Here is a 72,089-nt window from a genome sequence, read left to right on the forward strand (position 1 = left end):
TCCCTATGGATGACTATGCTGGGGCAGGCAAGGGGCCGAACCACTAAGGAATCAACAAAAGCAAGGTGCATTCCCTGGTGACGGAGTTCGTAGGCCCACTGCTAGTCCGTTGGAGCAAGAGAAGGGAGGCAACAACGCATGAGGATTCCATGGAGCAGGCACAAAGGAGAGTTGCATGGCTTAACTTGGAGGAACCAGCGGGTAATAAATTTGAAAATTCCATTATCTCTTATTCTAATGTCCACATATCTTCTAATATTCAAAACATAGGAATTTCTATGGGTAAGAATATAGAATGCTTTGTTGATTTACTTAACAAAATAGAGATGGATAGATTCATAATTGCTCTGTCAGCCTCAAGTAAAGTTTCGAAGTTAGAGATTAATGAATTTATAGATGAGCAAAATGATGAAATAGACAACCTAACTCTTGGTCACTTATGTGGTGACTCTTAATGGAGGAGGTCATGGATGAGGGCACTGATTACTCTATTGTTGAGTTACAACAAGCCTCTCTGAAAAAATCTAGTTCCTCAAAATCTAAAAAAGCTCATAAGAACATAGTGGCAAATAAACAATCTTTTGTTTCAGCATGAAAGGAATCTTTTGGAATAGCAATGGTCTTCATGACTTGGCTAAATATAGGTTCCTTTTGGATACGGCTAGAGAGCAACAACTAGACTTTATTGCCATCCTCAAGAAAGGTAAAAGGAAATTCTCATATGCTAATTTAAACAATTTTTGTGGTGGCAGAAGTTTTCTTTGGCATTGGTCAGAGCCTCGAGGTAGATCAGGAGGTATTCTGTTAGGTGTGAATATGGAGGTTTTTGATCGGGTAGTATTTCTATGGGCGACTTTTATGTAAAATTCCACCTTAGAAACAAGGACGATGGATTCCAATGGATTTAGGTAGCGGTATATGGGGCAGCACAACCAGAATACAAGGAAGCTTTCTTAATTGAATTTGTTCATCCTTGCAGTTTAGAAACGTTGTCCATTTTTGTTAGGGGGGATTTCAATATTATTGGTAGCCCTGATGATAAAAATAATGACAGATATGATGGAAGAATGCCTTTCTTGTTTGATGCCATTATAAATGGTTTGAATTTGAGAGAGTTAGAATTATCAGGTCGTAAATACACATGGGCGACTTCTATACAAGTCCCTATGTATGAAAAATTAGATCGCATTCTTGTGAGCACAAAATGGGAACAAAAAATCCTACTTTCTACGGTGCAAGCTTTACCAAGGGAAATCTCTGACCATCCTGCTGTTGCTTAACACAAGAAAGTCTTCTCATCATGTTAACCAACCATTGCTCAGATTTGAATTAAGGTTAACACGCGGAGGCTTTGAAGACATAGTGACAGAGGTATGGAAAAAGGAGAACATAGGCAAAACACCATTAGAAAAGTGGCAATTTAAGATTAGAAGATTGAGGAAATTTTTGAAAGGATGGGCAAAAAATTCCATTAGAAAATACATCAAGGAAAAACAAGAAACTATTGCACAGCTAGCCAACTGGATAAAAAAGACTGAGTGTCTTACATTAACACCCTCAGAAGTAGAGCTTAAGCATCGTCTAAAAGAAAAGCTAGCCGATTTGTTAAGGGAGGAGGAGATTCATTTCCTCCAAAGATTCAAAACAAAAGGGCTGTTGGAAGGCGATAATAATATGAAATACTTTCAGTTGGTTACTAATGGAAGACATTGGAAAACAAGGATTTTTCTATTAGAACAAGAGGAGGGGATTATTGTAGGTGAAGAAAATCTTAAGAGATACATTAAAAAATTCTATAAAGGTCTATGTGGACCTTCAGAATGTAATGAATTCTCTATGGAGGAATCATGTACCGATGACATTCCAAAAGTTTCAAATGTAGAGAATGAATTGTCAACAGCGCCTTTTTCAAAAAAAAATAATAGATGCAATATTCTAGATGGAACATAACAAATCTCCTGGTCCTGATGGCTTCCCAGCTAAATTCTATCAAAGATTCTAGGAGGTCATTAAAAATGATTTGATTGAGATATTTCATGTGTTGCATAAAGGGCAATTGCCTCTCTTTAGTATTAATATCGGTATAATCACGTTGCTACCAAAGTGAAAAAAATCAAAACAAATTCAGCAATATAGGCCCATATGCCTCTTAAATGTTAGTTTTAAGTTTTTACAAAAGTCATAACAAACAGGATCAATTTGGTAGCACATAAGATCATTATGGATATATTACGGAAGGTGTAGTTATTTTACATGAAACAATCTACGAAATGCATAGGAAGAAATAGAATGGGGTGATCCTTCAATTAGATTTTGAGAAGGCTTACGATAAAGTGAAATGGCCATTTCTCCAGCAAGCCTTACATATGAAAGGTTTCTCTCCTACTTGGTGTAAATGGATAGAAAACATCATAACAAAAGGCAATGTAGGAGTGAAGGTCAATGACGATTTGGGTCATTTTTTTCAAACCAAAAAAAGGCTTATACAGGGGATCCTCTCTCACCAATCTTGTTTAATATTGTAGCGGACATGTTAGCTATTTTAGTTGAAAGGGCCAAGGAGGTATATCAAATATCAGGTGTAGTACCCTATTTGGTGGATAACGGGCTCTCAGTTTTGCAATACACTGACGATACAATTATTTTTATGGATCATAATTTCAAAAAGGCCAAAAATATGAAACTTGTGTATGTGCATTTGAACAATTATCTAGCCTTAAAATCAATTTCCATAAGAGTGAAATGTTTTGTTATGGGGATGCAAAACAATATGAGCATGTTTATTCACAAATGTTTGGTTGTGATATGGGATCATATCCCTTTAGATAGCTTGGAATTCCTATACATAATAAGCGAATTACTAATAAAGATTGGAGAGAGGTAGAAGAAGGATTTCAAAAGAAACTGAACTATTGGAAAGGAAAACACCTCTCTGTAGGTGGTCGTTTGATGCTAATAAATTCTGTCTTCAGTAGCTTATCTACGTTTATGTTGCCTTTTTTTGAGGTTCCAAGAGAGATCCTCAAAAATTGGACTACTATAGATCAATATTCTTTTGGCAAAGTAAAGAGCATAAAAAGAAATATAGGCTTTGCAATTGGAACATTCTATGTACACCTAAGGATCAAGGAGGGTTAGGTATCCTCAATCTGGATGTACAGAATAGTTATCTTTTAAGCAAATGGCTATTTAAGCTAATTAATGAAGATGGGATTTGACAAAGACTTCTAGAAATAAATACCTATAGACCAAAACAATAGCTCAAGTCGACAAAAACCTTAGGGACTCGCATTTCTGGTCGGGCCTAATGAAGGTTGAACAAGAATTCTTGTCACTAGGCTCATTTAAGCTTCAAAATGGTACACAGATTGGGTTCTGGGAAGATGTTTGGCTTCATTGCACTATGTTAAAAGCACAATATCCTATGCTTTATAATGTAGTGTACAATAAAAAGTCTACTGTTGCACAGGTTCTCAACTCAAACCCGCTTAACGTCTCCTTTCTTAGAGCTCTAGTGGGTAATAAGTTCTTAGCCTCGTACGAGTTGGTTATAAGAATTGCAAATGTTCATCTTAGTGACTAGCATGACACATTTCATTGGTCGTTACATCAGAATGGCATTTTTTCTGTGCAATCCATGTACAGGGCTTTGATTAATAATGGGATTAGACCTACTAATAGCAGCATATAGAAGCTCAAAATCCCCTTGAAGATTAAAATTTTCTTGTGGTATCTAAAACAAGGTGGTTTTAGCTAAAGATAATCTTATGAGAAAATAGTGGAAAGATTATCTTAAATATTGTTTTTGTAATTCTACTAAAATAATACAACATCTCTTTTGCAAGATTTATTTGGTGAGTGGTTCAAGTTTCTATTGGTCTTCATCCTCCATCTATTATCGCTAACATGTTGGGTTTATGGCTAAATGGGATAGATGTAAAACTTAAGAAACATATCTTCATTGGAGCAAGTGCTATGTACTGGGCGGTCTGGTTAAGTCGCAATGATGTGGTTTTTGATAAATCTATAGTTCACTCTCCTATGTAGGTAATTTTCAGTTGCACCCATTGGATACGCTTCTAGATAGGATTGCAAAAGGAGAACAAACATCCCCATACAATAGTTGTTTGCCATCTTTTGGAATCAACAAGATCAATCGGACTGGCTCTTGGCCGTTTATGGAGATATTTGCCAAGTATGGGTGAATATTTAGCAACAGAATTTGTCCTACATAAGTTTTGTCGATGGCTTACTTTTTATTAGACTGGTTGCAACTTGTTGGTGTTTTTGCTAATCGCTCAAATATTGTCATAATGGATGGCAACATGTATCTATTGGTGCAGAGGCTGGGACAATAACTATTCCGTTATTTAAAAGAACACCTTGCTGTCTTCACCGGCTGAAGAGCCACTGCCATTCTGCCATATCAACGGGATGGGCGATGGCCTTTGGAGAGTTCAGGCCCAGGTTTTTGCAGTACCCTCCCTTGTTGAAGTACCACCAGCATATCCACTCCGCCTGGCAGCAATGATTCAATGATTCCTGTAGAATTTCATCGCCTTCACAACGAAGGAGGCTGCAGGAAGGAGACTTCACAACTAACTTTCGACTTAGAATGATGCCACTCTGGGACAACTGCACACCCACCTCCTGCAGAGCCGTCTGAGGAGCAACATGGCATTCCAAGCCTTCTCTCTCCTTTGCCTGCTCCCGAACCAGTGTGGCCATTATCCATCTCCTGGGGATGGCTGTAACACCTTGCCTCTAATATTCACTTATAGTTCAGTACACCTATGGGGTGGATTCACACTACTACAAAAACTATTTTTAGAGGCGGATCATAACTTATCTGCACAGGCGTTTAGCAAACCCGCCTGCGATCGAATGCCTGTGGAAATAGACGATTTCCACAGGTGCAAAAAAGACCGCCTGTGAAAACCTATTATCACAAGGGGTTCACATAAGAAACCGCCTGTGATAATCGATTTACCCTCAGGTGTGCTGATGTCTAGCTTGTACTTCATAAAAAGTGGTTGTACCGAGTCCACTTGTACCTTGGCGTAACCGGCCGGAATGTCTTGAGTATGAAACACACGGCCTGGAATGGACTGGCCCGTGGCAGCCTCGACAGTGAAGTCTCCCTTGCTGACTAGAACATGTAGTATGCAAGGGGTAGCTACTGTGATATCATCCACAGGATATCTTTGGTTATCGACCTACGTGGATCCGATGTTGCTCCGAAAGCCTGGGCTGGTTGGTTGCTCTATCATCACTAATGCCGCCATTTCCTTCTTCTTTTCATTCCACATTTTCATGAACTGGACCTTAATCTATTCTTGTATCTCTCTCGCCAGGGTCTTCTTATATCTATTACGAGTCTTATACTGGCCCGCAACATCTGTGAACCCATACTTCCAGCCCACTTTTGATCCGATGTCTCGAGTACGATTCGGGTGTTTCTTGTTCCTCAAGGCCTTGGTAAGCAGATCATTCTCCCTGTCAGGCTCTAGAGACCCTTCGTTAGCAATCTCTGGAATGGTCTGGGCCACTTCCATGGTCTCGGGGCTTTTGAAGGCTAAGTCCCCAGACTCAGTTCGTTCTGACCGAGCATAGACCCAGTTCCTGCTTCTCTCGTCACAATTTTCCAAAGGGTTGGGTTTCCCAGCCCGGGCAGCCTCTTCTTCTTGTCTCCTCCATTTAGAAATTTTGGGGGCATACCCAGACGAGCCTAGGTGATGGTGGTACTTGTTTTTCTTCGCAAGGTGCTTGAACGATTCACCCAGTTTGATGGCCTCAAGTGCGGTCTTCTGCCTAAAAAACTCTACCCATTGATCTGGCGTAATCTTTCCGTATTTATTAAAGGGTACCAAGTTCTTCTTCACGAAGTTCTTATTCAGCTCACTCTTCCAGCCCCGGAAGCTCTTTCCCATAGTTTTCAATGCATTCTGCTTGAGGGCTTCCTCTGTTCCTAAGGGGAATCGGATGGTTATCTGCAATGTTGCCCACAGGAACTCCTTCGTCTCATCCGGCAACAACCACCAATCAGTTATTGTGATTGGGGCATACTCCTTCACAAGAAAGTAGCAAATGTTGCAGAATTTGGCGCATGCCTCACGAGGTGCAACAGGCTCCCCTTCAACACCAACTTGCATTATTGTATAAGTGCCGGACAGCAACTTGTTTTTGCTTCGCTCGCCCCATCTTCATTTCAGCGTACCCCCAGAGGGACCCGAAGTTTCGAGCACAGAGGGTGCGGAAGGTTGTGGCGCAGATGATCAACGCGATGATCTTTGCACCCTCACCATCTAGAGAGAAAAAAAAGGAGAGTTGACATAAACAAAAAATATTCCTCCATTTAATTTAGAAGTATAAAATGCATTGACTCAGCTAAATACCTCTTCGACGGGATCATAGTCGTTGTCACTTTCCCGAGGTCGGCCCTCCTGCTCGCACAGAACAGGGCTCGGGCTGTGATACGAGCCCGAGCTTTCGCTGCTATCGGAGGAGGACGACTGGTGCGGTCTTGGGCTCCTATCCGACCTCCTGCTTGTATCTGCCCCATCTTGTGCTAGGGCACCCTCTATTGGGAGCGACCTCTGTGCCAAAGAGGCCTCTATTGCAAGTGTCCTCTGTACCGGGGCGCCCTCTATTGTGAGCGGCCTCTGTGCCATGGAGGCCTCTATTGCGAGCGTCCTCTGTACCGGGGCGCCCTCTATTGCGAGCGGGCTTGGGCTCCTATCCGACCTCCTGCTTCCTTCTAGTTTCTTAGCGGTAACTATTCTCTTCTGCCCCATGGTACTTAATCGACCGCTAGATTATATTTGCCTAGAAAAAACTAACAAGTATGTAATGGTTCATCAATGACAAGTATGCAATTGGTATGTTACAATATTAGTAGATAATAAGGGGCGATCGGAAGGCCTGTAAGTTTCTGTTATCAAAGCAGCTACGGAATGGTGGATGGGGTGAGAGTCATCTTTCATCTAGAACCAAGGTAATCATTTCTGGAATTCAATGTTACGTAGATGGACTGTACCTTCCCACATTTTAGAGCAAGCAACACATCCAGGAAAACATGCTTTGACCCTATTTCAGTTTAACTTCAAGAAGTTAACAGACAAACAAATACTGGCTATGAATTTGTAACCAGATAGTAAAATTATTCTAGATGCATATATTTAATATATATCCTGAATACAATCCCGTACATTAATTAAACAATTTTAGTACTCCATACATGCCCTCAGTATTAAGTTACATAACATGTATGTCACATTGGAAAAGAAATTGTATGACATGAAAACCACACTGGAAAATAATTTGCATAACATAGCACTATTTGCCTTGAACTATTTTCCCTACACCATCAAGGCGCATGTAGGGCATCACAGATCTATCGAGGGTTGCTTCTACAAGTTTGATCTTTTCTGGATCTCCGAAAGGCGGCACGTCATTGAACTGATTGTATTCTTCCTCATCCTCCACATTCTCAACTCCAACAATTCCTTGTTTTCCAGCAACAACTACATGCTTCTTTTCATTTGTGGGGCCGATTATATAGCAAACAAGTGCGACGTGATCAGCGAGTACCCACGGGTCATCTTTGTGACCTACAATGCTAAGGTCGATAGTTGTGAACCCGTAGTTGTCCACCGCCACGCCATTTGGGTGTTTGACCCATTTGCACCGAAAGACAGGGATCTGCAGATTCACTCCATAGTCGAGTTCCCATATTTCATCTATGAACCCATAGTAGGTGATCTTTTCCTCCCCTGCTGTGTCATAGGCTTCTATCCGCACGTCATTGTTTTGGCCATGCTATTCTTGTCCTTTGCTTTAGTATAAAACGTGTACCCATTATTGTCATACGCCTGCCATGACATAACTAAACTTGATGGGCCACAAGCCAACATTTTCACATTTTTTTTAATCTACGGATTCACCATCTGGAAGGTTTTGGTTCTTGAACCATGTCGTGAAGTGATGCTTGTGCTCTTTCAAAATCCAATCATGTGAGCAGCCTTGATTTTCTGTGTGAAGCTCATCCAGGTGTTGCTCGATGTACATCCCCACTATCTGGAGTTGCTGCAAGATGGTGAAATGTGCTTCTTCCACTGCTTTGTAATCATGATTGATGATTTTTTTCTTTCCTTTGGTCCCTCTTCTAGACAACCTCCCCTCATGTCGAGATACAGGTACACCAATCGGTTTAGCATCTTTTATGTAATCGATGCAATACTCAATGACTTCCTCGGTACTGTAGCCCTTTATCATGAAACCCTCTGGGTGAGCACAATTCCGTACATAGCCCTTGAGAATGCCCATGTACCGCTCAAACACATACATCTGATGTAAGAATACGGGGCCTAGTGCAATTATCTCATTCGCGATGTGAACCAAAAGGTGTACCATGACATCGAAAAAGGATGGAGGGAAGCACATCTCAAGTTAGCATAGAGTCTCTACCACGTAACTATGTAGAGCACCCAGTTTTTCAGCATCGATCACCTTCTGAGCAATTGCGTTAAAGAAGTGACACAACCATGTGATGGCCACCTTTATGTATCCTGGCTTGATACCCCTGATTGCAATAGGGAGCATCTGCGTCATGATCACATGACAATCGTGAGACTTCATGCCGATTAGCTTCAAATCTTTCATCGAGACTAGTTTCTTACTGTTGGATGAGTAATCAGTCGGTACTCTCACCACACGTAAGCACTTGCACAGTGCCTTTTTCTCCTCAGGTGTCAAAGTGTAGCTAGCCGGGGGAAGATAATGTTTCCCATTTGGTCTATCTTCAGGGTGTAGGTCTGGCCTGATTCCAAAATGCACCAAGTCCTTACGTGACTTGATTCCATCCTTTGTCTTGCCCGATATGTCCAGTAAGAGGCCAAGGATGCTATCACACACATTCCTCTCAACGTGCATGACATCGATGCTGTGGCGAACGTCCAAATCCTTCCAGTAGGGCCAATACTTAAAGAAAATCGGCATCTTCTTCCACAGCATGCCGGTCGTCGTCTCACTTTTCTTCCTCTTTTTACCCTTTGGCTATTTCTCACAAAACAACCTTGATGCTCCTGACCATTTCAAACACTATACCCCGATGCGAGGTTTTGAGCCAATACCTTGCTCAACTGTGTTGTCAAAATATTTCTTCATCTTACAGTATCTGTGAGTTCTAAGTAAGAAACATCGGTGTCACGTGTACACTACCTTCTGTGAGTACGGAAGGTACACAGACGTAGTTTCATCTAAGCAGACAACACATCCTTGCTTCCCTTTAACCTGTCCTGATAGGGAAAAAAGGGCAAGATAATCACTGATGGTAACGAAAATCATGGCTTTTAGCGTGAAGTACTGTCGTCGGAACTCATCCCACACCCGGACTCCATCGTTCCACAGTTTCACCATATCTTTCATCAGTGGTTCCAGAAACACATCTACAAATAGGGGGTCGTGGTCACCTAAAAAAGGAGGTCAGAAGGAGCACCCTCAACACAGCATGGAGGAGCACAATCACAAAGTCTTCCTGTGATACTCCCCCTAGCCCAGTCCATATTTTTACTATCAATACATTTGTGGTGTTCCTTCCTCTAAAACTTCATCTCCAAGCTTGAGTCTCCTCCTTAGAAGAAACTCTCACCGTACTTGCTGGGACGAGATGATCTCTTGCTCCAACAACACGCCGTCCGTGGGGGCGTCGAGCACATAAGTGCCAAAGAGAGGTAGGAATCCACCAGAAAAACAACCAACGCGCTAGCCACCATATCCACCAATGCAACCATGCAACCATATGCGTGGTTGTCTCAGCCGTGCACATCACGTATACCCTCCAGCCCTGCTCCCGTATGGGATAGCATTCCTCCGGCCTTGACCGACCCAGAACCTTGGGTCAGTACGGAAACTCTAGATGGCACGAAGCCCTCCCAGCCTCTGCATGGCGAAGACCTCGCTGCGCCAGAAGAGGTCATGGCCGAGGTCGCAGCCAAGCAGGCCGCTTTCCAATGGTTCTGGGCGGTCAAACCCCGAAATGTTCCTGCCTGGACTTGGTCCCAAGGTATCTCCTTCGATAGCACCTGGGATGCCCCGGGTGAGCCAACACCTCTGGAGAATCTATCCACCCAGCGTCCTCCTCGGGCCCCTCCGGCGAAAGAAGGTTCCGAGGAGGCGCAAAGCTCCGAAGTGCGCAGACCCGGCCAGCACCCCCAACGTAGCCCTCGTGACACCAACCGCACACAGGGAACCCCAAGTCCACCTTGTCCAGATTGCAAAATTTATCCTTTTGCTTGAGGTTTATCGGCTTTTGGTTAGAAACATCTCAACGTTTGCTTTTTAAGTCGGGTTGTGTTGAACTCTTTCATGTTAGTCCGTTTTGAATGGCCTTACTGAACATATAAGCTTATAAGATGTTCAAACTTTGTGATAAATAAAATACTTGTTGTTGGGGATCATCTCCCGCCATCCCCGCACCCGAAGACAACTACGAAGTTAGTTGGAGGTGCTGCGGGACAACTACCGCGCTGGTTGCATCTTCTTCTCACCGGATTGGCGTATGCGAAGGCTGACCGACCTCGATTGTCGGGCGAAGCCCCGATTCGCATCCCGTGTCCTTCGAACCATGCGAAGACAAGACCAGGCCTTCGCCAGGAGGCGGCGAAGGCAGCTCGTCAAGAGGTCGGACAAAGAGGGCTTCGATATCCTTCGGTTGGGAGACCAGTTTGACAGTGGGCCCAGTTGTCCTGGGCACGGTTGTAATTATGGGATCATGCTCATTTCTACCATATTACCCCCGGATATACCGGGAATGTAGCAGGTTAGGGGGTAATATATGTAAACCGGGCCCGTGATCGCCGGGTACGGGCTATAAATAGAGCCACAGTGTAACCGTGAAAGGTAATCGAAAACTATTCTACTTCCAGTACACGTCACTATAAGGGATCTTCGCCACCTCCCCCCCGAAGGCCCTCCTTGTCTGGGACTCCGATCCCAAAAATTGGCGCCGTCCGTGGGATCGAACCCACGAAGGCATGCCACCCAAGAAGAAAGCGAAGCCACCTAGAGGAGCGGAGGCGCTACAAGAACTCCCAGCCGTGGTCGGACCTTTGGCCGACAGGGCCGTGGTCGGACGTTCGGCCGACAGAACCACTCCGGCGGTACCAGAATCAGGAAATGCCTCGGCTGGGGGGCCTTCGGCCGCACAAGAGCAGCATTGCGAAGTTGACACAGCGCCACAACAAACTGCTGATGGCCGACATGACGACACACTACGGGTGGACATGGAGCAAATGCCGATCATGGAGCCAATAGATCGCATTCGCTTCGATCTTCCAGAAAAAGAAGGCGAAAGAGGGCGAAGCGAAGAATGGGAGGAACTAGGCGACTTCGCCGAGTTGGAACATGATGAAGAAACAAACGAAGAACGAAATGCTAGGCTAGAAGCTGAGGAGTTGGAAAGGCAGATTGCGCACAAAAAGAGCATGTTGGATGGCCTAGCAGCGACCCGGAAAGCTGCGGAGTACCGTCGGCGGGCAGACGAAGCAAGAAAAACGTTGGAAAGGATCCAGGAGGAAATCGATATACTCCAAGCAAAAGGCATGTCTCGCCGGCCGACACCACCGGGAGATTTCATACGAGCCTCGCAAGAAGTTCGGCAAATATCTTCCACAGGAGATCCTGAGTCACCCCTAGCAATGGACCTGCAAAATCAGCCATGGCCGCTAGGATTCAAAATGCCCAGAGTGGTTATGTTCGATGGAGAATTGGATCCGAGAGAATTTGTCATGAGCTTCGAGGCAGCCGTAGAGTCAGCTGGCGGAGACGGTGTAACCTTGGAGAAGGCTTTCGTATTGGCGATCAAGGGAATAGCAAGGTCGTGGTACTCCGCTCTGCCCCCGGGATCCATATATTCATGGGAACAGCTGCGCACTGCCCTATACAGCAACATCCAAGGGAACCGGGCAGATAACATCACCGCAACCGACCTCTTCGCGTTGAAGCAACAACCGACAGAAACTTTACAAAGCTATATGCACCGATTCGTACACATACTTTGTCAGGCGAAGGGACTGAGCGAAGATACCATCATCGATGCCGCAATACAGGGCATCAGAGGGGGCCTTTTGGCAGGGAAGCTCACTAGAAAAAGACCCACAAGCGTCCAAGAGCTACTAAACAAGATGGAAGAATACTCAAGATCTGAACTTGATCATCTACGAAGGAAAAACGAGTTTACGGCCTCAAGGGCAAAGCATGCACCACATAAGGAGGCAGTTGATGGCAATCCGATAGACAGACCTCAGCGTCCAAGAAAACCCGAAGGTCCTGATTATCCAAGCCAAAAAGAAATCAACCAGATCAACCCCGGCCCGCCCGAAGCAGTCCAAAGCTTGGGCGAAGCCTACAACTCGTCCAATAGAGGAGACCGGGCGGGCAGGGGAAGAGGCCGCAGAGGTAGAGGAGGACGACCTTCGCATGACCCAGCAACCTTTTACTGTGAGCTGCACGGCGAAGGAGCAGGCCACCGGACTAAACATTGCCCACAAGTCGTGGCCATGAAAGAAAGTATAGCGAAGCAGTCAATGGATAACGGAAGGGCAGTTCATCACGCAACAAGCTTCACAAGAGGCGAAGGGTGGCAAAACCACAATCAGAACATGATGTTTCCAAACCAATGGCATCAAATTCCAGCACCACAATTTGCACCCGCACCTTCAGCCCAATTTGATCAAACTAGGCAACTGAACATTCGGGGTGATCTACCCCCGCCTCCGCCAAGACCTGCAATCGAGGCACCACCAGAAAGTAGCAAATCAGTTAATACCATAAACAATGGGTACAATGTGGTGCTGGCTATTTCAGGGGGGTCCAGCCAGCAAACAGAATCCAAGAGACAGCGAAAAGAATACGTACGAAGGGTTAACCATGTCGGAGTGGGACCAACGTACATCAATTCAAGATGGTCTAACATTCCCATTACATTCTCGCAAGAGGATATGAGGGTATTAGATTATCCGCACACAGATGCCCTAGTCATTACCGCGAACATCTCGGGAAACGAAGTACACAGGATATTGATCGATGGAGGAAGTTCTGCAGACATTATCTTCTCTGATGCCTTTGATAAGATGGGGCTGCGAAGAAATGACTTGAAACAAGCTGGGTCGCCGTTGCTGGGCTTCGGCGGAAACACAATCAATGCTCTGGGAAAATTAACAATCCCAGTGTCGCTTGGCGAACAGATGAATTTCCGCAGAGAGGAAATTACCTTCGACGTGGTGGACATTAGTTACCCATACAATGCGATATTTGGGAGGGGGTTCCTCAATAAATTCAGAGCAATACCGCACCACGCTTATTTGTGCATGAAGATGCCTGGCCCATAAGGAGTCATAAAGGTGTTGGGAGATCAGCGAGTTGCTAGGCGAATCGAAGTAGGCATAGCCCCAGGAAGAAGAAATGTCCACAACATCGCAGACCCTTCGACGGGTGCCGAAGCAGGGCACAGCAGGAAAACCATAGAGAAATGTGCGAAGGATGCACCAGAAGGACCTACCAGAATAGTGCTGCTAAATCATGAAGAAGATAAGAAGATTACAATAGGGGCAGAGGCCCCAGCAGAAGATCAGCAACAACTTGTCATGTTCCTTCGCAGAAACAACGATGTCTTCGCGTGGTCCCCTAGGGACCTGCAAGGAGTGAGTCGAAGCATCATTCAGCACAAGCTAAATGTGGACCCCAAAGCGAAGCCAAGGAAACAGAAGCTTAGAAAGGCTTCGGGGGAAAGAGAAGAAGCAGCAAAGGTCGAAGTAGAAAAACTGCTCGATGACGGAGTGATACGCGAGGTTATGCACTCAGAATGGCTGGCCAACCCAATATTAGTAAGGAAAAGCAATGGAAAGTGGAGAATGTGCATCGATTTCACAAATTTAAACAAAGCTTGCCCCAAAGATGACTTTCCATTGCCTAGAATTGAACAGCTTATAGACTCCGCAGCCAGCTGTAAGATGCTAAGCTTCCTCAATGCCTATGCTGGGTACCATCAAATATGGATGGCAAAGGAAGACGAAGAAAAAACGAGTTTCAGAACCTCCTTCGGAACATACTGTTTCGTAAGAATGCCTTTTGGACTCCGGAATACTGGAGCAACCTTTACAAGATTGGTACAGGCCACGTTAAAGCCGCAGCTGGGACAAAATGTATTGGCCTATGTTGATGACATAGTAGTAAAAAGTACCATGAGAAGCCAACACATCGAAGACCTCTGGGAAACCTTCTATAATCTGCGAAGAGCAGGTTTAAAATTAAACCTGGATAAATGCGTCTTTGGAGTGCAATCCAGAAGACTCCTGGGGTTTCTAGTGTCGAAGAGAGGAATCGAAGCGGATCCTCAGAAGATACAAGCAATTTTGGATATGAAACAGCGACATAACAGAAAGCAAGCCCAACGCTTGACAGGAAGACTAGCAGCATTGAACAGGTTCATTGCAAAGTCCGCCGAGCGAAGTCTACCACTCTTCAAAGTGTTAAGAAGTTCTGACCCTTTCAAATGGGGTGCCGAGCAGCAGGCTTCCTTCGATGAGTTAAAAGTATACTTGACGAAGCTTACAGCATTGACCAGCCCGGATCCAGGCGCAGATTTGCTGTTATACATAGCGGCTTTCCCATCAGCAGTCAGCGCTGTTCTCGTGCAGGAAAAACCCGAAGATACCAGGCTGCGCCAAGCACCAGTATATTATGTATCCGAAGTACTAGCAGGCCCAAAGAAGTCATACACAGAGTTGGAAAAAGTGGTGTATGCACTGGTAATGGCATCCCGCAAGCTTCGCCACTATTTTACTTCTCACAAGATTACAGTGCCAACTTCCCTACCCCTTCGCGACATGTTCGAAAACAAAGAAGCCATCGGAAGAATAGCGAAGTGGGCAACGGAGATAGCTCCATTCATGATTGTCTTCGTGGCACGAACATCATTAAAATCGCAAGCACTGGCAGATTTCGTGGCGGAATGGACACCTTAATCTGAGGCTTTGGATGACGAAGCAGCAGAACCTATCTGGACCGCATACTGCGACAGAGCCTGGGGAGCTGCAGGAGCAGGAGTCTCGGCAGTAATATTTTCACCTTCGGGGGTGAAGCTGCGATACGCCGCCAGGTTGGAGTTCCGATCCACAAACAATACGGCGGAATACGAAGCTGTACTCCTGGCACTTCGCAAGGCGAAGGCTTTGAGAGCTCGAAGAATACTTGTCAAAACAGACTCGAAGGTTGTAGCGAGCCAGATTGAAAAAACATTCCAGGCAAAGGAACCAGAGCTGATCAAGTACAGAGCAGCAGTGCGAAGAATGGAAAAATACTTCGTCAGATTCACGGTGAAAAGTGTATCAAGGAATGATAACAGCGAAGCAGATGAGCTAGCAAAAGCGGCTTCGCAGAACATGCCCATGCCTCCAGATGTCTTCCATCAGAAACTAAGTGAACCGACCCTCGATGACAGTTCTAGCCAAACACGCCTGGTCGCAACAGTTGAGAGCGAAGACTGGCGTTTTCCGATAATGGCATATCTACGGGGCCAAAGGGATATCGAAGATCAGGTCGAAGAAAAGCGCATGGCTCAGAGGGTAAGAAATTATAAAGTTATAGATGAAGATCTGTACAAAGCAGGAGTCTGCGCACCATTTTTACGATGCAGAAAGAAGGCCAACAACTGTTAAGTGAAATTCACAGCGGGTTGTGCAGCTCACATATCGGAACAAGAGCTTTGGTAGGAAAAGCATACAGACAGGGCTTTTATTGGCCAACGGCTGTAAGTGATGCGGACCAGCTGGTAAGAAGTTGCCAACAATGCCAATTCTGGGCAAAGGGATCAAACAGACCGACAACGAAGACACAACTTATTCCGCCGATCTGGCCATTGCGGCGATGGGGAATCGATATTGTCGGGCAGCTGCCGCCAGCCCCAGGAAATTTGCGCTATGCGGTGGTGGCGGTAGAGTACTTTTCAAAATGGGTAGAAGCAATGCCACTTGTGAGCATAACGTCAAAAAACATACAAAAATTCCTATGGCAGAATATTGTGTGCCGCTTCGGGGTTCCAAGCGAAGTAACCGTGGACAATGGTACTCAGTTCGATAGCGCGGGATTTAGAGATTTCTGTAATGGCCTGGGCATAAAATTAATGTTTGCATCAGTTTACCACCCACAATCTAATGGCGCAGTTGAGAGAGCAAATGGCATCATCTTCGCAAAGGTTGCGAAGCGTCTTCAAGGATTGCCAAAAGGAAAGTGGGTCGAAGAATTGCCCAAGGTATTATGGTCATTAAGAACAACGGTTGCAAGACCAACAGGATACACGCCGTTTCGCCTACTGTTTGGCGAAGAGGCCATGACTCCAGAGGAATGCAAAACGAAATCATTCAGGGTCGGGAATGAACCAGAACAATGCGAGGAATTTTCATCGAAAGATGCCCTCGAAGAAGTAAGATTGCAAGCCGCAAAAAACCTGGCCACTTACCAAAAAGAGACAAGAAAATGGAGAGATAGGAATGTATCCGAAAAGACCTTCACACCCGGAGACTTGGTGTTACGAAGATTTGGTACAGCAGCATCGTTTGGCAAACTTCAGAGTAAATGGGATGGCCCCTTCATAGTTAAAAGATCTCTGAGACCCGGTTCTTATCATCTAGCCAATATGGAAGGTGAAGATCTTCCACACACCTGGAATGCAGACAACCTTCGCAAGTTCTACGCCTGAAGATCGGCAACCAGAGTCCGAGACTCCAATGTAATTTTTAATTTTCGTAGTAGTTCTTGTAAGCGCATTGTAAGGGTACTGCACTCTTTACCTCACAGGGGGAGCCCTTCGCTAGGGGGTGAGGTTTTTAACGAGGCAGGAACCCATACGAACAATGATAGTGCCCCCCAAAAAATATTGCTTGTCTTGAGTAGTACTACTTTCCGTCAAAGTGCGCCAGACTAGGAGATTGGCGCACCAATCGACGACTAGAACACGGTGCGAAGTGTAGGCAAGCAAGCGTACACTTGCGACCTTCGCGGAATTATAAAAACCGCCAACGAACTTCGCCGAAAGTCGGGGGCTAAGAGTGCTTGCTCCCGCACCGAAGGGAAAAACAAACCTTCGCAAAAATGAAGTATCACTGAGCCAAAGAAAAGGCAACGAACTTCGCCGAAAGTCGGGGGCTAAGAGTGCTTGCCCCCGCACCGAAGGGAAAAACAAACCTTCGCAAAAACGAAGTATCGCCGAGCCAAAGAAAAGGCAACAAACTTCGCCGAAAGTCGGGGGCTAAGAGTGCCTGCCCCCGCACCGAAGGGTCAAACAAACCTTCAGGACAAAAAAAAAATGAAGTGTCCCTAAGCCAACTAAAAGGCAGCACACTTCGTCAAGGGCAGGGGGCTAGGAGTGCCTGCCCAAATATCAACCGTCAAGCGAGTTGAAGCCAAAAACCTTCAACTGCGGTAGATTGCTTGCCCCCCATCAGGCCGAAGTTACCTGCGAGTAAAATTGGGGGGGGGGGGGGACGGCGCTTCGCAAAAATAACACTGATCATAAGAAAAATATCAGCCCAGTAGAATCGCAGGAAACTGCGGTGAAAATCCGGGGATGGCCTTCGTCAAGAAATTCTAACCCGGAGAATCCAACATAGGTTCAGAGCGCACCGCACCAAAAAAAAATGCTTCGCGCGTCATGCCGGTAAAGGTGTACCAAAAGAACAAATCACAACACAAACCCAGTTTATTCCGCATCAAAATCAACTTCTGGATCAACAAAATCCTTATACAAATGACTAAAATAAAATTGATAATCGATGCCTTCGCTGGCATGGAAACGCGACGATGGGGCCGAAGGGGCCCCAACTTGATTACAATATGACGTCGACATAGGAGTTTCGCCATCACTACCACTTCGCCTAGCTACTTGCGAAGAGGGACCACGCCGATAGCACAATTGGGGTCTGTGTGAAAATGGCTCCTCGTCTTGAGGTTCAATCTTCGGCTCAACGAGCACCGATGTGCCGTCAACATCTCCTCTCGCCGCACGGCGCAGATTTCGTTCAGCTCGTCGACTAACTAGCGTTGAAGGACAAACAGATTTCCAAAAACGCTTTCGTTTTAGCATTCATATCGTCATACGATCTACACTTCGCATGCCAATACCGCTCCAAGTCGATATTAGCATGACATCAGTGAAATGATTCCCAGCAGGACCAGGATACATAAAATTATCCCTCATCATAGTCAAAGGCACAGCTTCTTCGGCTACCTGCGCAGTGTCCGAAGCAAGGACCTGCGCAGGGAGCGCAAAAAGGTCAATAACACTTCGATATGAATATATAATGTATTACACAGCCAGTGTGTCACATCGCTAATTACAAAAATAAAAGCATAAACACGACCCTTCACGCCAATTCATCCCACCTTCCCAGTATCTTCGGTTGCCATAGTAGTTGGTTTCGACGAGGTGTCATCCCTCGCCTTGGCCTGAAAAAATTCAACAACAATAAATACATTATTGCCACATATAACCACTTTCATAACCTTCGACAAGAGAAAACATAAGTTTGGTAGCTGTACCCTCTGCCGGTTCAATTCAGCCTCTCGAAGAGCGAGCTCGCGGCCATGCTTGCACCAGTAATTGGTGGTGAATGATCGAGCAGTGCTCTTTGATGCTTTTGTAACAGCCAAAGTTGACAGATCCGAAGGATACTGGAAGGAAGGTCATTGAAGAGCAGTGTGATGGTCGCAACCCGTCATCTCCACAGATTGCACGAGACTCCGGGCGGCAACTATGGCGCAAAAGTCGCCGTAAAGTTGTGCAGCCGAAAGGAGGCTACTGCTGGTCTCATTGATCCAACCGATAAGCCCACCTAGTCCGACGAGTTCAAGTGATGGAGGAGTCGCTGAGGCGCCTATACCTTCGAAGGTACGGCTGATTGCTTCGCAGGCGGCAACCGCCTTCGGCTCAAGCTCCCCAATGACATTAAGGGCATCGTCATTGTAAGCCTTCGCTTCGCTTAGTTCAATCTGCAGCCGCTCAGCTCTCTCTCTCTCCAACGCGCAAAGTGATTGCAATTCGCAAATGCGCTTCGGAAGATTGCAGATTCTGGCGAAGGCAACTCACTTTGCTGTCAGCGATCCCCTTCGCCGAGCGAAGGGCGTCGAGCTTCGTTTCAAGCCGCTCCAATCGTAACTCTGCATCCTTCGTACACCGCGACATCTCGCGCTTCTGGCCCTTAGCTTTTTCCGCACGTTTTTGTAGCAAGTCAATCTGGGCCTGAGCGCTTCGGGCACGGGCTACAGACTTTTCTGCTTTCTTACGTTGAGCTCAAGAGAGAAGCAAAACCTGAAATGTCAATTACAAGTTAGTAAAATACAAAGTTTTCTTTCTGTCAATATAAGAAAATATTCGATATACCTTCGCTATAGCCACGTCGGATGCATCAATCAATTCGCTTGAAGACTTCTGAGCAAGCGGGATCTCGACCTCAGGAAGAACGAAGGTACCAAAAATCTTCCTCGCATCGCTGACCTCCCCGACACTCGGCTCAAAGGCGGCGGGCCGTAAAGCCTCGGGCGCAAGGGCCTTCGCGTCGAGCAGCCCGCCGAGACCCATCAAGCCTTTCCCCCTGCGGCGGGGCGCACTTGGCGTGGAATCTTCGCTCTCAGAAGATGAGCTCGAAGGTGAGGAGGGCGACGAGTGCGCATCCACCTATACGTCGTCGCCACCTTCGTCAACAGGCTCCTCTGGAACACCGGGCTCGGATGCTGCGCCCGTCTCCGTCAATTCTTCGTCGTCGCTCAGAATCAACGTTGGAAGATCGACGCGCGAGCAAAACAGGGATTTCGGCGCTTGGGCCTCCTGCGCTCCTTCGGAACTCTCCTGACGGGTCAGGCCACGCGAAGCAGCGGAGCCCTCCGGCAACGTTTCTGCGTGAGACTCGGGCGCGGCTTCGCGTGGTTTTTTACGGAGGGCAACAACTTTTTTGGTATGGCCCGTTTTTGGCGATCGCTCTGAAAGCTTCCTTTTCGTCGGAGGGCCAGTGGCGGGTTCTTCGCTCGCTTCCGCTGCTGGGGAGCCTCCCGCATTGCTTTGCAGAACAGCGGAAATCTTCGGGCGCTCATCATACGACAGACCACGATAGTCAAAGATTCTGTTCAACCTACGGTAAAGTCCCTGGTCGGCGCACAGCTGCGCTTCACCGGGAGTAACCTTGCCAACTAGCATCACAGCCTTCGCCTCCACTTCGGCTACTGACAAATCTAATATATATATATTAATTAACAACTGTTAGACGAGAAGATTTAAATTAAGTAAGAGTGCACGATCAAGAGGGTACCTGCGAAGCCTTCCACAGTAGGATGAGGACGGTAGAGCCCCTCTGGCCCTTTCTCCCCGAAGGCCGGAATAGACCAGCCATGGCTAAGGGGCCAGACCCCGGCCGCCAAAAACTCCTCCACCAAATCATGAGTTGATAGATGCTTCGCACACCGGGCGAAGGCTTCAAGCGCAGTTTGCTGCGATGGTTTCAACCGCACATATGGTGCACGGTTTCCCTTGACCCCTTCGTATTTCGATACAAGGTAATCTTCGGTTTCCACCTTGTGGTAAAACCACCATTGAGTCCAGTCGCTAGGCCACTTGTTCTTGTATACAACCACGGGAGTAGACAGGCCAGCGCGATAGGTGAAGTTTAGACAACCGTAGTGTGCTTCGCTCTGTACTCCGCGGACAAAGACGGTGCACGGCGGAGAAGGCCCTTGCGGAAGCCTTAACCCCCTCCGATCGAGCGGACAGGCAAAAAGACTCATTCTGACTATGGCATTAGGCATTAACTGATGCAAATATACTTCGAAGAGCTTTAACACCTTGATTACCATCTCGTCACAGGGAAGCCGAAGGCCAGCCCTAAAATAATGCACAAACACGATAGCTTCATCGTCAGCGGGCTCCGGTGTCTCCTGTTTCCTGGGAAGCCGGACCTTCGATACATCACTAATCAGCCCTTCCCTGACAAGGCCAGCTAAAACTTTGCCATCTACCTTGGACTGTCCAATCCAGTAAGTCTTCGGACGGGACGACCTGTGTTTCGGAGCCATCTAGTTCAAGGAAATCCTCTCGCAGCGCGAAGACAATCAGGGGCTAAGTCTAAGGCGTCCGAAGGACTGTAACTTACTTCGTACGAGAGCAACAACTTTAAATGAGGGCACGGTAAAAAAAATTTGACAGCTTCTGGTATTTATAGGGGGAATCGAACGCGGTTAACACTACCAACATCGAAAATTGAACTGACACCGGAAACCGTGCTCGGATAACTACCATGAACATTAAATGCAGTTGTTATAGATATCGTTCCGGCGCCGCTAAAAAAAAATATATATATATATATAATAAAATAATATATATATATATATATATATATTAACAGCGTGCATTGGATCCAACTAACTTCGACAGGCCGAAGGGGGACGACGCTTAGATATCTCGAAGACTTCAAGCTCGACCTATCGAAGATAAACCTTGCCAGTAGGGGGCTACTGTTGGGGATCATCTCCCGCCATCCCCGCACCCGAAGACAACTGCGAAGTTAGTTGGAGGTGCTGCGGGACAACTGCCGCGCTGGTTGCATCTTCTTCTCACCGGATTGGCGTATGCGAAGGCTGACAGGCCTCGATTGTCGGGCGAAGCCCCGATTCGCGTCCCGTGTCCTTCGAACCATGCGAAGACAAGACCAGGCCTTCGCCAGGAGGCGGCGAAGGCAGCTCGTCAAGAGGTCGGACGAAGAGGGCTTCAATATCCTTCGGTTGGGAGACCAGTTTGACAGTGGGCCCAGTTGTCCTGGGCACGGTTGTAATTATGGGATCATGCTCATTTGTACCATATTACCCCCGGATATTCCGGGAATGTAGCAGGTTAGGGGGTAATATATGTAAACCGGGCCCGTGATCTCCGGGTACGGGCTATAAATAGAGCCACAGTGTAACCGTGAAAGGTAATCAAAAACTATTCTACTTCCAGTACACGTCACTATAAGGGATCTTCGCCACCTCCCCCCCCCCCCCCCCCGAAGGCCCTCCTTGTCTGGGACTCCGATCCCAACACTTGTTATAATGTCAACAATTTTGCTATATTCAATTTGAGCCTAATCCATTGCTTTTGTGTCTTGGATATTATTTTCGAACTCATACTTGACTTGCTTTCAATTGAATGTGTTTCAATTGACATCTCTTTCAATTAGTGTGGCTTGAATTTTCATTTGGAATCTCTTTTCACCCTTTTTGATCCATTGTTTGGTGTGATCTCCTAAATTGTTTGTAATTGTATAAGTGCATTTGATTTCACTTAATCTATGAGAAATGCACACCTTTTGGGGGAGCTCATACTATAAGTGGTAGTACATTTGCTTTCGATGATTCCTTTGTGGTATAAGGCTTATATGCTTTGGTGAGAATTTTTTTTTGGCAAGTTCTACAAAGTTCTTATATTTTGGCTTTGATGCCAATCAGGGGAGAATTTGTAGATGTTATATTTGCTAAAGGGCTTTGCTAATGGAGGAGTTTTGAAAGTTATATCTTTAAAGAGGAAAAGTTTTTGCATGCATGTGTTGCATGGTTAAGTTGCATGCATATTTACTTATAATGTGCATAAGCATGCCTTTATGGTTCTTATGTGTAAAGAAAACTCTGTCCAAAATTTGAAATAGACAATATATGCAATGATATTCAATATTCATTCACATGCATAGATTATGGAGGAGTTTGCTCTATACATAAGTTGAGTTTTGCTAACATTAAAACCTTAGTGATATTTGATGCTAGCAAAGCGGGTTTTGGTATACTCAAACAACTTTGTGATGTTTGATACTGCCAAAATATGATCTTAATATACATTGTACCTTCGGATTACATGTATATTAAGAACTTCATCTTTCAAATATAACCATCTAGTGAGATTGTAATCAATTACCAAAATAGGGGAGATTGAAGGTGCATCTAGCCCCTATGTGTGGTTTTGGTAATTAATGATAATACCTATGGACTAACAATCGTGTTGAGTATTGTTAGTAGGTTGTTCCATAGGTGATGCATGGAGGATTGATCATGGATTCATTGAGTAATGTCATGTGATCAAAAGAGACGCATCAAGAAGAATGAGTAAGAGGTGATGCTCAGGTAAGTAATGACAATACCTATAGACTAACAATTATGTTGAGAATTATTTGTAGGTTGTTCCATAGGAGATGCATAAGTGATGAAGCACAGATTCGTTGAGGAATGTCATGAGACCAAAGAGATGTATCAAAGTCATTGAGCTCTAGGTGATGTTCATGTGATATAGAAGAATCTTAAGTGAGAAGAGACCTCAAAATTTGAGGATGGTCTCAAGAATATTGACAATAAACGTGAAGACAAAAATTACTTGTGGAGATCAAGTAACTAAAGGTATTGTGTTGTCAATTGAGTTTTATGGATTATGTGCTATGAGCTTGAGAGTAAGTTGCGGTTAGGTTTCATATGAAGACAAATATTAAATTGAGATATTCAATATACCGAGTTGGAAGAGCAAGATCAAGACAAGCTTAGTGGACAATTTGTGTGCTTGATGCTTGCGGTTCATACCTTGGTGGTGAACCGGATGAAGATGATGTGAAAAGAAAAGTCTTCCATGCTTGGTGCATGGGAAGCAATCAAGTGCACTTCATCAAGCTTCCGAAAGATCAAGAGAGGATCGAGATACGAAGTGAGGATGAACATCGTCATCAAGGTCAAGTGAAGAATTGATGACAAGCTTAGAAGAAACATCGGGACTCGGATGATGTGTTCATCAAGTCCAACGGGATGACTAGCTCAAGGCAAAGGTATAAAATTTAGGGTATTTTCTTTTGCCGGTCAATGGTGATTAGAGAAAAGAAATGACCAGATTTATAGGATAAATGCTGGACTATTAAGAGGGGTTGATGTGTGTTTACTTGAGGTTTCTATAGTGTCAAATTTGATCAAACTTGCATTACATATAGAGTTGAAAAAATTAAGTTTGAGAGAAACCCCTTTTGAAAAGGCTGCTTTTGGAAGTCTCTGAGTGCTAGCGGTCTGACCTAGCCTCAAGCCGGTCTGACCGCTGTATAAACTAGGCAGCACTGTTCGTTTTTTGGGTGGCGGTCTTAACGGTTCATCCACGGTCTAACCACTGTATAAGCTTTGATGGAATGCGTTCGGCCTCTAGCCCGGTCTGATCGGTGGCTTGTCACGGTCCAACCGCCCTAACTCAGAGAGTTTTGGGTGCCTCTGGTCTGGTGGTGGTCTGACCGCTGGATCAGTCGGTCTAACCGCTGGATCAGTCGGTCTAACCGCCAAGTGCATATGGGTCTGACCGCAGTAGCCATGCCGGTCTAACCGTGCGCGTACAGAAGGTTTTGGGGCTAGCTGTCTGACCGAGAGGGTTGGCAGTCTGACCGCCAGCCCGTGTCCAGAAGTCAAATGTGACCATTGTTGTAGCAGTTGAACGGGGCAGTCTGACCGCCGTGTAGCCTGCGGTCTGAACTCCAGCCGCGCAGAGTTGTTAGAACTCCTGTAACGACAACTTTATGAGGGGAAGGCTATAAATAAAGCCTTGGCTGGTCCTTTTGAGCTCCCTCTTACACTCTAGCTATTCAATACACATACTTGGAGCTCTTGTCTTCCTCCTCTCCCTTTCTTGGTTTAGTGTTACATCTTTGAGATGTTTGAGAGCATATAGTGCATAATTTCAAGAGTTTGAGCAATTAGGCACTAGTGATCCTTCAAGCAAGCGTCATCGGCTTATTACTCTTGGAGGTTGCCGCCTCCTAGACGGCTTGGAAGTTGTGGCACCATCAAGCCCTTCAAGAAGATTGTGAAGGAGCCACGGTGGTGATTATGAGAGATTTGTGTACGCCTTGCCGGAGAGGTAAAGTGCAACTCTAGTGGAATCGAGGTAGTGAGTGGTTCATTGGATTAATCGGCTTAAGATCAAGTTGCTCGTGGAGAGCCTCTTCTCGTGGTGAGAATTGCATACTTGATAGAGGAGCGATTAAAGGCTTGAACCCACCTCAACGTGGATTAGGAGTGATCGGCAAATCACCGATACCACGGGATAAACTTTGGTTGTCATCTCTCGTGCTATTTACTTCTATGTTGTGATATTGACTTTCATGCAATTTACCTTGTGTGATTTATATTCTTAGAATCATAATTACTTACATGTCACCCTAGGTTGCAAACCTTGATATAGACATAGAATTGGTCATTTTGTTGAGATATAGAGTTTGGAGGTTTTATATGTGGTATAACCGATCTTTTTAATTCCGCATCTTTATCGGTTAAAATTGATAAATAATTTTTAGAACCGTCTATTCAACCCCCTCTAGTCGGCCTCCTTGATCCTACACCATCACTGATGACCTGTTATAAGTGACGGGTTATGATCCGGATCTGACCCGAAACTACGTATGTGATGGGTTTTAACATGACCTATCATTTATGACTCTTAAGTGACAGGTCTTAGTAGCCGTCGTTTATGTAGTATCTCATTTGTCTGTTTTTCACGTAGTATACAAAGAACACCACAAATCAGTCTCAGGGCATATAGTCACGTCATGGATGGTAAAAAAATCAAAAACATCATCACCACAACTGATGCCACATCACAAGAATCACAAGTAATTTTTTTAACGAAATCAGAAGTAAAATTGTGCATCACACGAACAGAAGTAGACATGCACATCACATCACAGACCAACGTGATTAACATCTTGCAATCCTCCGTCTCTAGATGAAAGCTTGGCCATTTCTTGATGATAGCCACGATCCGATCCTGCGACTCGACGCCCTGCTCAGAGTCCAGCATGTTGAGGCGCAACTCCCCAAGTTGTGCACGATGATGGCGCTGGTGCTCCACCCCGCCAGGTCGGCGTGGTCCAGCAGCCACGGGTCCGCCCCATCAACGAGGGTCACCGCCCACCGCACGGCGGCCCACCATCCTCATACGCCGCCGGGAGCAGGCTCCGGTGTGACGCGCTAGATGTGGGAGCGAGCTCACTGCCACCGTGTGTACGCCGTCACTCGTCGGTCAGATCTGGACGGCTTGGGCCGGCAGGACACGCGGCAAGGCGGAGGAGGTGGTGGAGGGAGGCGCTGGTGCGTGCTTGTGGACTCGCCGCACCTCACATGGCCCGATCTAGCGCCATCAGATCCTTGTTGTCTACTACCACTCTCTCCACAGATCTGGCGAGGAAGGGCAAGGTCTGGTTTCCCCGCGCCACCGCCGCCCGCCGGAGTATCACATGCAGCCCGGAGTTAAGAGAGAGAGAGTGGAAGGAGAGAGAACCGGTTGGGACTTGGTTGGGAAAGAAGAAAGGGCTCAGCCCTTTTCATTTTATTTCATTGTTGGTGGTCTGCAACTTACACAACGGCCCATTTAATTCGAATTCTTTGACCGCGGTACAAGACGACGTCAGCCTATCACTAGGCGAGCCGCAAGCGCCTTACATCTCTCAGGCCATGTACAATACGAGATGCTTAAAACTAAATAGTGCTTAAAGAGAGAGTGTTGTCAAATCATCAAATACCTACATAGTAATTCTTTCCTTCAATGTAAATTAGGCTTATAGGTGCTTAAACATAGTTAACTATATATAGTTAGCACTTGTGTAAGCATCCATAGCCTCCAATACAAACTATAAGACCCAGCTATTTTTTTTTACCGACCATCTCAGTCATACTTTCACACTTGACTTCCCCTGTTCTTCTCCATCTTCTTCCCTAACTATCCCAAATTCCCAATTGTACATTCTCGGTAGCTAAAAATCCCGATCTGCGGCATGGCTACACGATGGCGCGAGGCCCGCTCAACGACGGCGGTGCATAGCCTGCTCAGAGACGGGGCGAGCAGTGGCAGGAGGGGGAGCTACAGTGACGATGGTGATTTGCGAGACGCCAGTGAGAGCCGGGGCGAGAGATGCGAACACGTTTAGACGGCAAGCTCGCCATTGGTGGAATGGATTCGAAACTCGTTTCACCAGAGAAGCCCAAACTCAGCGACCATACAAGGCGGCATCCCCTAGCGCGTGGCTTGCTGGCTTGCTCAACTCCATCTTCGTTGGAAAGCATGCTTCATGGTTAACCGATCAGCTAACTACCAACTCCTAAAATGATTCCTTCTACTGCAATATGCATACTCCAAGCCAAAAGCCATCAGGCAACTACCAACTCCCGCAACAACTTTGACGAAACAAACGTAACTGTGGCACTTGGAGGCATCCAGCAAGGCATCAACCAAGAAAAAAGCAGCAACCGACTATGAAAGCACCGGTGCAAAACTAAACATCTTTTCCTTCCTCTAAGCACTCCTCCCATCTGATGTGGCAAAAAAAAAACCGATTTTTTTCATAAGCACAACCTGTTAGCACACGTGCTCTTATACCATTTCGTGGGAATCATTTTTCTCCGAAAATACCTTTTCCCTTGCACGAATCTCTAAACTGAGCCAACGTCCCAGACAGTGGCTTCTGCTCAAGGTACCTCTAGAAAATACACGCTCATAGGTGTTCATCATTATTCGCTTCCTTTCCAACAAAGGGAATTTTAAATTCATTGAATCCCCTGCTAGCACCTGAGGGTCTTTCAGCGACGGCGATATCTCGGATCTTAGGTTGTGCCAACGCCGGCCCAGCGAGCTTGTGCGCTAAACTCCTGGCCAACGTCTCAGCCACCCGCGCATTCGCATCAAAAGGGAACCAGGTCCCCTCTGCAGCCACGAAAATACCATGATCAATCATGACGTATGACTGCACCACCCGCACCATCCAGCTTTTGGTCGCATGAAAAGCTCTGTCATCATTCAGTTTGTGAATGAAAAACTCTGTAATAAAATGGAACAAATATTGAGCATAATCCAGCGATGTTTCTTCTCTCTTCTCTCCTTCTCTCCTCTCTCCTTCTCTTGCTGTTTCTTCCCTGCCCTTTCAAGGTCTCCTTCTCTTGTTCTTTCTCACGTAAAGTTCACAAAACTGCGAATTTTAGGACCCACTTCAAGCCCAAGGCACTACAAATTTAATGGCTCATTTCATTAAAGAACTATACGTCTTATATTTTTCATTACTTTGGTCTGGTCCTGATTAGGTCAGATGAAATCAGGGGTCCAGTCCTTTTTGCATGCTGAGCTAATTTGTGTCTCGACCCTGCTCACTTGTGTCTCAGCTAATATTGCTCCATCCAACCTCCTTTTCTTGTGATAGAATCCTGATTGCCTGAAAGCTTCGACTTGTCCTCTGTAACCAACTTCAAGCTCAGTAAACAGTAGCGCAGTCAGTTTCCGTATGGCCGGCTCGCACAAATTAACTACCACTCAGGGTTCTTCTTTCTTCCGCACACGATACAGAAAGAGAGTTCACATTCTTTACTTTATTTTTGTTGCACTCGTCTTTTTTATTTTCAGATCCAAATATTTCTGCTGGTTCGTTACTTCAGCCCTGCATGCTTCTAAAGCAAAAGCATACCGTGCGTGTCCCTGAAGCAAAATAGGTGATTCCTTTCCAATTCGTTGGGTGTGCTTGGCATCATGAGCTATGAGTCAGAAACTTGTGCATATCTGTTCGCGCCGCCTCCTTCTGACACCAAACCATTCGGTGAGAAAGCTGAGAGACGGCGCAAAGAATACCGTCACTATGGCGGACGTTGTGGGGTTGCTCGCCTCGGCCATCGTTACGCAGGTGGGCGCAGAGCTCGGTTCTGCCATCGGGGATCAGGTCACCATTCTGTGCAACGTCAAGGACGACATGGAGGACATGAAGGAGACGCTGCTGTCCATGGCGGCGGTGCTCAAGGACGCTGAGAGGCGGTCGGTCAGGGAGCAGGCAGTACGGCTGTGGCTGAAGCGACTCAAGGACGCCGCCTACAACATCTCCGACATGCTCGACCAGTTCGAGGAAGACTCTAAACAAGCCGATGGAAAGGTAACGCTACAAATTTGATCATTATGGTCGTACAAGTGCCCTCGTATATAATCATTTCACAATGTTATTGTTTGTCAATTATGGTCAAGTTTGGATAGGTAGTTATTATCCTAGACAGGTCCTTTTAAAAACTGTTAGTGATAGGTAGTTATTATCAACAAATGGAACTATTAAAAAATTGTTGGTAATAATGGCTATTATAACATGCGGTTTTTAAATATAGCCGTATGTGAGTTCCGAAGTGTGAATCGTCTGTGATCATAAACGATTCTCAAGAAACATCAGTAATAAACAATCAAGTTAAATCATTTCTGTGGTAGTTTATATGTAGACCTCTTTTTCAGGTTCGCTCTTTGATATATATATCAATCTCTGGATCAGTAGCTGATACACACATATTACAATAAAAATAATATCAAAGTCACACATCCGAATATATTAACTCCAAAGAGTACATAGTCTTACATAGATCTCAACCTTATGGTTCATTACAACCACGGCCGACTGGCCAAATGAAATAAAAACAGTGGAACAGCTAGATAGAGCCCAATGCCTAAAGGCAATTGGGTGTGGACGCAGGCTTAGTCTTCTTATTCATCATCTTCATCCCGAGTAAAGTCATACTCTGACTCTGCATCTAAACAGTAAGCAAGAAAGAGTAAAAAAGTACTCGGTAAGCCCTAAAATTATCCAATATGTTTAAGATACTTTAGGGATTTCGCGTAAATCCATGGGGCTCAGTTTGAGCGCAAAGCAAGTTTTCATGCAAGTGATTAAAGGTGATAACCTGATGTAAATACTTTTAGTTGAAAAGCAGGTTTTGATTAGCAAGGGGGTTGTTGGCCCTAGGAAAAGCTTACCCATTCCCCGCGGTTCCTATCTTTTAACATGATCAACACTAGTTCATGGCTCCATGCCGTCATTCTTCCAAAATACTCACACGACAAGAAATACTCACGCATACAACCCCACCATGCTAGTCATTGTGTGGCCGATACTTCACATATACATGACCACAAATACGACTATTTGAATAGATTTATACTTTGCAGAGGTTGAACAATATTACCCGCATGATACGCTTAATCTCCACCCATTGCGCTCGGAGGAGTGAGACATAACGAGACTCCTCACATATCCTTCCTTGCAAGACTTCTACTACGGGACACACCAGGGTTACCGACCTCACCAAAGAACTTGTCTGACCTCACCAAGGAACTGATCTTTATCTAGTTGACCTCACTGAAGGAACTGGTCCATGCCGGTCCGTAAGCCTCATATAGAGTGCTTGATCCATATATTTGCAAATAATCCATCCTCCCCTGGTTCCCATTGCTCTCAGCCTCCTAGTAGTTGTACATTTTGGTCGGGTAGAAGAAGGGTCAAGCATCTTACCATAATAAAGAACATGTGGTTGCACGAGGGTGGCTTGACACAACAACACAATGATTTGATCCTTAAATGACCGGGGCAAGCATCTTCAACAAAACCAACAATCCTCCCTTGAGAACTTGCTCCCATGAGGCACCCTCCTCTGAGGATTACTTTTCTCACCCTCGCTCAAAAAGTTTGCCCACCATGTTTCTAATGTTACCAGAACCCTTTTTCTTTACCCACACACACCATCAAACACCACTACACAATTTAAACATTTGTAAAAGCATGAATTGAATAACTAAATGTGTGATAAAATATCATACATGTATAAAGTACAATGCTCATTACATTTTTGTTGTTTTTAAAAATTCAAGAACTCAAACCAATCCTCTCAAAAACTCCTTTTTCAAAACAAATAAGCAAAAGAAAAATCTTTCCTTTAAGCAAAAGAAAGGAATTTTCATAAAGATGCTCCCCTCAATAGAATAACCAAAGAAATTAAGGGACATATGAGGATATGTGTTTGAATTATCATGGTATGTTCTTTTAAGAATAGGTATGAATCATGATAAGCATGTTCTAAATATGAAAAGCCATGACAGAAGATATAACATGATCGAATATATGGGGATATACAAAAGATCATATGAACAAGCATTTCACTCATATCACAAGTAGATATATGTGAATATAAAAAGTATGAGTGTTTAGAATAGCTCACAAAATCAGTGAAGATGCTATTGTGTCCAACAAGCCTCTTGAAGGCCATCACAAGAGTATGGAAAGCCATCCAAGTTTCGATTATGTCAAGCAAAGAACCAAGATCCATTAAGCTCTTGTTCTTTACCCCTTGTTCCAAAAACCTACATAGCACTAGAGAATGTCGAGGCCTTAGTACTGGCGTTAGTGATAAAATATTTAGGAATCCATTACTGAGACACCCGACCAAAAGTAGGCACAACATGAGTATTCTTATGAGAAAAATTAGTTTTAGCTTTTTCCATGTTACTAGCAACAAAAGGTGATGACTATTTCATCCGAGGCACAAAATGAGGAGTTAAAACCTCATGAGGAATAAAATGTGCCTTTCTCAAATTAAACCTAGCATGAAACCTTTCTTTCCTTTGTTGTTAAGCTAGTCTAAAACAAAAATCTACTTGATGACCATCTCCATCACATTAAGTGCAAGTATATTTACCATGATGTTTAGACTTCGAAGAAAAAGATGCAACATTTGCATTCATAGTAGAAGATAAAAATCTAACAAACTTAAAAACAACCTTCTTAGGTTCACCAAGTGGTTCAAATTTGTCACTTTCAAGAGCTCTAAGGCCACTCCCAATACTTTGTTGCTTAGATGATGTCTAAGAGGAGAGGGAGAGTAAGAAATTGATGTTAAGAAATAAGCCTCTAATGCATGCATGTGTGTTGCTTATTTCCTGAGGTCTCTAAAAGCAATTTATTGTCTCACAACCATCTAGGATTTTTCAAAGAGCTAGTTTCTTCCATAAGAAACAAGCTCCTTCTCTTTCCTCTCTAAATTGCATGCCACATCATCTTTTTGCTTAGGTGGACACCTAATTAATATCTAAGAAACTAGCATTAGGAGTGGCCTAATAACAGTTGGTGCATTTGTCTTAAAACGAGTATAAGATCAAAACCTAAACCTTATTTACATGTGCTTATCTTAGATGAATCTAAAATCAATTTTATATTTTTCTTTCTCTAAGAAAAGCGCTCTAAAGTTCCTGTTAAATAAACTTATTTAGAAAGAGCTAGGCACTTGTCACAAGCAACATTTATGTGTTTCTTTTGATTATGATAATTAGAGTAGGAAAAAAACCTCATAAGTAACCATATCATTAGCTATTTGAGAAACTCTAGTATTAGCATCATGCAAATTTGATTAAAGAATTGAGCAATTAGAACAAGAAGTTCAATCAAGCAAATAAGAAGTTGAACAACTTGTATCTTCAACTTGTTTACAATTCAACACAACAAGTTTCTTATTCTTCTTAATTTTATTATTAAGTTTTTCAATAGTAGAAGCATGGACATCTCTAAGAGAAGTAAGTTAAGAATAAATTAAGTCACATGATTTGCAAGCATCATCATTGGAAATCAAAATTTTAAGTCTTGCAATTTCAGAATTAAGTGATTCGATCAAAACATCATGTTTCTTAATTTTCTTATTTCTTTTCTCTAAGAGAGTACCAAGACGAACAACAACATATGATAAGTCATCATAAGCAGGTAGTATCTCGTTACCGTCGATGTTATGTTCATCTTGGTAAAGCTTTCCTTGTTGCTTGCCATAAGACACATTCCCGTCAATACATATACCATCTTGCCTTAGGATGTTGTGTCATCTTCGCTGATCTCTGTGTCAACATTGCTCAAGTTGACTTGCTCAAGAGCCACAAGAACTCAATGCCCAACCTTGTTGTTGAGAAAATTCTTCTTCTTGAAAGTGCCCTTTTTTCTCTCATTTTCCTCACTTGATGTTCTACTTGCGAGCTTTGGACAATTTATTGTTCTATGATTAAGTTCACCGCACTCAAAACATCTCGGAGGTTCTCTTCCCCTTCACTTTCTCACTCTGATATTTTGCAAATCTTTATTAAAATGAGTAGAGAGAAATGTTAACTCTTCTTCAGGAATCTGCTCAAGCTGATCATTAGTGATAAAAAGGATAAAACAATGCTTGATGAAGAAGACTCAGAGTTAGATATGTTATGTTGGGAAACCAAATAAATTGATTTATTAGAATTCTTTCTACCAAAGACATATAGCTCATGACTTTCAATTTATAATAAAGAACAACCAAAGTAAGTATACTTATGACATTAGATTCTCTAATATATGTAACTTTCATCTCTCATACCGACATATCTAAAACTCCTAGTAATTGATTGCATTCTCAGCATCCATATATAACATTAACAAAACGTAAACTATTAAGAATTTTATTTAAACGAGCAAAAAAATAATCAACCGACACATCAGGATTCATCTCAAATTTTATGTAATCTTTCTTATATAAATCTTGATGTACGTCTTTAATAGTAGATGAGCCTTTATGGTAATCAAAAATTGCTTTCCATATCTCATACACCGACTTGAGATGAACAACTCGATCGAAGTCACTTCTTTCTAAGGCTTGTATGATCAAGTTCCTTGCCTTGCTTTTCTCCTCGATGTGTGGCATGTTCTGCGCCGTCATTTCATTATTCTTTGGAACCTCGTACGGCTTGTAGACTTTCTCCCAAATTGTAAAGCCATGTGTTTGAATGTAAGCCTATATTTTCGCCTTCCAGAACAAATCAACACCATAAAAAACATAAGGTTTTGTTGAATACCTATCTGACACCATATCGCTAATTATCAATTAAGATGAAATATATAGGTGTCTAGCTCTGTTACCATTTGTAGGATCAATTACACCCAAAATACCCAATAAGAGGGAGGGTGAATGATTGCGGAAGCTAAATTTAAATTTTTATTGTATAAAATAGACAATCATGCGAAACTATTCCAACAAGGATCAAGTCGATCAGATCTCTGAACCTAAAGATATGAAATTCACAAGGAGATTGTGACGGACTGTAACGAAAACAGATCAAACCTAAATATTTCAATAAATACAAAAATTTGACCAACCAAAATTTCTTAGAGTTACCTTTATGCTCTAGAATGATTTTGGATGGATCAAACCAATACAAATCACAACGATCAAACGATCCACCAAAAATCACCAAAAAAGACGAAAGCGAAAAGCACAGTGAAAAACTTACAAAATTCAATCGGCATTGCATGGATGGGTTACAAGATACATCTCCAAATCATTCCCAAAAGGTTCTACTTGAACCCCTAATTTTTCTATCCAATCTCCTATTCCAATCTTCTCGAGTGACTATTGCTCTACCGAAACACATCTGTGGCCTATTTATTATCAATCACAGCAAAATACAACTCTCGATTGGCCTCTGTCTCTATCACCGGACTGGGCTATCTCGCACCAGGGCTCATCAAACCAGCCCACTCACCTCCTGCGCGAGTACCCTCAGTCCACATGGGCCAGCCGCCTGCCGTACTCAATGCCTCTCAAGGTCTCCACACATAGTTTTTTTATATTTTATAACATTAATATTTAAATAAATAGACTCTTGATATAAAGATTTGCACAAATAGACGCCTACTGCCTCTTTCAGAGAGCGGTTATCATGCCACGGTGGCACAAGCACCTCTTACCGCCCTCTCAGAGGGCGGTTAGGTCTTATAGCCCTCTGAGAGGGCGGTTAGCGCCCGTGCCACCGTGGTTCTGCGTGTTCGTCCCTCACCGTCCTCCGAGAGGACGGTTAGCGCCCTTACTACCCTCTCAAGGGGCGGTTAGCTTAGTTTTATTATAAAAATAACAAAAAACTCAGAAGTTGTCTAAGATAAAAATAACAAAAATCCCAGAAAATATTAAGTGAAGATAGAATAAATATATATAAGTAAAATAAAAAAACCACACTGAATGTTAGATAGAATGTGTACATGAGATGAATACATAAAATTTGAACATTACTAATAGCATGTAGGCTATATCTAAGATACATACACAATTAGGTAATGGATTAAAAATGATATAACCACCTTGAATTCAACAAGTACAACATTTTGTAGCATAAACATTACAGACGAAATGGCCCTTGAAGCTGTCTGTGCCTTATCTCCCGTTCCATCCAATGGTAATCGTATTCTGGGAATTTTGGTCTACGTAGTGCCGGTATATATGAAAAATAATCAAAGTTAGGATCCCAGTCATCTGCCCTGTCGTTAGAGAATTCGCAACAGCATGGAGTTCTCTGAGGAGTAAGCACGAAATCATCATCATCAGAACCAACCCCTTCGGCTGTGGCGGAAGTGGTAGAAGCACGTCCTCTTGTGGTTATTGTCGAACGACCACCTCTTTCACGGCGGCCCGAACCACCACCTCTTTCACAGCGGTGTGAAGGTCTCGAATGACCACATCTGCGTCTCCAGTTATGTCCGAGTAGGCAGCCGTCACCAAAGAGTAGATGCAGCCTAAAAAGTTCTTGATGGGTTTGTTCAGCAACTCTTCATCATGAGGGAATACTTAGTATAAAAAAGAGCATACTGAAATATAAACGTGTCTTAGAAGTGCAACATAACAATTAATTGGGACATGTAATAACAATGAACGTATCTTAATATACTCCTCGTACTATTGAGGGTGCATAAATATCGTGTGTGCTCGCTTGCTAAAACACTTTGCTATGTCGGCTAGTTCACACACCTTGATATATCTCTTACGGCACTCTAATCAGTGCGTCTTTAGGTCCATGGAGGACACAGAGCTTATCGTTCACCACCATTCCTCCATGGTGAAACAGGGACAGCGGGTCATGGCCTGCCATTTCGACAGCACTTTGTTCAGGTTCTCCTCCTTGAACACATCATCACCTTTTGCCTGCATCTCCCTCATACTCTGTAGGGCTATCATTGAGAATTTGGATGTCCAAGAGAAATGTCTGCATGAGGAGGAGGCAGCCACGGTAGTGGTGTTTCGGAAAAAATGCGATGCCATGACCTTCTCGTTGCCTCGGCCTCGCCTTCTATAAGCAAGGATCGAAGGTGTATGCACCAAGTGTAGGTATGTAATTTAGAGATAGTGTATGCATTGGATACCTTCCCGCAGCGAGCGGTCACTGGACTATGAGTAGTCTGCAACGTGCGGTCACATCAGTCTAAAAAGGTGGCTGTGAGTGGTTTCGTCAGTCTAAAAAGTTAACAACGAGGAGTCGCATCTCCCTAAAAAGGTGGCAGCGAGAGGTGAATTGACTCTGAGAAGCTAGTAGAGTGATGTCACATGGGATTAAGAAATGCATTAATGACATGGTAAGTAGTAATGTCTGAACTTGTAATACATAGGAAGCATATGTGCGGTCACATCGCTTATAAAAGGCGGCAGCATGCGGTCACATTGCGCATAAAAGACGATTTCGTTAATCTGAAAAGGCACTAGCGCACAATCACATGTAGTACATGAAAAGTAGACACGTCCGAATATATAAGACTAGTTTGCGAATCTAACATGCATCATGAAACAAACATCTAAGTTATGAAAGCAAAGATAAAATCTTACTACTGCCTCTCCCGCAATGGTCGACAAGTTAGTGGTAGGGGTTTTGATTCGGAGGGTTTTGTTCTGCCGGCATTAGAGGGACGGACTCGGGATCGGGAGGTGGCTGGCCCGGCAGCAGTTATGGACGGAGGGCGGGATGGCAAGGCGGGGCGTCGCCAGCCACAGGTGGCAGAGGATGGCAGTTGGATGGGGCTGGCAGCTGGGCAGGCGATAAAGTGGCCCGGCGACACCGAGTTAGCATGATGGTGGCGGATCTGGCGACGACAATGCCATTGGGGATGGTAGGAGGTGGGCAGGGCAGGGGCGAGAACTGCTGCATAGGGTGAAAGAGAGAGAAAGCACGATTCTGGTTGATGTAGAAGACGGCACATGTTGGTCGACTGTAAATTTTATTAAAAACAGTTGCCTGAGCTATGTCTATCTCAAAAAAAAAAACGTATTAACATGAAAACACAGACTTTTGACTTTTGAGGATTTCCTCTGCGGTAAACGGGACAAGGATGGAAAGTTGGCAAAGTGAGAGGGAATGCGAACACACTTTTGCAGCAACAGCCAACTATATATGAATGCAATTGTTTATTGCATCAGAATTTTTTTGAAATAATTTGTTAGTTCCTGTTTCAGGTGGCAGTTGGAGAGCAGGTTCTATTCCACAGAATTTTGTAAAAACGATGCTTCTTTCGATCCTTTGTTTAGTTTTTCAACTAAGAAATGTATGAAATTCCTTGCAGATGCTAGGAATGCTATCATGCCTCCCAATTACATGCAAGAAGATCGTCCTGGCTAATAGGATGAAAAAGATGAGAGGGGATTTGAGGAGGATTGATGAGCAGCAAAGGAGTTTCAATTTCACACGGAGCACCAGCGCTAGTATTGACCAGCAGCACCATGATCAGCGTCGTCGAACATCATCTGAAGTAAATGACGCAGATATCGTAGGGAGGGATGGAGAAAAGCAGGCAATCATAGGCATGTTATCTGCAAGTGAAAATAAACAGGAGACCATGATTGTTCCTATCTATGGCCTTGGAGGGATGGGCAAGAGTACCTTGGCAGGGCTGGTTTATAATGACAACCAATTCATCAAGAAGTATGATCATCGAGTATGGGTTTATGTGTCCCAGGTATTTGATTTGGAGAAAATAGGATGGTCTATAATTTCTCAACTACAAAAAACGGGAAACCAACAGAATACAGATATGGAGTTGATAAACCAGAGCCTTGATGATCTGCTTCCTAACAAGAAGATTCTGATTGTTTTAGATGACATATGGGAAGAAAATGACTTTGAGTTGGAGAAATTGAAGCGAATGCTTCGTGTGGGCAAAAAGGGCATCATGATAGATGTCATAGTAACCACACGCAAGGAAGATATTGCAAAGAAAATTTGTACCAAGGAGCAATACAAGCTAGAGCCCTTGCAAGATGACATGTGCTGGTGTATAATAAAAAGATTCAGTCAATTACAACGTAAAACTAACAAAGAACAACATGAGCGTATAGGACAAGAGATTGCAAAGAAATGCGGGGGTGTTGCTTTAGCTGCTCAAGCACTTGGATACATGCTAGAATCTAAGGATCTGCATGGGTGGTCAGAAGTGAACAATAGTGATATCTGGAAGGAATCGTCTGAAGATGAATATTCACCACATAGTACAGTGCTTCCGTCCTTGAAGTTAAGTTTTGAAAGCATGCCACCACGTCTGAGGTTATGCTTTTCATATTGTGCCATCTTCCCAAAAGGCTATGATATTATTGAAGATGATTTGATTTACCAATGGACTGCTCTCGATTTCATTGAGCCATCCAGGGGCAAGGAATACATGAAGCAACTTTTTGGGATGTCCTTCCTTCAACATTCGAAGTTGCCTTCGGTGAGTTACTGTATAACTGCAAAAAATACTATTATTTTCCCTCTTATTAATTGTCAGTTATCAGACAACTTGTTTTTGCGTACATACATAACGCAGTCCATCGTATATACATAATGCAGCCCATATAGGCATATAGAACATAGACTATGTTTTGAAGTTTTGTTTAAAGAAATTCTTTTATATACTTTTAGTTGTGGAAAAAGTATAGGCAAAATTGCTGTGGGCTCCCTTTAAGTATTTGATCTAGTTCCTAAGAAAGCATGTTAGAATAAACAATATAAAAATGACAAGGTAGCATATATGGATACCTTAGCTCAGGAGGGGATAATTACCTTTCATGAATCTTAATTAATACTCATCAAATTATTATTTTTTAAAACATGGTTGTATATTTCAAACGAGTGCCAAAGAACTAGGCCCTATCTGACACTTAGAAAATAAACCTGGTCGTATTGATTGTATATTTGTATGTTTCCAATATTAGACTTGAACCATTTCATTATTTTCTAATATAATGAGTAATCTTACTGAAAAAATAGAAATAGTGAGATATTTCGTTAGGGTTGATTAATTTCATTGGAACAAAAAAATATATGTTAGACTTAGAACTTTTAGACATAATTTCTTCATAGTCTTTTCCTCCAGATCCCAAGTTCAAGTTAAATTTCTTGTCATTTTTCTATTTGTTTTGGGAGCATAAAAGTCTTTTGCTCCTGAACAAGCTGGTTGACCCTAATTGTTACTTTCGCAATAGCACTACGAGAATTCAATCACAGATTCACAGTAAATGTTGAGACAAAACTGAATGTGTGTGCGCGCGTGCACGAAAGAGAGATGTCCAAGCATCCTTCCTCTTTATTTCCAACTAGCTAGAAGATACCCTGTGAGTATTTGTACGGACAAGTAGTTTCTTAATATGAAGATAGGGCACAACATAATCAAGATCAATTGTTCATCATTAGCGTGTCCCCCTAATTGTTCAATTGTTCATTGTAAGCGTCTCCCGGCCTAATTGCAAGTTTTCCGAAAGAGAAAAAAGATGCAGTCTTACTAAGCACTTTAGGAGAATCTGCAATTAGGGGCCCAACTCTAAAGTATTGGCTGTAGAAAACCCAACATTGGAAAACCTTAGGTGAAGCATACGTACAACTTATTTGTACAAATGGGTTGCATGAGAAGCATTAATGAATACAAATCTATACGAATAGCAATAAAATGGCTAGAAATCACTATACCCAGCCATCAAAACGAATAACTAAAATACATGGATTCTTAAATAAGACAATGAGACATGCACGATAGTTAGGAATTACATTTGTGTTGTTTACATTTTCTAAACTCCCTCCGTTCTTTAATAAGATGCCATTTTAGCTCTAGGCAAATAGAACAATGTATCAATTAATTCTTCCACCCATGTCATGTCTACTCCTGTTGACTCCTTCCACATCCAATTAATGACACCAAATCTACCAATCCACCACTCATTTAATCCAAACACCATTTTCCAATTGATTTTAACATGAGCTCTTTAGTAGAGCACCACTAGAGAAGCAAAAAAAAAAAAAAAAAAAAAAAAAAAAAATCTATTAGAAAACAAAAACAAGTTCCTAAAACATCATCTATTTGAGAATGTAACACTCTTCCAGCGATGTGGATTTGACATGTGTTCTAACTAGTTTGCATCAGATGGATATATATGAAAGATGTGTGTACAATTGCCCCTGGAAAGCAGAGCTGCAACTATAGTATTGCTATGAAAAGTGGACTAGAATTAATAACTTGCCTGATTGGATTATGACCTCAAGGGAACTGTTATACAACATGGTGCTCTTTTCGTTTTGCAAAATTGTTTAATACATGTATGCTTGGGAAACATTGTCCGAGCGAGATGAGAGCTGGGTTTCTTGTGCGAATTTTCCTGCATTATTGGTTACGGACTGTGGTTGCGCGTGATGACTGTTGGAAATCAATAAAGCTGTAGGTGAAATTTGCAGTTAGTGTAGTAGTTTCAGAAATGCATATGCTTAAGCATAGAAAAAATTTCTAAAAGGAAAATTTTGAATATAATACTTTGTTACTAGTGTAAATATTTGCACTTAAAATACATGTTGCACCTGTACGGTCACAAAAAGATATGTTTCTTGAGTTTAGTTCCAACTCTCAAAATATCACTGCTATAGAAAGATCATCTCGGCTCCGTTTTCATTGTCGGTTATTACTGAACCGGCAGTGATTATATGTCATTGCCGGTTCTTAAGTTCTAGGCGCACATAAAAAGCCAAGCTAGTAAGAACCGGCAATGATAGTCAAATTATCACTATCGGTTATTAAAAAGACGTGCATAAAAAGACATGTTTTTAATAATCAACAGTGATAATATTTATCTCAATTGGTTCGTATTCTAAACCGGCAGTGATAATATTTATCACTATCAGTTCATAATTCAAACTGATAGAGCAATAATTGTCGAAGACAAACCGATGTGCTAATTATTATCACTGCAGGTTTGTATTTCAAACTGACTATGATAATTCTTCTATAAATAGAACATATCTCCCACAGCCACCCTAATCTTATTTACCTCTCCCGAAGCTGCTCCCGAGGGGTAATGGTGGTCGAAGTAGAGTGGTAGTCACCGTCTTCACTGCAGCCGCCTCTACCCCGTGTGCCTGGCTTCAATGTGTCCTCCGAGCCGTAGCTACCCCAATCTCATTTACCTCTCTCGAAGCCACTCCCGAGGGGTAGTGGCGGTCGAAGTGGAGCGGTGGTCACCGTCTCCACTGCGGCCGTCTCTACCCCTTGTACCTGGCTTCAACGTGTCCTCCTAGCTGTAGCCACCTCGCCGTCCACCGAGTTCTGAGCCGTAGCCACCTCATGTTCGTCGAACCCGACGTCCGTCGATCCCACTGTCTCCTGAGCCAACGCGCTGCCACGCGCCTTCCCCGTCTCCTCTCTTCATCTCCACTGCGCATGCGAATGTTGTGTGAAGATGATTATAGCAATAGGTAGATCTAAACGAATGACAAAAAGCATAATAGCTTCAAGCTAAGTTTGAGTATTAAAGATTATGCTTGTGACATTCATTTAGACTTACTATTTTCACTCGGCTAGCGCGAGATGTATAACAGATGGATTGCTGTATCAGGAGCTCTTTGACGTTGAACGTAAAAAGAGTTCATAGTACAGCAGTTTCGCAACATCTGTTCCTATTTGTAGATTTAGGAATAAAATACTCTACCATTAACATTTCGATATGGTTGCTTCAGTCTTATATTTGATATCAAACTTAAGACAGATCCTCATGTTGAAAAGTTTACGGTAGAGTATTTTTGCAAATGTGGAAGGATTATTACTGCGGGTTCAAGGTATGAACTGGCAATGATAGTTGGGTTATCACTGCTGGTTCAAGACTTTGAATCGACAGTGATACTTACTATCATTGCCGGTTCATAAACCGACAGTGATAATCATGAATTTTCACTGTCATTCAAAAACTGGTAATAATATCAATTTTGAACCAACAATAATGACCTTTTCAATATTGTATTTAGGTGCACTTGTAAATTTCTCAGATTTATTGTCAAAATTGGTACTTCTACAAAATTTCGCTTTTCTGAGCTGCAGGGTGTTATATTTTTCAGCAACTAGCTCTTTAAATGATGTTGGCTTAACTAATCTTCTAAAAATTTCGTAACGAACTAAGGCATCTAGTGGAAGGTGTGGGTGTACACGTACCCATCACTACCTTGGTTGGGGTTCTCGCAACTTGAATTTGGTTTTTTAATACAGTACTACTAGTTTCTCCTAGCTATTCTCATTCTTTTTAATTAATTTTTTTGTGTGATTAACATGTAATATATGTCAATATTTGCTCATGAGTAACATTAGTTATTCCCAACCGTTTACCTGCATATGAAGATAGGATTTTTTTTTTCCTTCTAAAAAAAGGAACATTAGTTGACATCACTCTCATGCTATACTTATCATTACAGACTTCTGGAAAGCAAGTGGTGCGGTACACCATGCATGACCTAGTGCATGACCTGGCAAGATCAGTGATTGGTGATGAGCTAATTGTTTCTGATGCTGCAACAAAGAGCAGTTCAATTGAGCAGAAATACTGTCGGTATGCATTGCTCACAAATTATGACAAGCGAACAAAGTTGTCAAATATTTTGCCCAAGAAAGTTAGGGCACTTCATTTTCTAAATAGCAGCAAACTGGGTCTCCCTGCTGGTGCATTTTCATTTGCAAAGTGCTTGCGTATTTTGGATTTCAGTGAATGCTCTAGTATAATGTTGCCGGCCTTTATTGGCCAACTGAAGCAGCTGAAGTGTCTTATTGCTCCAAGAATGCAAAATGAGAGGCTCCCAGAGTGTATTACTGAACTCTCAAAACTGCAGTACCTAAACCTGCATGGATCTTCTCAAATTTCTGAACTACCTGAATCAATTGGCAAACTCGGTTGTCTAGTATATCTGGGTTTGTCAGGGTTTTCTGGTATATCAAAACTGACAGAATCATTTGGTGACTTAAAAAGTATGGTGCATCTTGACATGTCAGATTGTTCTTGGATAAGAGAACTTCCAGACTCACTTGGTAATCTCACAAATCTGCAGCATATTGAATTATCTCAATGCTACGATGTCAAAGTCATACCAGAGTCTTTTTCTGGCCTCACACAACTCCAGTATTTGAACTTATCATCTTGTCGTTATCTTCGACAGCTACCAGAAGCTATAGGCAGCCTCGTCAATCTTAATTATTTAAACATGTCATATTGTAGGCAAATTAGAGAACTGCCAGAGTCATTTAAGAATCTCCGAAATTTGTTGCATCTCAATTTGACGAACTGCCGCATTGTGAAAGGGTTGCCGAGAGCTCTGCGTGGCCTCACCTTACTAGAACATTTGGATATGTCAAATATTCGTTGGGCTGTTGTGAATAAGGATGATCTATCTAATGCTATGAGAAACCTCACCAATCTCAAGTATTTGAACTTATCACACAGCTTATCTGGACTCTTAGTTATTGAAATTTATGGTACGATTGTTGATTTATTTGATACCCTTACCAATCTGGAGCATCTGGACCTATCCTTGAATCGTACACTCTTGTATCTACCAGAAAGTATTGGTAACCTCAAAAAGTTGCGTACGCTGGATCTCTCAGGTTGCTCTGCGCTCAAGTCCCTACCAGAGAGTGTAGGTGCAATTGGGCTGAAGTCTCTATTGATGGAGGGGTGCTCAGATGAACTGATAGATCAGGCCAATTCTCGGTTGCACTATTCACTAATATTACCACTCTTCAAGGTTCGTGCTGATCATGTCAGTGCTTGCAGCAATCTTAATATGCTCGAGGGTGTAAATGTGGGTGAGTTAAGAATACGTGGTCTTGAAAATGTAAGGTTTCTAGAAGAAGCACGTAAAATTAAGTTGTTGGACAAATCAAATCTTTCAGAATTGACATTGGCTTGGACCGTGCATGCTGATCGACTTCTAGATGACAATGATTTGTTGGGACAACTAGTGCCACCTAGTGGTCTGAAGTACATGACTCTAGAAGGTTATATCAGAACAAGCTTTCCTAGTTGGTTCATGGGCATTTCTCATCATCTCCCGAACCTTCATTTTATTAGCTTGGATAATCTGCCAGCATGTAGAAACCTGCCACCACTTGGACAGTTACCGAACCTAGCAAGGCTGTTCCTCCATATGTTGCCCGGCATTACAAAAATCGACAGGGATTTCTGCCGTGGAAAAGGAGCATTCCGTCGATTGACAGACGTCATGATCTCAATGATGGAAGGATTAGAGGAGTGGAACACAACATACTCTGGTGAGGATGGTGTGGAGGAGCTCATGTTCCCTATGCTAGATGAACTGGAGGTCCTGGATTGTCCAAGGTTGAGGTTGAAACCATGCCCACCAACATTTCGTGAGTGCCTAATATGGACGAGCAACCGGGTTATATCTTCATTGGAGGAGGTAGGTGACGTCGGCCGTGTCACCTCATCTACTCGAAGCACCACGTTGAGGATCAGAGGGAGCTCTTGCCAGAATTTGAGGCTCTTTCAGCACTTCCGTTGCCTCCAAGAGTTGGAAATCACTCAATGTCATAAACTGACGAGCTTGCCAGAGAGCATGCGGCACCTTGTGACCCTTCAGTCGCTGGAGTTGAGGCGGTGCGAAAGGATATCAGCATTGCCAGGATGGCTGGTAGAACTCTCCTCTCTCAGAAGCCTCATCATCGATCGATGTCTTAGCATCGAGTCTTTGCCTCCATGTATACAGCTACTCACCAAGCTCCAGACGCTACGGATTAATGATAACCAGAAACTAAAGCAGTGGTGTGAGTCAGAAGAGAACAAGACGAAGCTCGCTCACATAAAAGATATAGTAAGTTTACTAGATCAAACTGCATTTTATCTAAATTTGGCCTTCAAGTTTTCGTTATACTACTATTTACTTCCTATTTGTTTCCAGCACGTCAATCATCTTCACATATTTTAGTATATAGTGCTCTTTGTTTCCATTCTCTTCATACAGGACTGTATTTTACTTGCTGGAAAATACAAAAATAGGGTAAAATTACAGCAGGGGCAAAATATATTTGAAATTCACCTGCTGTTCTCTATCACATGGATTAGTAAGCTAACACGCCTAAACAATATCATGCAATCCAACTTTCTTTCTATGAAAACAGACAAATCTAAGACAATTACTTCAAAGATGACTTTTGTGTTTGTCAATAGCAAACAAAGTATTGGTAACATGTTCAAGTAACGAAAGTCCGAGGACAGGTAATGTGTGTAAAAGCATAGGAACACGTATTCTCTTTGTTCTGATTCCTGTAGTGAGTGGTGCAGTAATTTCTGTTCCATTACCTTGCCTTTCAATAGAATATGAACGATAACTAACCAATACTCACTTTATCAACTCTACAGATTTATGAGTACTGTGAGCCTGATGCGACACATTCGCTATTGCCCACGAGCCACCATAGTAAATATGTACGGTCACAGTCTGCTGGAAGTCAGAAGTCTGTTCTGCCAACGCAAGCTAATTGCAGTTGAGGGCGCCAATTCTAGCCAGGGGGCGGACCCACCATGATGCAGGTATTCAGCTAGCCAAGGGCCGATCCAACATGATGTAAGGGTATTCAGCTGAATATTTAATTTTTTTTTAAAAAAAAAGTATATAGTAGCTATATTACATATATATATATATATTTAGTTAGATCAGTTTGCTTGCTTGCTGCTTCAATTAATATCCAACAAAATGTGAATGAGCACAAAGTTAAATTGTAATTTTCTTTAAGTACTTTGTAATTCCTCTTAATTAGTTGAAACTTTTCTATTGTGAACAATTTGTACTCTAATTTATTATGCTACTATGGACTTCTTCCATTTTGATTGAACAATTTTTTATGTAAATAATGAATACTCAATCGTGAAATCCTGGTCCACCACTAATTCTAGCTCGAGGAAATTACTTCTCCACACCCAGGACGTGATCGAACTATTTCCATTCGGCACCTCCTTGTATGAACAGATTGCTTTTGTCTTCACGTATACTATGCCATTCTCCTACATTATACAGTATTGTCTTCACGTACATTATGCCATTCTCCTTATATAATTGCTCCCGTGATTAGTTGTGTTATTATGGTTTACCAAAAAATACATTCAGTTTCGAGCAGTTTAGGTTTATTAGAGTTATAGTGGGGAACTCTTTTTCTCTTAAAAAAAAAACTGTTCACGTGATGTTAAAGATTGGTGAATCGCTGATCTTACGAATTTGTAGAATAGATGGGTTACTTTGAATAGACGAATCATAGAACACACAGAGAAATTTTTATACAGCTTCAGATCTCCCTCAAGATAATAACTCTACGTCATGTTTATCTTGTATTGAACAGAGCATGTTACAAGGGGTGCATAGCTATCCTCGACGGATCTAAACTTAGTCAGTGACTTTCATGCTCAGCCTGCTCTGCTTGCAATGGCTTGTGCGACTTCTTGTAATATACCGAGCTTAAGCATATAGATTATAGCAAAGTTCAGTACTTTTAAAAAAATTCTAATTAATTAAAACAATATAAAATCAAGGAATTATATATTTGAATTTGAATATATATATATATATATACACACTCTTGTATGTGTATAGTTAAATACATTATTTTAGCTAAGTATTTCAAAGAGCATCAAACTAATTTCTAATATAACCCCTGCAATAATTTGAATCATATGCATTTTGGTTTAATTATTTTTATGGTTCTTTTAATGGAGATTTGAATTTAAAAATATCTCAAATTCAAATCTATTTCTTAGATTCTTTTCAGCTTAAATCCAAATTGAATTCAAGTATTTTGAATTCAATTCCTCTTCCAAATGTCAGAGCTTCACATCCAAATTTGTAATTCAAATACTCTTATTTATATTTATGCCTAACTGAAATCCAAATAAAAACCCCAATTTCAAATATTCCATTTGAATTTACCCCTAATAAAAATGAACCAAATCATTTTTGTTCTATCAGGCCGCCTCCCTCTCTATTTCTCTGTGCAGCCCAGCGAAAATGGCCCACCCAACCCAGCTCTTCCCTCCCGTCCCCCGCTCTCCTCCACCGGATGCAGGCTGTAGCATGCCTGTGCGGCTCAGTCGGCACGCCAGCCCAGCGTACCGCACCACCCGCTCTCCTCTCACCGATACGCGGGACCCATGCCGCCTTGTGTCTTCTCCCTCTCCTCCAGTTCACCTCGCCACTCGTTGCTACTAGTCACGCCGCCCTCCTCCCGCATTAAACCATGATCACTTTGCGCCCTCTATCTCTCTCTCTCCCTCTGTGCTCTCAGCGAGCGCGTGCTGAGAAGCATGGTGTGCCGCGACTTTGGTGACTACGACCCAGATGACCGGCGCTGAGCTAACACGTGCCACGCCTTTCCTGAGCGGCACCGCAATCCGCCACCTCCCCCCCCCCCCCACACCGCTTGTCACCGCCACTCTGTTCCTCCCCTTCTCTCTTTGTAAAGATATATTCTTTTGGTATCATAGACTTAGTCATATTGGTTTAGATCATCTCACTCGAGTTACTGATTTAGATCTTATTCGTAGCTTGCCTAAATTTAAGGGTGATAGCGAGTTAGTTTGCTCTTCTTGTAGACATGGTAAAATGCATTCAGGTTCACATCCACCTATTAATATGGTTAGGACAAATGCGTCAGGTCAACTTTTACACCTTGATATTTTTGGTCCTTCTACAATATAATCTTTTGGAGGTAAACGATATGTGCTTATTATTGTTGATGACTACTCTAAATATTCTTGGGTTTACTTTATGACATCTAAGGATGAAGTTTTTGGTTATTTTAGAAGTTTAGTTCTTAGATTGTCTATTGATCTCCCTGGATCGTTGAGAGCGGTTAGAAATGATAATGGAACTAAATTTAAAAATTCTTCTTTTGATCACTTATTTGCTAAAAAAGGGATTGAACATTAATTTTCATCACCTAGAGTGTCTCAACAAAATGGTGCAGTTGAAAGGAAGAATAGAACTCTTGTTGAGATGCCTAGGACCATGTTAGATGAATTTTCTACTCCTAGAAAATTTTAGGCTAAAGCTCTATCTACTACTTGATATGTTTCAAAATCATATTTTCTTGAGATCTGAATTGGGTAAAACTTCATATGAGCTACAGTTTGGACATAGGTCTAGTGTATCTCATTTTAGGGTTTTTTGTTGTAAGTGCTTTGTACTGAAATCTGGAAATTTAGATAAGTTTGAGTCCAGATTAACTGATGGTATTTTTTTGAATATCCTATTCATACTTGTGGCTATCGTGTGCTTATTTTGGAGACTAACAAAATTATTGAAACCTGAGAGGTTACTTTCGATGAGGTTAGTCTTGGAACTAAATCAAGTGATGCGGACATAGAACTCCAGGTGGAGTTTGAGAGCATATTTGTGGATGATGATGAGGAGGAGGAGGATGAGATGTTAATTCCTATGATGCAATCAGCCATAGATCCTTTGACACTTTCGACTAATTTGGCTACAGTTGAACATCCTCAAGCTACTACATCATATGTGCATGTTGAAGGAGAAGAAGAGATTGCTTCCAGAGTCAATGCTCCTTTGCACATTCAGCGGAGTCATCCACCTGATCAGATGATTGGAGATTTGAATGAATGAGTCACATGGTCCAGGTTTATTGATTCTAGTTCTCATATTCATTCAGCTTTTGTTGTTTCTTTTGAATCCAAAGATGTTTCATATGTATTAACTGACGAATCTTGGATCAATGCCATGCATGAGGAACTTGAAAATTTTGAACGCAACAAAGTCTGGAAGCTAGTCGCACCTCCTCCGGATCATACCCTTATTGGTACTTAGATGGATTTTCAAAAACAAATAAAGTGATGATGGTATTATTAGAAACAAAGCTAGACTTATAGCTCAGGATTTTACACAGGTGGGGCTAGATTTGGGGAAACTTTTGTTCCAGTTGCTAGACCAAAAGCCATTAGAATTCTTTTAGTTTTTGCTAAAGGCTTTACATTATATCAAATGGATGTCAAAAATACTTTTCTGAATGGCTACATTAATGAAGAGATTTATATTAAGCAACCACCTAGTTTTGAAAATCCTACATATCTAGATCATGTATACAAGCTATCTAAAGCTTTGTATGGTTTAAAACATGCCCTTAGAGCATGGTATGATAGGTTAAAAATTTTCTTACTTGAAAAGGGTTTTGTAATGGAAAAAGTGGACAAGACATTGTTTGTGCTCAAGCATGATAATGATCAACTATTTGTTTAGATTTTTGTGGATGATATCATCTTTGGTTGCTCTTCTCATGCTTTGGTGTCCTAGTTTTATGAAATGATGAGCAGAGAATTTGAGATAAGTATAATGGGTGAACTAACGTACTTTTTGGGTTATCAAGTCAAACAAACAAAAGAAGGTACTTTTGTTCATCAAGGTAAGTATAAACGAGATCTTCTATGACGTTTTGATATGGAAAACAGCAAGCCGATCATGACACCTATTGGAGCGACAACATAACTTGATCCTGATGAAGATGATGAGCTGGTTGGTCAAAAAAAGTATAGAAGTATGATTGGATCACTTTTGTATCTCACCACTTTAAGGCCAGACATAAAATTTGATGTATGCTTGTGTACACAATTTCAAGCTTCCACATGTGCTTTACATCGACAAGTTGTCAAACAGATTCTTAGGTCTCTACATGGCACTCAAGATTTTGGTATTTGGCTATCTACTTCTTCATGTATTAGCTTAAGAGCTTTTTTTATGCTGATTTTGGAGGTTATAGAATTGATAGAAAATATACATATGGTACATGTCATTTCTTGGGTAATACTCTTGTTGCATGGTCATCTAGAAAACATTCATTTGTTGAACAATATACTGCTGAATCTGATTATGTAGTTGCAGCTAGTCGTTATTCACAAACTCTTTGGATAGTTGCTACACTTAAAGATTATGGGGTTAATTTAGAGAATGTTCCACTTTTCTGTGATAACACTAGTGCTATAAGTATTGCTAAAACCATATGAAACATTCTTAGACTAAACATATTGACATCAAATTTCATTTTCTTAGAGACAATGTGGAAAAAGGGAACGTTGAACTTCTCCATGTGGATGTTGAACATCAATTGGTAGACATTTTCACAAAGCTTTTGGATTCTTCTCGTTTTGCATTTCTTTGGGGAGAACTTGGTGTTATTCATCGTATGTGATTGTTTTGAGGGGGAGTTCTAATATCTTAGAGCTTATCGGAGTTTAAAAATGAGAAAACAATGAAATATGATGATCATCATATCTGATACAAATGTGACTTTTATAGCAAATACTTATGCTACATGGGAGTTTTTGCACCTTCATATCTATATATGTAGGATGTAGTTTTTGTCATGACTTACTAATCTAATGACAACTTGAATTAAATCTTGTCATGGCTGAACTCTTTCAATTGCTTTGATTTTTGATAAAAAAAAATGCTATATGTGAAAGACTCAAAGAAATGAAAAAGTGTTGGATAATAGTTGATAGGTAAAAGATCAAGGAAGTATGCACTGTCACATTTCTTCTTTACGAGATTGCTTATCATTGCACTTTGATATAAAATTGGAAGAAGTCGTGTATGACCGTAATCATTATCTTAAGCTTCTGATTGTCTTTTTGACATAGACTTGGTAAGATTGAATAGAATAAGGTTGATGGTGCATATAATTCCTTTTAAAAGAATATGAGAAGTTCTTGACAGCACAATTGGCATCTTGCTATATTTTTTTAATGAAAACAACGACATACTTTTAGTATCCATATTTTTGATAGCATATAAATTGAGGATTCGAGTAGTTGAGATTGCAAGACCATGCCTTGCAAATAAATCATTAGTTATAGTTGATAAGTTTTGCTCACACTATATTTTTAAATATGTAGACGGGTTAGTGTAGATATTCTTGATAGTGTGGCTTGGTCGAGTATCTGTTATATATGTGGCTGATCTATGATGCTCATTATGGTAAAAACAACAAAAAGATTTTATTCTCTCTTTTGAATTTTTAATGAAATCATTTGCCAAAGGCGGAGAGAGTTGCTCAATTCGGGAGAATTGTTTCTCGTTTTCTCTCAAAGGGGAGAGATTTTCCTTGTCGGAAATTTTTGGTTTTTTGTTGATCTCTTGATTTCACTTTGTGTTTGATTTTAAAATCAAACAATGTCTGTTAAGAGGTTGCCAATATTTTCATCAAGGGGGAGATTGTGAGATCATGTGATGAAAAGTTGGTTTGAATGATGAAATTGGCAGAGCAAAGTGATTTAGCATAATGACATTAGGATAATGTTCATGAGTTGCTAAGATGCTTTTTAGATATGCTTATACACTGTTGTTAGCGTAGAGATGATGCAATATACTTGTGTGAGTAGTGTTGCGTGAACTGATCTTGAGTCAAATCAGGAAGGACTTGTGTTTGTACTCGTTTGTTGTTTGATTCATGTGCAGGTGTTTCTCGAAGGCAAAAGTGATCGATGAAGGATCGGCAAACTAAGTTTAGGGATGAACTAAGGTTCAGCTACTAGGTTCAGGAGGAACTAAGGCCGTGGTGATCGAGGATGTCATGCGGGACGTTCGAGCTGAGAGAACAATGCATATGGAGACAAGGTTTCACAATGGATGCAGGAAGTGATCTGATCGTGAGAGGACGTGAAAACTAATTCGTGTTCGAGTCGGAGTAGGCACGAGGGAGTTGTGTGGTGGCTGGACTTGAGACAAGAGTTAGTGTCAGAAACGAACTCCGAGGGGGTTACATACATGCATGTATGAATGTGAGATGTTGCATGCATGATTACGTGAGAGTTGTTGGCTAATTAGCTTAATTAGCAGAAGTTGTTTGTTCTCTTGTGATTAGAGGAGGATAGAGACCAGGTTGACTATGACTTGGAGTTGTAGTTCTATTCTGTCATGTTCGTCCGTTTGGCCATTCAATAAACAGAGAGGTCTGTTGTATTGGGTAGACAACGTAGTAGAGAGTAAAATAGAGAAACCCTAGAGAAGGTTGTTTTGGGATTTCGTGAAAATCCTTGTTGGATGCTTTGGAGAGGTATCTTGTAAATTCATCTATGCAATGAAAATCAAGTTTTGTAAGTTGATGAGTTGCTGATTCAGAATTTTCTCTCTATTCTATATTCTGTGTGATTGGTTTTGGTTTTTGATTAATTTCATATTTTTATCGAGTTTCATCTTGGTTTGGTCTATCCAAAACCTTGTTAGAATATCTAGTGTTTGATCTGAGAAAATTTCGAATAGCTTTGATTTGATCTCGAGTAGCTTTTGTTCTTTATCGGCTAGGTTTTGATCTACTCGATTTTGTGTGGTATAGTCAACTCCGTCTAGACATAATTCTTGATCCAGATATCTAATTGACCTGATTCTTGTTGAATTTAGTTTTTACTGTCCAAATTTAATTGAAATCAGACTTGCGGATCTTACTCTACATCGCTTTTAATAGAGCATGTACAATCTGTTTTAAGTGGAATACCGAGTCTAAACTGTTTTTTGATTTGGGTGAGTTAATCTTTGAATTTGGTTTCCGCAATCATTCACCCGCCCCCCTTTGATTGCCTCATTAGAGTGTAATCGATCCTACAATAGTAATGCCATATTTTGTAAAAACATATTTTTTGCAAAATTTTGTCTGGCTATACATCGAATACAGTGGATAGAACCAACGGAGGCATGCGTTGGGTCGATGACGAACAATTACACCTTGTACGACATAACGGTATTAGTTTGCAAAACATCTCACGCCTAACTACCCACAAGGTTCTGAAGTTTTAGTCGGACCCATATGTGTTTTCTCTATCAAGTTCATGTTCGCATGCTGGTTAAATATTCAAGTCGATAAAAGTTTGCAAAAATCATCATGTTATTTCTTTTTTTCTAGTTTTGCACTAGTGTTTTCTTTTCTTCTTACTCTTTCGGCTACTTTGAGTGTCTACTCAAGGGCCAATGCATTTAATAGTGTGTCTAGTTGAGCTTTCAGGTATCAATGGACATGCAGTCAGCTAGTTTCAAAGATGGGTATAACATGTACTAATCAGTATTGCATCTACTCATGGTAACTCTATTTCATCGACAAGAAAATGGTAGGAAACAACATGCTAGATAAGAAAAATAGGAGTACTGTTATAGATAACTCCCAATCACATGGCAAGTTTCAAATGTTTTGAGTAAAAAATTAATAGGAAATTAGTTAGAAGGACTGCCCTCACTCTCACCGTCAGGTAGCCTAAGCGCTAAAGACTCGATGAAGGCAGGGATCAGAGGCCTGATGCTTTGAATAATATTTATTGCCTCCTCTGCAAAGCACTCGAACCCCTCCGTCACTACCGATGTGTCGAGGTTAGGGTTATAGCTTTTGAGGACGCCAAGCATTGTCTTAGCACTGATGGAAGTTGACTGGTTCATGCGGTCGAGGGTTTGATCCCTCAGCTTTTGAAGTGTTGTAATCATAGTGTTCCAATTAGTTTTCACTTTCTTCAAAGCACATCTATGGTCTTCCAGATATTTATCCTTCTTCGTGATAACTTTCATTGCATCATCAAGAACATTGTTTCTATTCCTCAAGTTGGCTTCAAGATCTGGAAAAGCAAACAAGAATAATTCATCATTGGTTGCCCGATGTTCGAATCATATACTAATGATCTATGGGTAAACTGACCATTAATCCTTTCTTGGCAAGTGGCCAACAGAACTTCCTTCTCCTCAAGGGCCTTCTGGTAGCCAGAGTGGTCGATTGACGAATAATAAGCTTTGGCGATAGCTACCTGGGAGCTTGTAGCCTTGATATGAGCTTCTATCGTCACCCAAAGGTCGATCGTCGACGTTGTCGCCAGGGCCTTGGCTGTGTTGAGCTTCGAGCTTGGTTTAGGTGCTTCCGCGGGAGGTTGATTTGCTCAAGAAGGTGAAGGATGTGCAACGGGGGAAGCTGGAACTAGCTGACCGGCCAAACCGCTTGCCATATGCTCCTTTGATTCCTTCATACGTGGCAACCTGCGATCGACAATATAAGGAATGGAAAGGAAGGTTGCAAGTCATGATAAATGTTCAAAACAAACCTTTTGGCAACCGAAATGCTTGAAAGGACGTCTGACTTCTTCCTCTTGATCGATATTCTCTTCTTCATCATACCGGCTGTTGGGACCGGTTGTGTCGAAGGGATGACTTGGGGGTTAGACGAAGCCAAGGAACCCATTGCCTATAAAAAACCAGCCCAGGTAAGGGGTGGAAACTTGATATGAGTTACCTCCCTTACTGAGTCATCAGGCGCATCGGTTGTTCGAGGAGGCGATTGAGCAGGAGCTCTGGCTGTATCCTGTAAGAAAGGCCACCTACATCGATCGAGCGTCAGTTGGTATATACTCGATAACTGGAGTAGATATTAGATAAAAGATTACCTGAAGATTGATTTCAATACCAGTTGACTTCTCCTTCCTGTGCGCTTGAGGGGCGGTTGATGAGATGGCGAGGATGATCTCCTAGATCGAGGAGACCCTCCGGTATCTTGGTCGGCCAATGTTTTCCCCTTGGCCTTAGCATCTTCTGCAACATCGCTGGTTGCGGGATGAGGACCTTGCTTATCATTGGTGCTGGAGGAGGAGGTATCCTTGAGCACAAAGACCTCTGTCGTGGGATGTTGTCCTCATGGTGGAAGACTAGAACCTAGAATAAAAAAGATGAAGCAGATCGAATAAATAATAATCAGTACTACTTCTTCAATCATGAAAATTCTCACCGGTGGTCGAGAGTTCATAGGGAGTAGGGCTGAATGGAGCATGACTGTGCCTCTTTAGCAAATAGCTTGTTCAGTCGAGCAGTAGTATCTTACAGGGACAAGGCTACAAAGAAAAAAGAAGAAGATAGAGTCGCTCGAAAGAGTTCGACTATGGCAACAGAAGTAGTAAAATGCTAGATGTCCGACCGTGTCCTGGGAGCAATCATTATCTCCAGCATAGTCCTAGACAAAGTGATCCCACACTTTCAAAGGGCTCGACCTTCGACTAATGAAGTCTTTGGCCACACGCCACCCGGTTAAACCACTATGCCTAAGTTCACCAATCTTGTTGATGTAATGGGCAGTGTGGTTGAACTCACGGTGCTTCTTCGACCAGGATGGATTTGGCTAGGGATGGAGGCCCTTATAAACTAAGGGAGAATTGACTGGATCGGGGTTGGAGACGTAAAACAAATATTTTTTCCAATCTTTTTGCTAGGAGGAGGTTAGCCAACTGGGATATAGGAATTCTTCATTCCATTCCACATCTGGAAACCACAACCTCTGTCGGAGGGTTAACTCCTGTCGCAGGGATCCCGAGAGACCCCTTTTTAGAGATTCGGCCGGGGGGATGATCCTGAATAAGTTCGTCGGAGAAATAAATGGGAATGAATGTAATGGCCGGTGGTGGGGGTGACGACCTAGTGCAAGAAGAAGTAAATACACCGGAATTTAGACAGGTTCGGGCCGCACGGGGGCGTAATACCCTACTCCTGTATGGATGCTAGAACTGTCCTGAGGAAGTCCCTCAAGGATGTTGCTGGTTACAAGAATCTTGGCCTAACTATGAGCCTGAGGCTCCTTGTTCTTCGGCTGGAACTGTGTTCAACCTTGCTCACAGTGTCTCTCTTGCGCTGTGTTCTTCGTGTCTACTCTTGGTCTCTCGTCGTTGTTGGTGTGTCTCTTGTTGGTTCGTTGTTCTTATTGTTCTCCCTTCTGTGTTGCCGGCTATTTTAAGTACTCGCCGGCCACGACATGCCCCGAACGGAAAGGAGGGGGCTTGAGTTCCGAGACGCCATAAATGGAAAGGGCGTCATCATTTCTTCTGGTTGAAGTGACCGGGGGTGGAAAATGCGTCGCACGCCCGGTCGCCCGTCACCATAAATGCCCTGGCAACGGGCGCCGTGGAGAGGGCCCACCGGGCAGCCGCAGAGCAACCCGGTGTGCTCGCCCTGTCTTGTTCCCCTGCCACAGCAGTGTGGCAGACGGAACGTCTTGATCCTCACGACGTCATCCCGAGACAAGCCGGATGGCACGGGACGGGACCTGTGCAATTAATGACCCCACGCCTCTCTGCCAAAACGTGGCAGGAATTGATGCTGAGCGCGGCGGGAGCAGTTGGAGGCGACAGGCCACGCACGCTCATTAAATGCGGCCTTGGGCCTCTGGCTGGTCGACACCTCATCGGCAGGCCCCTCGGGGGCCTTTCTGGGTCGTTGGGGTACTGAGTGCTCGGGGGTACTGCTCACATCCCCGAGCACTCTCTCCCGAGAATGCCTATCCTTGTTCTCGGGGTGCCGGGTGCTCAGGGGTACTGTTCACCTCCACAAGCACTTTCTCCCGAGCACTTTTGCACGAACCCTTGGGGAACCGAGTGCTCAGGGGCTGCCACGTGCAGCCCCGAGCACTCTCTCCCGAGCACTCTTGTACGGGTCTTCGGGGAACCGAGCGCTCGGGGGCTGCCCCGAGCACTCTCTCCCGGAACTTAGCTCTTCTGATCGTCGGGGGACTAGGGTGCTCGGGGGTGACCGGGCACCTCCCCGAGCACTTTCTTCCCGGAACTCGGATTCAGTGGATCATCAGGGTACTGGGGTACTCGGGGGGCCACCGATCGTGGCCCCGAGCACCTTCTCCCGGGACTTGGCCTTTTCTCATCCCACAAAAGAGACCTCGCGGGATGGCACCATGTGGCGGATGGCTGGCCTGGCCTCGCTATTCAGGGACCCCCAGTTCCTGATACACCGACAGCCTCCGACACACTTGTTTTCATTATTCCTCTTCATATGACAAAAGTTTTGTTACAAATTTAAGCTTGGTACGATATGAAGGAAGGCTTCACATAGGTGGACAAACACACTGAGCATGGTAATCAAGTTCGGTTTCAGATGGTGAAGCTCGATTTGGTAGCAATCGAGTATGGTGAGAAAGAACATGGAAGGGGGAACATTGAAACCGCATCGGAAAAATGACTCAAACACCGTAATTTTATGATCAAATTGATAGGACAGGAATTCCTCACCTGACGCTGGCCTCCAGTTGGCCAGCTCGCGAGGAGGGACGATTCTTTCGGCCTCAAGTGCTTGGAGCTTTGATTCTTGCATCGTTGAGATTGACCATACATCCGTTAGGAGCCTCATCTCGTCCAACTGCTTGGGTGAGGTGTCGGCGGCGTTCGCGTCAGATTTCTTTTCAGGCGACGAAGGAGCGTTGACAATCGCGAAGGTTTTGGAAGCCATGGAGGAGTTTCTGTGCAGCATCACATGTTTGAGCGGAGAAAGACGAATGCTTGCAGGAGAAGACTGACGGCAAGAGGGTGAAAGAATGGCTTGATATTTAACATCTCTTTGGTAACCACTCCCATCATTATGGCACTTCGTTCGGCATGAAAGGAGGGATGATAGCATCGTGCGAATCTTTACAAGCCCATCTACGAGCATTAAATGTGTATATACCCAATGGTTCAAATTTTGGAGATTTCTTTTTTAACTGTACTCAGAGTCGGGTGTTGATAAGTCGATTTTTTAAGCCTTTTCTGAGTCTCGAGTGCGAGCAATGACAGGGTGCTTGACCCAATTGTGTTTCCCCTCTTGCTCGATTCTTTCAACTACAAGTTTGATCCACCTTACTCGTCCGAGCCTAGACTTAGCAATACTCGAGTGGGCGCTTGTGAAAACCCTCCCTTCCGAGCAGAGTTAGGGGGCTACTGTCGAATATCTAACTACAGAGTATATACACATAAAAAGTACACCGTATACGAATAAGGTACATCGTACGCCTACTTAACAACTCTAGATATTGTGGACCCGAATCTAGAGGACCCAATATTCCCAAGGATCACTTGGACGTATACTAGGAGGGTCTCAATCAGGTTATCCAACTCGAGTATGACTAATATCTCGGTTGTATTCGGCTGCTTTGCCTTAGCTGACAAGGTGAAGGACTTCCTCTCGACTATAGCCGAAACTAAGGTGGCACCAAGACCCCTTTATAAGGTGAGGACCCTAACCCCAAAGCAGAGACAACTCGACGCAAGCGACTCCAAGACCCTAGCAATAGGAGATATTTGGCAACTTCAACGCTAAATTAGTCTAGATCCAATCGCCTCTATTGTAATAGGTCTAGCCACATTGCCTGTATTCGAGATACTAATATACAGCAGTATCCACATAGGACGCAAGGTATTAATTCAATTAGGGGTTTGAACCTGTCTACATCACGTGTCTTGTTTTCTGCTTGATCCCTAATCTCGAAGGTACCCCTGTTTAATTAAGGATATATTTTCGTACACTAATCTTCGACAACTCTAAATGCCGACTAGCCACCTATCGGCAATCAGAGTGCCAACGTCCTATTTAGCACACATGTGGAGGCTATTAGCACTCCAATTACAGACAGATTATGCGTCCCGCAGATGATACTCATGGAAAAATTCATAACTTTTTCATATGATTTCAGATAAAGATGATATTTATATAAAAATTGTAACTATCGACGATATCTACAACTTAACAGTTGATCATTTTTCCATTTGAATCCATTAAATACCTAAAAGTTGCTATAAATTTTAGATCTGGTTTTTCATATCTGAAATTTGTAACCACAAAATGGATTCAAAACAGGAGTGGCGTGGAGGTGGAATTCATTTTATTTAGAAATTTGTGTGTTGAATTTTTTTGTTGCATATTTCTTCAAGATTTTTTATCAAAACATTTTAGTATGAAAACTTTACTTTTAGAATTTTTTATTAAAACTTTTGATTGAAAACTTTCTTCTAGAAGTTTTGATCAAAACTTTTGATTGAAAATTTTCTTCTAGATTGAGCTGAAATTTTCTTTTCAAAAATCTTCTCACATTTTTATTTGCTTAGTTTTCAAAAAGTGAAAGTCCCGACAGCCTGCCTGGTCGAGCGCGAGGTGGGCTGTGTGCGCTAATTATCAAGGCCCCAGTCTTACATCACCAACTCAAAACTCTCGAGTCCCCGTCACCGCACTGCAAATAACGATGCAAGTCGGGGGACTCCTCACTTGCCGCTCGGGGCGGACCATCGTGCCACAAGAAGCTAGCGGCTTCCTGTGTGTCTGTCTGCCCTGAGTTCGCTGTCACTGTCCCATTCCACCATATTAAGGCAGGTATAATGCTACATATTAGTCGTCTCAGGTAATGACATCTAGAATTTTTGATGATGTGGAGGATGAAGGCAAAGGTGAGAGAAATAGTTTGTTGTTTTATGAAACAACTAATTTATCTATACTTCTATATAATTTATCAGTTATGTTAAATTCAGATAATCTTTATCATTCATCTAAGTTAATCAAACGATCACTGTATAAAGTTAGATCGCGTTCCTCTTTCCAAAAATACATTTAGTCTTTCATTATTTGCCTTCTATACCTAAACTTACAATATTTACCTTCTATATATTCTAAAAATATATTCAATGTTTTATTATTTACCTTTCATACTTTTTTAGATTGCTATATATTGAATTGATTCTACATGTGTAACATGTGTGTAGTTACTTAGTAAGCTAAAATTTAGGACTTCAAAATTACTTCTACACCATTGTACAAGTTATCATGTAGCTCACAACATTCATTCGATCTACACATACATTAAGAAGTTATAAAATTACTATGAGATAAATAAAAAGATAATTATAGAAATTTTATATTAAATTATCTTAAGATTTCGTACTAATTACGTATCAATATATAGTATCAATATATAAGATGGTCATAATACGGCAGCATTGTCTTCCCTGACAGGTGCTCGCGCTAAAGGATCGAGCCAAGTGCTTGCATGGGGTTCCACATCGAGGCCAGCGCATGCCACGTAGCTGCCAAGTGCTTGCGAGCTGTCATTTGTTCTAATAGCCTTCTGCATTTCTTTTCTTTTCCTTTTATTTTAGAGGGATGAATAGAGTAATTTGTTGTAGCTAGTCTACAACCATGAACTTGGGCCGCTGTGCCACGGATAAGCTTCATTGTTCGAACGAATCATTAACGGGCGCATTCACGACGATTGGGCCCATGTCAGCCGTTGCATGTAAAAGTATGTGAAGGGAGCCAGGAACTTAGACAACAGTGTCGAAAAACATAGACAAACGTGGAGGCCTTATATTCACTAGCAGTGCTTCTTATTTCAACTGCATAGCTAATGCTCAATGTCCTTAAAAAAAGACCTAATATTTAGTGTACACAGAATACATCTACGGAAAAATTATATTAAAAGCACACCACCTCTATAAACTTAGTGCAAAGCGATCGTGGAGTTGAATCAACTAAAATAAGCTATGGCTGGGCAACAGCCCTTCTATCGCTGTACAATGTGGAGAGGAGAAAAAAAATGCCACAGTGCGAGGGATGAGGACAATATCATTTCGAAGACTAGTGTCTAAGCTAGAGGATATAAACTTGTCTCAAGATAATTACTTTTTCAAGAGTAAGTTACATTTGAATGTCCAATTTTCAATCCGCTCAATGTATCAAATGGATGATCAATCAATATGCATACTTTCCACCATAAATGTCTGGCAACTCAAGCTTCCCTCAAAGTCAAGATTTTTTTCAGTACCTAGAAAGATGTGTCATTTTGACCAAATATAATTTGACAAAGTGTAATTGAAATGAAAGTCAAATACAGTTTCTATAACCAAAATGAAAGTATTCAACTATCTCTTTTTAAACCGTCACTTTGCTAACTCAATATGATGTATTGTCACAATTGCCCTAGGAAGAAACAAATCTAGGAGCATTGCTCATATGATGAATGGTTGGCATTGTAGAAAGAAAGAAAAAATGATTTAAACCGGGGTGACCGCTCTATGTTGAGCTATATGGCGATACCTAATGATATTGGGTTTGATAAAACACCGATGATATCTTTTACACAGGCTTTGTTCACAGGTACCTACTGGTTGAGATTTTTTGACTGTTGCAAAAGGTGTAATACATGGAGGACATTAGCTCGACTTTCCGGTATTGGAAGTGGTGGCTATGGATCTCTTCGCCTAGATTGGGTGATAATTTAGTAGCAGGCTATGAGTTAGATGATATTTATCTCCATGTTTATTCCAAAAGATCAGCCAAGTGTTTATATAATGTAATAAGAACCAAAGTCTGTATGCATCAACAATGCAGAGGCTAGATCAACTTCTTTTTTCTAAAAAGAAAATCTTGCAATTACCATGGGCATCTCTAAGGACTTTGTACATTAATCCTATTCGCATGAATCCTATCTGAACTAGTCAGCCTTATTGATATCGGTAGAACCAAAAGAAATCAAGTTACGGGAAGGTTTTGGATTTAATTTCTGGTGCCTACATATTGTTGGAGTAGTATTTAACAGGGAAGGAAAAGTCAGAAACAAATCGTGAATGCAACGGTTATATGTGAAGATTTCAAATAGAATTAGGCTCTCCTTCTCATCAGCAGCGGCAAAGGGCACTATAGTAGAAATCCTTATCAATAACGGTTCAAAACCCACAATGGATCAAAATCATCATCAATGCTGGGTTTTGAACCACTGCTGATAAATCGGCACTGATAGTCGCTGATTATCAGTGCCGGGTTTAGAACCAACACTGAAATCAACATCAGTGCCGGTTCGTGGATCCAACTGGGTTTTACCAAATGACACTGATGAGTGTTTCCCGCCCATTTCAAACCCTGGTGGTTGCCGCCAATACCGTGCCTATTTTCAAATTTTGGCCGTTGTCAGCAATAGTATATGGTATATTTATAGACACGTATATTTAAATTTAATTCACAATACATCTAGTTTTATCACAGTATATACGCATAAGCACATATAAATTACAATTATAAAACATCAAGTCTCATCACAGTATATATACATCGTATATATGTCAAGTTTCATTACAACAAGGTTAAGGAGTTTAAAATTTCTTGCTAATCGAGTCTAAACTTTGCTCTTTCTTGTTGGTTGAAGGTAACAAAAAAGATGATCCAATTTCATGAAACTCGCCGGTAGGACTGATGATTTGGTCATTGATGAATCTGACAAGTTATTCTTGAAGTGCGTTGATTTCAATAGGCATGAGACGATCTTTGGATAGATTGAGGAGCTGCAATTTCAAGAATTGAAGAAATCAGTCCATATGAACACGTATCAGACCTGAAAATTAGTCATCAATATGTATACCGCCTACCTCAGGATCAGCCGGCTGGAGCGACACGTCTCCGTTGAATCCATGCATGAATTCCATTACATAAAAACCACATAAATTATTACCTGGGCCCTGCTTCCTACAAGAAAAGTCATGTCGGACTATCCATTCTTTCGTGAATGGCCGTTGTCTAACATTCTTGATGTATCATTGGTACACTCTATATGTGTGTGATTATTATCATAACTACACTTAGATTCAATCAAATCAAATACAAGAGCAGTAACGAAATGATCGGGTTTTACCTTTGTAGCAAGTCAATGACGAGTTGGTAGGTTTCTTTTGGATTATTTTGTGAGTCAAAGATAAAGATCTTGCTAATGTTTGACTGGATGACAAGGAGGATCCAATGATAACTGCACAGAGGTCACCATAGGTTAGTTGGTCCTAATTTCTAACGATGTATTGCTCAAACATAGTAGAACATTCATGGAGGGAAACACATACCCAAAGTGGTAGGATAAAAGTATGTATTTCTTCAATTGTAGCTCCAGAAGACACTTCAATATATAGTCCTCAGTTTTTTGGATCGGATTATCATTGTCAGGTTTACATGATGTGGGTTGATGAATCCCACATGCAGGATGCCCTCCGTCCTGCATCTTTATACCTCCATTCTACATAAGGAATAAGTTAAGATATTCAATCCAATGGTACATAAATGTATACTGTGAATTATATGTATACGACACTTACAAAGTCCAACAACTCAAGATAGACACGTCGAGGGCATCTTGCTAGTACATTCGATTCATTTCCTTGAGTAATATATAAATAGTACCATCCCTGTGGAAGAAATCTTGATCCTCTATTTTGGCCTCGAACATTTCTTTACCCTCCCTCGACTCGTTCATGTACCACGCATGGAATTTCCGAAATTGATATGTCAGTTTGCTCCACATGTCTGGCGTGACCAACAGTTCACCAAACTTAAATTGCCATCTCTCGGTTGCTTTGGATGCCAAGGACTTGTCTAGAAATTGCTCCCTTTTCATATTGGCATCTTGAAGGAATCTTTCTAGATTCTGCTCTTGCTATACCTGTTCAATAGAAGACTCCTTCTAGTATTTCTTGCCTTCAATGCACGCGTAGTTTAATTTACGCTTAGCTTAATAGGTTTGCCCATCTTCAAGAAAAACTTCTGTGTTTCTGCATAGATTGGTATTTTCTTCTCAGGCTCTGACTTTTGAAAGAATTTCTTAACACTAGCCTCTACTATCACTCTAGTTTCCTCTGCAGTTTGTTCATAAGGTAACTTCTCAGGTGCCGCAACCTTCTTAGGTGCCTTTGCTTCTGGGATGAAGCCAACTTCTGAGATGAACTCAATTCTTAGACTATGCACGTGTTGTCAACTTTAGAGGGGGAGGAGTTGGCTCTCTCAGTGGCGGTGGTGCTGACTTTGGAGGGGGAGGAATTGGCTCTCTTGGTGGCGATTTGCGTGAGGGAGGAGTCGGCTCTCTTCTTGGTGACGGTGGCGGTGGCGGTGACCATGGAGGAGTTGGCTCTCTTCTTGGTGACGGTGGTGGTGGCGGTGACCATGGAGGAGTTGGAGATCTTTTGTGTGGTGGATCCGACTTCGCATCAGACGACTTGTGTGTCTCATCTTCAAACACTATGTAGTGCTTGTGCCACAGAATGAAGCTACCTATGTTTGATCTGAGCCTCTTTGAACCCGTCTATTCGGGGTAATCTATGTCAATCTTTCGATACGGCCTTCGCACGAAGTCCACGTGGACCTTGGTGTATCCCCGCAGTATCGGGAGATCATTGAAGAGAGCCCCTTCCACACATTGGTCGACCTCCCCCATAGCCACCGTAGTGGTAATGTTCAAGGTGGGCACGACAAGCTTGCACACTTTGCTTTCTATGATGTCGTCCACAGGGTAACGGGCCAAATTGTCTTCTGCAAACCCCACGGACGCGCAGCTGCTCCGACGACCACCAAGGCTTACAACATTATCTTCGGCTTGCTGCTGCATGTATCCTTGCTGAAATGCTTCTTTGATCTTGGCGTCTATTATCTGTCGCTCTTGCGTAAGTTCTTGTCATACTAAAGCCAGTAGCTCTTGTAGTTCTTCTCTCCTTCTCTTTCGACTCATGTAACTTTTGGCAACTTCTGGGAATCCATCTTTCCAAGGCACCAAACCCTTGCCTCTGGTGCGACCAGGGTGCTTCAGAATTTGAATTGAATATTTAAAGAATGAAGGTATGAACTAGAATTTGATCTCGGCAACAACCGCATTTCCTCAAGTAAAAAGATCATAGAGAATAGCTTGGTAGAGCATATTATTTGTAAATTTGCAACTCCTCTAGAGACATGTTCTTGTATTAAAAATAGTACATGATAAGTTATTTCATACAACATAGTGACACTATGTCCTTCCGACTGAAGGTCAACAATAACAAATTCCAAAGTATTATTTCACACAACATAGTGATCAGGATGTATTTTTAGAGTATTAAAAAAATCCACTCCCCACCTCTCTTCAGCTGTTCTGAGTTTCTGACTCTGGAGTACTTTGCTGCACTTCCTCAATCCTCGCATAGCTATACACCTACACAAGAACAATTTTGATAAGAATACTATGTCTGACATTGTCTTTCATATTGAAGCATTTAGCAGCTAGAAAAGCCGTAGAAAAGAATGATCACAAATTGCTCTAGAACAGAATGATCACAAATTACATGCATGCATTTAGAAGTATTTACAATTTGCCCTAAGGTCAATAGCACAAAAGCCCTAGAACAGAATGATCACAAGTTTCATAGCAAATTCAAAACCTTTTAAACATTAAGGTATCGAGGAAAACAAAACAATAGTAATGATATCAGGCAGGCCATCATCAGCTCAGGGCATAAAGCATCACAGACTAATCAAATAAGCTCACAGCACAATCAGTAAAGGGGATCGGCACCATGCCATCCATCACCAAGAAATAGTAAGGATATCAGGCCATCATCAGCTCAGGGCATCATCAGCTCAGGGCATAAAGCATCACAAACCAATCAAACAAGCTCACAGCACAATCAGTAAAGGGGATCGGCACCATGCCATCCATCACCAAGCAATAGCAAGGATATCAGGCAGCCGGTGATAACACAAGATCGCCCATCAAAATTGGACCATCAACAGCACGTCGGCCACCAACAGTGAGAGCCACAGCATTCAAGTGCCAGCAAAAAGGAAGAACGCAGGTATAAAAGATAAAGCCAAAACAACTAGCATGATGCTCAAGTTGATTTTATGCATGTTCGAGCTGTCAGGTGGTATGCAACTAGAACCAAAGCAAAACTAGCTTCCTTGTCACACACTGATGTACTCCTAGCTTTCTTATCTCCACAACATCAGGGCCAAAGATTAATCACAGGTTGAGATAGACAATTACCCAAATAATTAAGGCCTTGATCCCACAGCTTCCTAACTCATACGGACCATGTATCAAGAACTAAGACTCAATGTTTAGCTTAACACACATGCAAATTCGGTCAATCAATAAGATTCACAAAAAAAAAATGAAATCAACTAGCAGAATCAATTGAAGTCGAGAACTATGGAACTGTACTATACTAGAAATGATTACAACAAGCTAGCACCTAACAGATTACCATGAGCATGATACGGATGACAAGCGCGTATGCTAATCCTAAACAGCAAAATTAGCTTGTCATTCACATAATAGCACACCCCAGCTTGTCGTTCACATAACAGCAAACCCCGTGGTACCTCCAATCTCTCAATTTTGCCCTAACCCTAACCCCAGCCGCGACCATAACAGCACACCCCAGCAGCAAAATTAGCTTGTCGTTCACATTATTTCACTCCCAAATTTGCATCCATCCGTCAACCATGAGCATCAAAATCTCTCAATTTTGCCATAACCCTAACGTACCGGCTGGGAGGAGCGGCGTGTCGAGGTCGAGTCGAGAGAAGGCGGCGGCCGGTGAGGAGGCGGTGCACTGAGATCGAGTCGAGAGGAGGCGGCGTCCAGAAAGGAGGTGGTGCATCGAGGAGGAGCGGCGGGGATGAGCCACGTCGAGGAGGAGTGTCGGGGACGAACCGGCTCGTCGGGGAGGGGCGACGCGTTGAGGAGGAGGCTGCGGTCAGGGAGGAGGCAGCGGTCAGTCAGGCTGAATGGAGCAAATGAGGGCAGTAGCTAAGTGTTGGAGACATATATAGGAGAACTATCAGTGCCGGTTACTACATAGAACCGGCACTGATAATTATTTTTTCCCTGCAAATATTTTTCTATTGTTAAATTCCCTAAAAGTATGATAAATAGTTTTAATGTTATAAAATAAATGTTGTAATCTGGAAAATAGTTTTTGAAAATCAAAATTATTTCTGATAATATTTAATAATGCTTTCTTTGAGAACTGCAAATAAATTTTATAAAATCATTTTGACTTGTTTTATGTTGAAAAATAATTCTAGAAAATTTTAAAAAATGGTTTTAGGCCTTTTAAAATTTAGATGCCCTCGATATAAATTAAAGCATATTATTACTCCATACATGTACTCAATATAAATTAAAGCATATTCTTACATCATCCATAAATGTCCTCGATACAAATTAAAGATTATCCTAAATTTATACAAATTTCATCAGATACATGAAAACGGCTTTCATTAAACGATTGATGCTTCGTTATGGTCGCAGCGTATGTAGGTAGCATCCCCAGTGTCATCAATGAGAGGCAGTTCGACATTCTCTACAAAAGAAGGAAGATCATCGAATTTATCATAGTCTTCTTCGTCGACAACATCCTCAATACTGACAATCTTTCTTTTTCCTTGAAGAACCACGTGACGCTCCTCTTTGTTAGCTGGATAGAAGACTTGTGTAACATTCTTGGCAAGCACGAATGGTTCTTCTTTGTATCCGACGAGTTTGAGGTCCACAGTAGTCATACCATATTTGTCAACCTTGACTCCCCCTGGGAGTCAGACCTATTGGCACCGAAACAGAGAGACCATCAACTCTCCATATTTGTTGGAGCAAGAGTTTGTCTTGCTCCAGCAAGTACGGCGAGAGTTTTTCCTAAGGAGGAGACTCAAGCTTGGAGACAAAGTTTAAGAGGAAGAAACACGATGAATGTATTGATGGTAGAAAAAATGGGTCGATCTGGGGGGAGTATCACAGCGTGACTTGGTGTTTTTTCACCTCTATGTCCTTCTGCCGTCTCACTCATGTTTCTCGCCCAGGCGACCAGGGCTCCTATTTATAGGACCGTGCGTAGCTTGGCGTACAAGTTTATCACAATGTACAAATATCTGGGATCTGACTGAATTACTGGGCTTTATCCCGGATAACTACTTTCTACCCTATTTGGGAGATAAATATCCACCGTAGTAACTATCGTGGTGCCTGGCCCCTGAAGGCAGCGAGCCGGTCATCAATTGCGGCCCGGCGTCGCACTGTTAGGGGTGTCAGGATAGCATCCATTATGCCGGGGTGTCAGAGCGACGTCCACCAGCCTAGGCATTTAATGCCGGTCACCTCATGCAGGCAAAGTATGACCGGTACTCCCCTTCTGGTAGATCTTTACCGAGGCCTGATGACTCCTCTCGTAGCCTCCGAAAGCCAGCCCGAGCAGCTGGAGACGGGGGCCTCGGGAGCCATGGCTCCGGGGGGTGAAGTCTTCGGGAAGAAGAACTCCAAAAGGCCAGGGCTTCGGTAGACCGAGGCTTCAGGAGACTGAGCCTTTGGGAGGCCGAGCCTTTGGGAGGCTGAGCCTTCAGGAGGCAGGACTCTGGAAGGCCGGGGCTTCGGGAGGCCGAGGCTTCAGGAGACCGGGGCTTCTAGAGGCCGGGGCTTCGGGAGGCCGAGGCTTCAGGAGACTGAGGCTTCAGGAGGCCCGGCTTGTTAAGCTAAGGGGCCGTCGGGGGTCCTTAACAATGACCCCCAACAGTAGCCCCTCGTGAGGGTGGCTAGCGGAGCGATCGGGCCCACGGTTCCTTCGGAGCTGGGCCTCTGGCGGTCCCTGGCTTGGGATTGATGGCTCGTGGTCCCAAGTATTGCTTGGCTTGTCTTGGAAGGTTTTGACCCAAGTGATTGGAACGATACGCTGGATGATGTCAACGACTGGGGGCATTGAATGCACCCTAGGGAAAGGCACGATCTCGCCTTGTCAGGTGGACGTGGGACATGTAGCATCTTATCGTTGGGGGGTCATGGGGGTCGGTTCCGCTCCCCCATGATTTGGCCTGGCAGGCGAAAGGACTGGGTATATGCCCGTCGCCTAGGGGGCAAGTTGCTCCTTTTAGAAGGAGGGTTTACCCAGAATGACCCTTTTGCCAGCTCCTCGTTCTCATCTTCCTTTTGTCTCCAGCGTCTTTTGCTTTGTGCGAGTCATCCTTTGATCCCTGCTCTTCCTCTCTCTTGTAATCCAGCGTCTTTTACCATCCTCCTGTGGTTCGTATGGCTAGCTCGAGCACCCTGAGTGGGGTCGGAATTCGAGCAGCGAGGGAGATCGCTGGAGCAGCCACGGCGGGGGACCCTCAGGTGGTGCCAGTTTTCCAGTCGTTGATGGGGTCACCGCCAGGGGTGGAGCTCCGGCGTGCCAGCAAAAGTCACCCCGAGCAAACCACTGCGTTGGAGGCGTCTGTCATCAATGATGAGGAGCTCGACTGGATGGTCAGGGAGGAGAAGGTTCCCTCTAGAGCCATGAGGTCATGGTGTTTGAGGCCTTCTTCGAGGCGGGCCTGGGTTTCCATCGGTGTCATTGCTCGAGGAGGTGCTCCGCCACTTCTACGTGGAGCTTCCGCAGCTCCACGCCAACACCATTGCCCGCCTGGGCACCTTCGAGTGGGCCATGCGGGCAGAGGGGTGTGAAGGGAGGGCGGATTTCTTCGCAGCCCTCCACTTTGCCAGCTGCCAGCCGAAGCTGATCAAGGTCGAGGGGATGAAGAGGCCCCTCAGCTTCAGTAGCGTCAACTTCCAGATATGGCCGTAGTATCACGATGCCTTCCCGGCGAAGACGATTAATGGTCGATGGTATACCGGCTGGTTGCAGCGGTGGTTCTACTACAACGTCGGCCTTGCATCACCCCTTCGCTCCACAAACCGGGATATTGCGTATGTTCTAGAGCTGGAGACGGAGATTATGGATTTTCAGTTCGGCTCATGGCTAGCCCTTCTCCGAAGGGTGGCCGAAAAGATGAGCATGCATGACCTCATGGAGGAGTTCACCATGTTGTGCATTCGGCCCCTTCAGATGGGCTGGAACTGCGTCTTTGAGCAAGGTGCGGAAGAGTGGCCAAAGGTGTACTCCGTCTCACCCGTCAGTGCTGGTGAGTTCTCCTTGTAGTTTGGTTTTTTATCTGCCGATGTGAGCCGTCTTTTTCTTCCAGAGAGCTGCCTTCCATTGGAGCGTGCGACGGAGATCACGGAGGTGATCCTGGGCCCCCCTACTTACACGGAACAGGAGCGGCAGGGGCCCTAGCACGGACATGGGAGCAATACAACCATGTCTGCTTTCATCTCAGAGTGGGGGCTCCAGCATGGTGGGATCCTCCAGAGCCTAAGGCCGCTGGAAAACGAGCGCGTGCAGCCCCCCCCCCCCCAAATCCGTACGAGGACAATCTAGGCCCGACGGCCTTCTATCTCCGAAGGCTCGCATACCAGTTCAACGGCCGAGTTGTCGGAGGTGCCCCTGGTTCGAAAGAAGTGTCTAAGATGGGTTGGCAGCGTGAGCGACCAGTCCGAAGGCGAGGGCTAGTTTGGCGGTGATGACCAGGGGAAGAGCCGGGTCTCTCCGGATATTGCGGGTCATGGCCAGAGCCGGTAGAGAGGTGTGGCCTCCGTGGACTATGATTTTGGTATCGTCGGTTCAGACGTCGAGGATGTTACAGGCCCTTCTATAAGAGGTTCGGAGGAACTAGGTGGGGCATCGTTTTGCTTCGTTAGCCATATCCTATTTTGGTCGTGCACCAGTATCTTGATTTGTGTTTCCTTGATTTTTTTTTTGTAGCGACCCTCGAGGTGGATGCATCTTTGACTCCACCCCCCGAGGCCCCAGAGGCCCAGCAGGGATCAGGGACTCCTCCGGAGGGGTCTCTGAAGGCTGTCCTGGGGATGTGGCTTCATTTCTACGGATCCCCAAGCCAGTTGGTGACCTGTCCTTGGCGGCTAGTGCTGGAGACACTGTGCTCTCCGTCGAGGCTCCCTTTGGAGTGGTCGAGGGGGGCCCTGGCCTCAGGTTCTTGACCCTGGACGACTTCGTGTTGCACCAGGAGGCATCAAGGGCCTTTGCTGCGGCCTCCTCTCTTCTCCAGAGTGGAGAGGTCGAGCGATCGTTGGCCTAGCGTCCTTTGGAGGAACTGGAGGTGCATTTGGTAGCGATGGCCCTTCAGGTCAGTAGTATTGGTTATGATTTGCCGGGTCCAGTGTTTGGTTCTGAGTAGCTCATTCTATTTTTTCTTCCTCTGTTGTGCCTTATAGCAAGTAATTTTGATGAGGGCACTGGGAGGTGGGGGGTGCCAGGCCTTTGCCATGGCCCATGATGAGGTTGAGGGCCTTCACCAGGCCTTGGAAGAGGCCGAAAGCGGGCGGTGTCTGCGTAGGGTCGTCTTCAAGAGGAGATGGCACTTCACGAGCGTGCGGAGACTGAGGCACGGAAGGTTGCCGAAGATGTCTGGGAGGCGAGGGAGTTTGCTGATGTGGCCAACACAGCCCGTGTGTCCGCTGATGGTGACGTTGACACCCTTCGGGCGGCGGTGTGTAATGTGTAGTGGCCCGGGCATCGGAAGGGGCACTGCGTTTGGAGTGCCAGCAGTTAAATGTACTTGTGTCAGAGGTAGCCCGGATTACTTCTGATGCTTTGAGCAGCCTTGGGGCTCGGTGCCCGCCACTACCCTCTGACTCGGAGGCATTGGTTATGCCGCTTTTCTGGTTTCAGTCTGCTACGAAGGTCAAGGTTAGAGCCACGGAGATCTATGCGAGGTCCAGCGTCCGTGTGGCCGCTGCGCTTCAGCTGACCCTGCAATATCAAGTGGGTGTTGGTCCCCTCGAAGCATTGGAGCAGCAGGTGCCAGACTCCGTGGTCGAGGGTTTTCAGCCAGAGGCACCTCCGGTGGAGATTCACACAGCCCTGGAGAGCTTCCGTCGTGGCGTATGGGCGAAGCATGGCCGAAGCGTGACGTTGCGCTACATGGCCTGTCAAGGGACTCTGGGTGCATCGGGGGGCCTTTGCCCGGGTTCTTCGTTGGGAGGTCTGGCCCTTCATCCAGAGCCTACATGCGCACCACTGCCCTCTAGAGGTTCTTCGTCTGGCGCTGTTGCCCCGCTGGAGGAGTGTCCGCGCGTGAATGCTCCGGAGGTGTAGCTCTACCGTAGGCTGTCTTTTGTTTTCTTTTCTTTCCTGAGGGGGGGGGTAAGGTTTTAGCATGTTGACTACCCCCTTCTGCTTCATGTATATGATCTTTTCCTTATTTGATGGAACCACGTCTGTCTTCCTATGGTTTGCCTATGTTGTTTCTGGAATGTTTGTGCATTTGAGTTTAACTGGAGTCCGATCTGCGTGTATAGGTATGGCGGCCCGAGGCTGGAGGAGGCCTCTTTCGTATCTTGGATAGTGCCTCCGGGGAGGGATTGTGTGCGTCCAGAGCGTCAGGGGCTATTCCGTCCGTTCGACAACGAAGTTGTTTCATTATGCCCCGTGATTCCGAGGGGCGTATTGATCCGTAGGTGGCCGCCGATGTCTTGGTCAAGGTCGAGCTGGAGGATCCCCTTGTGTCTGCTCTGGATGTATATTTTGTTGCAAGGGACGACTTGTGTGCAACCCGAACAGGCCGGGAGGTTGACGGCTCACGTTTCCTTCAATGCTTTGTCCTTCCCCGGGGTTTTGATGAAAGAGTGCCTTCAAAAATTCTTGAACCTATTCTGGATGAGGTGAAGGTGGAGGAGGTACAGGCCGTGGAG

The 72,089-nt window shown here is 43.5% G+C and overlaps 1 protein-coding gene across 1 annotated transcript; it reads left to right on the top strand.

Moving 5' to 3' along the window:
- The first annotated feature begins 28,658 nt into the window (after window positions 1–28,658).
- Window positions 28,659–44,549, top strand: LOC133898520 (putative disease resistance protein RGA1). The gene is made up of 4 exons (XM_062339241.1): window positions 28,659–28,988; window positions 37,248–38,390; window positions 42,383–44,377; window positions 44,529–44,549. The coding sequence occupies exons 1-4, from the start codon at window positions 28,701–28,703 to the stop codon at window positions 44,547–44,549; spliced, it is 3,447 nt and encodes a 1,148-aa protein (XP_062195225.1). The 5' UTR covers window positions 28,659–28,700.
- Window positions 44,550–72,089: the final 27,540 nt, after the last annotated feature.

Source organism: Phragmites australis, chromosome 18, assembly GCF_958298935.1.
Source record: "Phragmites australis chromosome 18, lpPhrAust1.1, whole genome shotgun sequence".
Lineage (NCBI taxonomy): Eukaryota > Viridiplantae > Streptophyta > Magnoliopsida > Poales > Poaceae > Phragmites > Phragmites australis.

Coding starts and splice junctions, on each gene's coding strand:
- LOC133898520 (XM_062339241.1), top strand. CDS start 28,701: ATGGCGGACGTTGTGGGGTTGCTCGCCTCGGCCATCGTTACGCAGGTG. Junction 28,989..37,247: donor CTAAACAAGCCGATGGAAAG/GTAACGCTACAA, acceptor AATTCCTTGCAG/ATGCTAGGAATGCTATCATG. Junction 44,378..44,528: donor TTATATCTTCATTGGAGGAG/GTAGGTGACGTC, acceptor CGAGCTTGCCAG/AGAGCATGCGGCACCTTGTG.